The 72,089-nt window shown below is 33.4% G+C and overlaps 1 long non-coding RNA gene across 1 annotated transcript; it reads left to right on the plus strand.

Moving 5' to 3' along the window:
• The first annotated feature begins 9,080 nt into the window (after window positions 1-9,080).
• Window positions 9,081-43,980, plus strand: LOC112133363 (uncharacterized). The gene is made up of 4 exons (XR_002915009.2): window positions 9,081-9,127; window positions 10,858-10,892; window positions 12,610-12,641; window positions 43,689-43,980. It is a non-coding gene; the product is annotated as an uncharacterized LOC112133363 (long non-coding RNA).
• Window positions 43,981-72,089: the final 28,109 nt, after the last annotated feature.

A 72,089-nucleotide genomic window follows, 5' to 3' on the forward strand; every position in this document is an offset into this window, starting at 1 on the left:
GAGCAAAAAAAATTAGATTTTATGTTAAATTTAAGGGTTTTTCCTGTAAGTATTTTTCCTGATAAAAGGTTACACTGTATCAAAAGAGAACTACATACAATTGGTAAAATCTTAAAAACTGGAGACATATGGTGACAGACTCAATGTTTCTTTTTGTACTTTCAGTGACAGGTGAGCCTGAAGTAGGGGGAGCAAAAGTTCCACGTCCCAAGTCTTCCCTATTGTATGCTATTCTCCACTCAAAGGGTTCATTCCCAGGTTGCCTCCAGATACTCAGACTTTCTCAGCCAATAAAGCACATCCGTAGGCTCCCAGGGAAGAATCAGATGAACAGTTCTATCCTGCAGGAATAATTTTTGAGATTCAAAGTGTTTTGTTACACTTCTCTTCCATTTTGTACAGATTGTAGTCATCATTTCCAAATGGGGAAGAAATACCCTTTAGTGTAAAACAGCAGACATTTTTGTCTCATGAGACTGTCCCAAACTCATAATAGACATTAATGAGTAATCATAAAAGCCCTGTTAACCTAGTACTCAGTGTACCTGTTGCTCTCATTACCCCGTGATAAAATGAAGACTCTTTGCTTTCCTTGCTCTGGCATCTGGAATACCTACCATGAATCTCGAATGGAAGTGGCTATTTGAGCTCCACAGGAGTAAATCCATTGTACTGGCCTAGAAGTTAAGAAGAGGAACATAGGCAGATGTTGTGGTAACTTTGCTATTTAGTTAGACTGAATAAAACACATACCAAATAGTGCTCAAATCCAACAATCCCTTTTGCTTACACACCTTCCTTGGACTCAACTCCACCTTTTGTGAATCTCTATATTGTGGTATCTGTGACCTGAATACCTGTAGTTCCTATTGCTTTTTGAGTATCCCATTTGGCTGTTCCTTCCATTTATTAAAAAATAATTGGCCGGGCGCGGTGGCTCACTCCTGTAATCCCAGCACTTTGGGAGGCCGAGGCGGGCGGATCACGAGGTCAGGAGATTGAGACCATCCTGGCTAACACGGTGAAACCCCGTCTCTACAAAAAATACAAAAAATTAGCCGGGCGTAGTGGTGGGCGCCTGTAGTCCCAGCTGCTCGGGAGAATGGCGCGAACCCAGGAGGCGGAGCTTGCAGTGAGCCGAGATTGCGCCACTGCACTCCAGTCTGGGCGACAGAGCCAGACTCCGTCTCAAAAAAAAAAAAAAAAAAGATCAGCCTGGACTGTATGACTAATGTTCCCTTCGGTAGTTAATCTCACTATTCTTTGTTGTCACAGATGGGCAACACCCTCTTCACTTGTTCTAACATTCAGTTTTATGTTCTTTTTTGTTGGTCATTGGTCATTGTCATTTGCTTTTTTTTTTCTTTCATTCTTTTTCTCTTCTTTTCTTATTTTTAGAGACAAGGTCTCACTGTGTCACCCAAGCTGGAGTGCAGTAGCAAGGTCATGGCTCACTGCAGCCTTGACCTCCTGGGCTCAAGTGATCCTTCTACCTCAGCTTCCCAAGTAGCAGAGATTACAGGTGTGTGCCACCGTGCCCAGCTAATTTCTGTATTGACCTCCAGGACTCAAGTGATCAGCCCATCTTGGCCTCCCAAACTGCTGGGATTATAGGCATAAGCGACCGCAACCTGGCTACCTTTTTTCCTTTTTGTTGAGCAAGTAAATCTGTATTCCATTACTTTGCTTATACATAGCTCTACCTACTCACCTGACTAGATTTGTCTGTATAATGACAAATATATATGTTTTTTAAAGTTTTTCCACTAACTTTGTTTCCAGAACAAAGTTCACTGTCTGAGTCTTTCTTGCTGTGTCTATTTACTGTTGATCAGTAGTCACTCTAACAACTTATGAAGCATTTAACTTTTGGCATTAAAAAAAAGCTGTGCTTTCGGTAAATTTTACACATGAAGTTATGTTTGTAAAGGTTTAGGTGTAAAATAAGTTTGGGGATGGACATTTCAGGAGAAATTGCAACCTTGCCACTGCCCCTGATATTGTAGGATTTAAGTTGCAGCCTCTGCTTCTGGGATCAGCTCTGGGCACAAGCAGGAAAAAGACAGCAGTGATAAATTTTTAGACAATACAGCAAACAATTTAACCCGATCCAACTCTTAACTAACTATTAAATCTTTACACCAAAATACTTATGGAGATAAAAATAATTAATAAAAAGTGATAAATAAATCAGTTTGAATTCTTGAAACTTTTAGATTACATTATTTTGATTTTGTTTCTAGCATATATTCAACTAATTTATAGATAATACCTTTAATTCATTTTAATTATAAAGTAGCACATGAATACTTTTGAATATATTGTTAACAGATATATTGCTTCTAATCTAGGGAATATTTGAACGAGAATTGGGATAGGAGGAGAGATAGAAAAAATTCCTTCAGAGGTAGATGCCTGAGAGGAAGACACACATATTTGGTGCATAACTCATTTTATGTTTTGTGAAAGAATCTATGTAAGACAAGGAACTAAAACTCAAGTGTGTCAGGGGGCCAGGCCTGTGATATAAAGGAGTGAAATCAGCTGGTTGTTGGCAAGAAGTAGAGACTGGAAAACTGGAAAGCACGTGGCCTGCTATTCAGATCCACCTATTTGTGGTCATCTTATGGTATTTCAAAAGAAGCCAGAAAGCCAGATTAGCATGTGAAATCATTCATTATTCAAATTTCATTCAAATGTTTGAAAACCTTATAGGCCCCTCCTCCCCACCAAATATCTGTAGTCTCCATTGTAGCCTGTGGGCTGCCAGTTTATAATCTCAAATATAAGCTTTATCAAACTTATTTCATATCTATTTGAACTATAATTCTCTGCTTCCAGTGAGGACTAGTCCATGTTAGTTTAGGTCCCATTGAGGCTAGTATTTAATAAGGACTCAAAATACATTTGTTGAAAATACGCTGAGAATTGCCTATTACAGTATAATCACACCTTCCTCTTTATACTCTTATAGTACATTGGGCTAATGTAGCTGATTACTAAAATGGGGTTTTAGACATACCCATTCTATAAACCCTAGTGATACTAGTATATTTTTGATTGTTAAAAATAAGTAGAAATTAAATTTGCTATTGCAGCATATTGGTGATTAGAAATTCTTAATTTAATGCCATTGATAATTTTTATTTTTAGCAATGTAAATGCTGATTAAATGTTCTAAGATCAGCAATTTTTACTTTATGTTTTCCTTCTTATACAAATAAATCAGTTTATGCATTTATTTTCCACCAAAGTTTGTTATTTGGTTTTGCAGAGTTGAGTAACACAGAGGAATGCATGGTGTAGCACAAGAAATCAAGATCTCTTAGAGCAATATTATGAAATCTGTTTTAGGGCCTGCAGTGCCCCCCAAGGCCATAGATTCTTGTGTTCGATCATTTCCTTGAATTGTTTTCAATTTGTTTGAATGAAATGTTCAAATTTGTACTTATTATAAATAACTTATTTAGATATTTGAGTGTAATGTATCATAAAATTATTTTTTGGTTGCTGTTTATTTTTTGGTTTGAAGGGAGAGAGTTTGTGTAATCATTATCTGTGTTAAATTTGCTGTGAAAGAATAAATCAGAGGGAATTATTTAATTATCAGGTTTTTAATTTGTATTTTTAATGCATGATTTTAATGTCTGTATGAATCTCCTTTGTCCTCTTTTCATAGGTCTGTCCATGAAGTCGGCTGGCATCATTCTCCAGGGATTCATCAGGTACCACAAACACCTGTGTATCATCTGTAAAAACATTTATTGGTGCAAGCAAAACCTTCTAGCAATCTCAAACAGATCTTTAAGGGCTGTTTTTTTCTTTTAACTTTAAGGGTTTTAAGTACCTGTTCCTGATGTGGAATATCTTGTTGCATCTTCTCTGAAGCTAGATAGAGGCTGAATCTGGACTCCAGGAGCTCATTGACTGTTTAGGGAGTTCACTGTCATAGAGGCAACACTTGAGAAATAGTTACCTCTTCCCACGTGAGCTATGCTGCTTTGGCAGTGTATGGATTATGTATGGAGGGTGCTACTCCAACTGAACTATTGAATTCTGTTATTACCTTTGCTATAAAGCCATATTTTATGGTGGAGGCAGTCAATAGCCATAACCACCACTTGATACTACCTCTTCTGTAGGCTGTTCTATCACCCAATGGTATTACTTTATATTTATACATATCATGAGATTTTGTTCAGTGTGTGTAAGCTGTGGTAAGACAGCTTTAGTGATGCATTAACCAAAGGTAAGACATTTCAGTGAAACAAGGATTGATACCCATGGCCAAGGTTTGCGTGACAATGGGGAATGTGTTGCCTACAGGAGGTTTTCGTGCTTCAGGTTGGAATTGGGGTCAGTGAATGAGAGTAGAAGAAAATGAGAATAAGACATGGAGGAGAAGTTATCAATCTGCCAATGTTAAAGTCTAAAAGCCTGATAACTTAAAAGTCTTAGTCTGATATCAGAAAGGTTTATACCTATGTGTTTCTGTAAAACTTGAACAGAAGTTTGGGGGTAGATATTTATTAGGGAACCATTTTTACATTGGATCAAAACATGTAAGATAGGTAACAGTAATTTCTTCTGCTTCAATGACTGTGATAACAAGACATATTAGCCAGAAAAAAATAGAATGTATTAAAAAATAGAGTTGAGTGATTTTTATGAAAAAATGTATCTTGGTTAATGGAGTATGTCTACGAAGGTGATGGGGCTCAGAACATGATACCCCAAAGTATGTTGTCTTGGCATGCTGAGTACTTTGAACTAAAGGAGATTAGAAGGCCTCAGAAGCAAGTTCTCTTTACCTTCTCCTGCCTTCTTGTCTTCTGTCTCTCTTTTCCGTCAGAAGAGAGTCATGGAAACCAGAATTCCTCTTTCCTTAGGGGGATCATAGAAACTAGAAGTCTTTTTCCCGAAAGCAATCCATAAAACCTAGAAAGGTCACTTCCTCCCTTCTTTCTTCTCTCTTGAAGATCCTTGTTCCAGAGGGACCCTGCTCCATGCCATATGTTGGGGGAAGGAATGCTACACAGAGAGGCCAAGAAGAACATGAATAGCCAGGCTTTGCCTGGTTCCCCCCTCAGTCTATTACCATTCGATTATTTCCTTTTGTCCAATCACATTTCTACATGACTATCCATTTGTCATTGAACCTAAGCACAACAAAGGGCAGTTTTTCTTTGGGTCTTTGGGTCTTTCCTTTCTGAAGGCTCCCATGTCATGTAAAACTTTGAATAAATACATTTGTTACACTCTTCTCTTATTAATCTTTTGTCATAGGAGTATCAGTTGTGACCCTTATGATGGGTGATGAAAGGTATCACACCTTTCCACTTCTAAAAAGGTAACTGCTATTTCTGCCCTTAAGAGTTTGTTTAGGTTAATTTAAGGCCAGAAGAATTTCTTAGATATGGTTAACTAAATGAAACATGAATATGAGATACATATATTTTCATCATTTCTATGAAAATATATTTTATTTTCAAGAAAGTATAGAGTGCTAACTTTTTTCATTGAAATTGTTCAATACCCTAGTTACATTTACTTATGATTATCATTGTGTAAGAATCATAAGTAAAAAAGGAGATTACTTAACTAATATAAAATTTATGAAAAAGGACTTTATTCCTAGTTTAAGGAAAATAATTTTTTTTTCATTTTTGTGTCCAAGAGCTTTTGAGAGTGTTCATGAAGTAGGAATTGTAATGCATACTTGACTGGCTGGCTGTGAATAAGATATGTGATGATATGTGAAAACTACCACCAAAATGTCTAGAAAATTTAGGTGATCAATAAATACTTATTTCTTCACCTCATCTCCACTATATCCCCTTCCTTCCACCTTACTTGTCTAATCTGCCTCTTATTTGGACCATTTGAGGTCAGTATTTTACAAGACATATTACTTGGTGAGTTTCAAATATCCTTATTTTCTACCTTTAATTGCTTAAAGTGTTTCATCTTAAGCAAGCTATACATTTGACTATGTACATAAATAAATATTGTTTTTTAAGTCCTGTATTCCAAATGCCCCTGGGTCATTTGAACTATACCAGATCACACATAGTTCTCCAAATAGGACATAAACTTTGACAATGTGCTTCTGATCATTCTGCTTATATTTCCTGGTATGTCATTAATTGCTCTATTGCTTTGGTATTCAAAGTATTTGAAAATATCTTATTCTTGACATTTATAGTACATTCAAATAACTTTTATTCTCTGATAAATAATGACCTTTTTCAGAACGGGAATCATGTTACTTTCAACTTTGTATCTCGGGTGCATAACACAGAGCCTGGTCTTTATTAGGAATGCAATAATGGATTGCTGAGTAAATGAGTAAATTAGACCACCAACTATTAACCAAATATAGAAATCAATGAGAGCTGTGAAGCCATGCACCAACAAAGTAGGTTTAAACCTTCGATTAATGTCCTGATGAATGAAGGATGGGATTTAGATACTCAACATACAGCAAGAGTGTACCCAGGATGGCATGGTACTAACCCCAATTCCTCTCTTTTACCCTTTCTAATCAGGAAACATACCACAATGCAGGTGAGTAAGAGTTACGATCTTTAGAAATAACCGTGAAAATGTATTTTAAAAAATAAGAAAATCATTTCTAAATTTTTTGTAATTCCTTCAGAGGTATGCTTCTAAAAGGAAATGATTATGAAGGAAATTGTCTCTATAATGGTTAAATGCACTACTGTTTTTTACATGACGAAACATTTTTGTTTAAGCACAAGACAGATTGGCATTATGTTTCCTGGAATTTATTAGGCCTTTGGCTTTGCCAGTAATGTTATCTTTCATTCTTGGAAATTCACAATGAATGTTGAAGTATCTGAAAAGTCTTGCAGTTGAGATACAGCTTGGTAGGGATCTGAAAAGCATATGTATTAGCTACATACCAATTATAATCATTTTTTACCTAAGAAAGTCCTGAATTTTAACTTGTCTACACTTTCAGTTAAACCTTTGATTTTTCTAATATTGATCCAGAAAATGATTTACTAAAAGATTCTCAATTATAGAGGAGTCCAGCTTTCACCCAGAGGAGGAGAATGTAGAAGCTGGCTCCACATTAGGAAAGCATTTTATTAGTTTGAGATAATTTTAGTACCCAGGTATATACTTCCATAGTATATTTTGTCTATACATGCATTGCATTTATTTACTGTCCTAACAGAGGAGAGTTGAGCAGAATATATGACTTAATAGTACTTATCATCTATTTTATAGTACTAAGTTTAATTCCTTTTTATAGTGTTAGGATTGATTAAGTTATATTAAGCTATCAAACAAGTCCAAAATCTCAGTGGCCTAAAACAATAAAGATCTACATTTGGACCATGCTACATATCTGTTCTGGTAAACTAGGGATTTTCTTCCACTTTGACTTCACCAAATGATTGAGGCTGATGAAGAAGCCACAGTGTGGAAACTATCATTTTGAGAATTCCATGTTTCTGCTTGGAAGTGACATAGATCACTCCCACACTCGTTTCTTTGTTAAAGTAAGTCACACACACATATGACATCAAGGGAACAGGGAAACACACATTTCTCTTTTACTCAGAAGTTAAGAAGAACCTAATATTACCTAACAGTAGTAATGCTACTATATTAGTCCATATTTATGAGACTATATGCCAAATTAGAAAATAATTACTTAAAATAATAAATTTATTTAAAAACAAAACAAACAAAAAAACATGAGAAGACCAAAGATTGCACCTAGCCTATGCTGTGGTTGTTTGGAAGAATGGCATTAAAATCCCAGAATGACAGCAGTAACCATTATATTACACATCACTTAGAAGATTTTACAACAAAAATCTAGTATCACAGCATAGCAAATGTTCCTATAAACTTTCTCTCCACAGATAAGGCATTCTGATTGCTTTGCATTTCCCCATAAAATCTATTTCTCAAACTTTGCACTGAGAAACACTTGTTATTTTGCAAAAGCCTTTACAAAACCTTCAACTTACAATTCCTTAATTGATGAGATAGATATAGCGGAGAGTCACATGTAGTCCACAGAATCATTTAAATTTTCTCTCTTAAACATATTGCAAGGGTGATAACATTTTACAGGTTCTCATTAACTATCTTGATAGTGTTATAAATTGATGTTTGGCAAACAGCAGTTTCTAATATACACGAATAATTTGAGAAGGATGGTGGAGATGGTATACTTATATGGCTGTACATGTATAACTCATGAAAAGGAAGGGTAAGGCCCAAAGAATGCCTGATTTAGTTTGGTGATGCAAGGTAAATCCACTAAGATTTGGTCTACTAAGAGCGTGGAAAGTGTTCTAATACACAGAGAAGTTTGTTCTTTTGTTGAAGTTTTGAACTTTTAGAGACAGAATCCTTGGTGTTAATTTAGGCAAGCCGCACATCCCAAACCTGCACTAGGACCTTGGTTAGCTGCATATTCTGGGGGAAGATTGCCACCTACTGGAATACCAGCACCATTCCCTCAGGTTTTATGGTAGATGTAAATATGGCTCCTTTAAAATAACATACCTTCCCACATTTATTTCAACACAAACTCCTAGATATGAAATTACTGTATTTTTCCTCCGAAGTAAGCTCAATATGACCTGCTCCAATCGTCAGCTGCTACTCCTCCCTGTTCCAGGTATCAATCCTACAGTTCTTTGGGGGTGTGATAGACAAAGTTCTGGTTTTCTTAATTGCCAGGTAGGCATCAGTTGATATCCTGTCACAATCAAACCCAGCTATTACCTAATAGATAACCATTCTAAAAGAAAAAAAAGTAGCATGATATTTAAAAAATTTGAATGCTTGGAGCAGTTTTACTGTCTAAAAAGTGTTCACCTTTGAAATATATTTTTGACCACATATTACAAGTTTGTGAACAAGAAAAATAATACTACAATTTAAAATGTATTCATATAAGCAGCAAAACTGTTGGTGATTCATCTAGGCAAATGGCATACAGCCAAAATTATACTTTTCCATTCTGTTGTCACAGTGTAGACTTTTGTAACATAGCAAGGGATTTCAATGCCATCTTTTGAATATTGAACGAAGGGTGGATTTGAGACAACTTACAACTCCATCATCAAGTTTAAAGGTGAAATTGTTATAAATGTTATTGGGTTGATAAAACTTAATGGTTTGAGCAGATGAGCATAAGGAAAGATGAGAAGAGGATTTAAAGACACAGAACAGCAGCATGAGGAAGAGTGCCAACTGGAGGAGTAGATCCATAATAAGAGAGGTGACTGATAAGAGAAAATGGGATAGGAGTAAGGGATTAAGGATAGCTATTAGAAATGAAGGTAAAAAGCTGAGATAGTGTCTACGGAGGAGGCAATGTGATATAGAAAGAACAAAAGAGCAAAATCAAAACTTTGGAATTGCATAGACCTGGGTCATCAGCAGGTCTGCTTCAACTGCTACAAGCTGGGAATAACAATTTCCCCATACTTTTTACTTCTATTAAGTTAGAGAGTATCTATGAAACACTGAAGCTCTTGAAACATAGAGTAAACATTTATCATTTCAATAAAGAGTTTAAAAGAAAAATACAAAATTAATAAAGATGAAAAGGAAGGTCAATACAAAAGAACTTTGGAAAGAAGAGCTGAGATGAAAAGAATTAAAATAGCAATAGCGATAAGAAAAATCAGATCTTGATGAGAAAATTGGTGGGGTAATATAAACAGTAATTGTTCAACATGATGCCCATATTATCAAAAGAAAGTAAAATATGCAGGCAGACAACATTTGCATTGGCCAAACCACACCAAATAAACAATTTAGCTATTCGCATGACTTTCTATCCACATGAAAGAAACTTCCATTTATCAGCTGTAAATTTTTAACTCACCTCTCTTTGAGCTACATTTTCACTTTTCAACAACTTTCTGGACATTTCGGTTTAAATACCTCACCAAAATCTTCAACTCCAAATGTCAATAATGAAATTTTGTTGTCTTCATTATTAAATTTGACCCTCTCTCCCTGATTCTTTTACTTGATAATTAGCATCACTATTCTCCCAGGACAGTGGCCACTTAATTTTGTACTTCTACTTTTCCTCTTTCTCTCTCTTCACCTTTCCCATGTGGAAAACCACATACCATATTTATGGTAGTGATAATGATGAAAACTAGAATGTATATATTATTTTAGAATTTATCCAACATTATTTAAACTTTTTCTAAAGATTCTTCTGCTGAATCTATTTCTCTATATCTGTTTGAATTTTTTTCCTTAAATTATATGCTTCTTAACATGTCAAGACCTTCCACGATCTTATACAACTTGGTTTTTAGATTAATTTTCTTTATATCTGCCCAATATCCTGTTCCAACCTGTTTTTCTCCAAGATAACTGGTTATGTCTTTCTCCCCGTGTATTGAAAGTCCATTCATATTTCAACACCCCGATTTGATGCTATTTTCTCTATGATCATTTCCCAGGAGCAGGCCAGCCACCCAGAAGTTGCCAGATGCCAGTTTCTTCTACCACTCAGAACATTACCAGAATTAACTGGAGTTGTTTCTGCCCAAATGGATACATATACACACACATATATGTTCTCAATTACTCATAGTGATTTAAGTTTAATGTTAAGAAATTCATTACATTGCTACTTTGAGGCCAAAGAATACATAGTGTAACTCTGCTTATTTGAAATTAGTGATCTATTTTATAATCAAAATGTTAAGTGTTCCCAAGTTAGTTATCTGTTTAGAGCAGGAATTTAAAAAAAAAAAAAAAGAAAAGAAATAAAGAGGTAATAGGGACCATATAAAATTGGTTAACTGTTTTTTTTTTTTTTTAAATTTCTTTCAGAACAGTGACTCTTCATTGGCCAGTGGAAGAAATTAGTAAGTGAATTTACTTCTGTACATAATATTTATGAATAGAAAAAACACTTTCTGCCCATACCCACTAAGTAAATACTGAACAAATAATTAATATGTTTTGAAAGACCTTGACTGTATTAGGCTTTCTAACGTTTAGAGTTCTCTGAGTTTATGTTTCTTATATTTACTGTTTTTTTTTTTTTTGAGTTTAGCATAGGTTTGCCTTTTTCCCTAAGTCCTAGGAGGGCAGATTTTCTGTCTTAGACAACACTGTGGTAGAACAAAAACATGAACAATTGAGACGTGGAAGTCAAGAACAATGCTCTCCATGTTAGTTTCTGGGCACAGAGCCTAGTAAAAATTGGCATTTTGTCTTATGGTTATCATTGGTGATACAGATGAAATGAGTTATGAAGACTTAACAACTAACCTGAATTTTAGGTTATTACAATATCACTAATGACATAAAATACTCAGGACTTCATACACACACACAAACACACAAAAAATCAGATTTAAAGGTAGAAACAAACAGTCTGTTTACTCAGTAAAGACTATTGTGTTCATAAATGCAAGTGTTAAAAAACGAATATACCCTCAAAGCAGCTGTATGAGTTTTTTAGTATTTTTTTCTGAATTTTAGATTTATAAAAACCATGTCTCAGCTGCTACCTTTCAACAATTTTACTCTGAGGCAATAAATAATTCAATGTGCTAATTTGACAGATGACTCTCCAGGAGCCTCCTACCATTACTAGCATCATTAGGCCATAATATGCATGACGAGGACAGGCCATTCAGCAAATGTCCTTCACTTGTTTACCCCTAAAGAGCTGTACTCTGCACAATTAACTAATGAAGCATTATGGGCCTTTTTTTTTCTTCCCTGCTATTTCAATATATCAATGCAGAGAGTTGAGGGAAAATACAGTCTGTTTCCTTTGGCTAGATCAGTATTTATGGGATGGTTAAGACTGCACTGTAGCTCCCAGATGAATAAGGTGAAAATAATAAGATGGTCAAAATGGATCATTGCTGTCATTATTATTATTTCCTTTTCCTTCCATGATTTGTGAAAAAAATGTTAAAGGAATTTGGTGTTGAAATGCAAGAACAAGACAAAAAATACCCAAACAGTGCTCAAATTTTCTGCTTAATATTTGCTGATTATCAAGAATTTGTACACTGTCTTCATCAAGTTAGGTAATTTTATGTTCACCTAAAACCTTGACCACATGTTAATTTTCTCAGATTTCTATTCAAGTTTAAAATTAAATTCCAGTTAAAAAATATTGAAGTAAGAGTGTGAGTATGGGCTTTGGTGCATATGAATCTCCTCTTACCATCCAATTCAACAAAGCATGTGCCTACAAAGGTTCAAATGAAGTCACTAAGTCCACATCTAAACAGTTTCATCCTGCAAAATCGGGTTAAACAAAGAAACATCATCTGACTAGACTGCTGTTACTGTTTCAATGAATTATTTGATTGCCAAGACATTTTGTTGCTCAGAAAAAGTGGCTTAAGGTAGAATTGAGTTTAGGGACCTCTTTGTTGCATTTAGAGTGTATTATAGGTTCCTCGTTTAAAAATTATCACATACTTTACCATTCCTAGTATTGTTTTGTGCTTTCGAGTGAAAAAAATGAACTCTGCTCGAATCATGTCAATTGACATAATAGTTGATAGGTCCTAGGAAAAGGACAGTTACATTTTTCTCTTTCCAACCTTCATCCAGACCCACAATGATGTTGATGCTATTTCTAAGAGGTAAGAGTCACAACTATTCTTCTTAGATGTAAAACTATTTTATCCAGTTGAAAATGTAGTTTCAATTATAATTATTATAATGCTTCTTTTTCCCCAAAGAAACTAATAATACGTAATAACAATCATTGTGATATTAATAATAATAAAATAGCTATAATTTATTAAGTGCCAGTTTAGTCTGAGCCCTTTGTTACATGCATGAGAAACATGAAAAAATGGTGTGAAGGGCTTGTTGGTTCTTTTACGAACTTTGAGGTTAGAAAAATTTTCACATTAAAAGAGGAAGAGAACCATTATATTTTAAGAGTTCTGTGGACAAATTCTGGTAGATTATCAATATCCTGTCACCTTTATGGGAATGCTCAAAATCACTACTACTATATACTTCCTCATGCTATTCCACTTGAAAAATCAATCCATTCATTTCTTCTTTCAGTAAAATCAATTTTAAACATGCTAACCCAGTAATACTCAAATTTAGTGGAAAAATAATTTAAACCCTTTTTAAATATAAATGTTCCCAGTAGTCTTACTATAACCTGGTAAATTACAGAATCAGTGAAAATCTGGTATTTCTGATATTTTGTATTTAAAAAATTGAGTGCCATTAATGTTTTTTAAATATTTGTTTTTCAATCCACATATAAAAGTGGAATAAAATTACTAGAGCATGTAAAATGTATTTTTTCAAAATGTACTTACAAATGGAAAAGACTACTTGAATGCCAAGGAAAGCAGTAGTTTCTTTGCTTTTATATTGGAGAGAAGGCCATGCATCATCTCTGTGGAACATCCTATCCATAAAAATCTGAGGAACATTTGTTAGAAGCGGGAACACTTCCAAAAAACTATGCTGGAGGAATTTCACAAGACTGAATATATTTAATGCAAAATTTCTTTAGAAAACATAAAAATCACCTTTTTATACCTATTCTTTTCTTTTCCTTACTTTCCATGCCCATCCTTTCCATATGAAACCTTCCATATGGTTTGCTTAAATTCTTCAAATGTAATAAAAAATTATTATCATAAAGGTCCAATACATACTTCAAATTACTATTGCTATTTGAACTATGTATTGGACCTTTTAGTCTGGTATTTGTAACTCAGACATTTTATTAAGCAGAAAAGAGACCAAAATATGGAATACTTTGTAGAATAATTAAATGCTTTGTAAATACAGAATAGGCAAACTTCATTTTAAATATTTGATCATTTTATTCAAAAGAGCTATCTAGCAAAAATAATAGGGGTCAGGATATTATATAATTAATACAATTACATCAACAATTTTAGGATTTTGGCATTTAAAATGTGCCAAGTATCACTAACAAGCACTGAAAATTACTTACAAATACTGCATATTAAAGTTTATTTAAAAATACAGTTTCCAAAGAATGTTATATTTGTATTTTTTACATCAAAAATATATTAAGAAATAAAAAAAAAAAAAATACAGTTTCCATAACACAAAAGCTATAAATCAGTACTCAATGAGATTCAAAAATTACAAGTACTAAAACAAATGTATATAATTTTCATATACATTTATCTATAATCAACATTTAACCAAAATTATCTCAAATTTTATATTCTAATGAAATGTATTCCTGCTTTGTGTAAGAAAAAATTAATATCTACATGTTGTATTTTTCTAGAGCTTTCCTCATTCTTCTGTAGTAATTTCTTTTTTTAGTATGATTTTGCTAAAAATTCAATAATGTACCATTAAAAAAAATAATACTTATACTAAATACATCCAAAAGAGGCACTCTCCCATACATATGCCACTTAACTGCAGGCTCACAGTTCATCGGAGACATTTCTGTTTATTTTGATATCTTTTGTTAAAGAAATCCACAGTAACAATGATGACCAGACAAAGAGAGGGGAAAAAAAAAGCCATTCATCCATTCATGGGTAATTGAATTCCCTCATATTTCATAAACAGACTGCCTATCTGTAGGGTTGTGTTTTATTTCAATAACTTTCTTTAAAATGCTTTTCCTTATAAGATGGAGAATTACAATAATGTTTAAGAACTCAAGGTCAAAACAGTTTTTAAGTTAGTTTATTTGATGGATGCATTGCTGTGAGAGGAGGCACCCCCTCCCTTTCCTCTCCCCTCTCTCCTACAAATTGCCTTTAGACTGGATGTTTATTGCCCAATGTAAAGAACAAAACAGCGAAGTAATTAAACCTAGAATTGCCTGCTGGTGCTTATGACATTCAGGCCATGGGCCTGAGCCTAAGAGTTCACCCAAATCTGCAAAGAAGGAGCCTTGGTTCTGAAACAAAGCCAAGCAGCAAGACATCATTACTGTTAATTACCTGATAAACAAAAAGGACTTGGTGTCGTGGCAAAACACCAAACTCAGTGTGGCAGCTGATGCTGTAAAAGACAGTTGGCCTTACTTTGTCCTGTTGAGCATTGTACTGTGAGATGATCCACCTCCATAAAGGGCTCAAGTAATTATACTCCAACAACTGTGTTTATACGCTCTGTACTCACTATTGTGCTCTACTAACAACAAACAACCTGTCCTCTGGAAACAGGTGGCATCTGCTAAACATCAAATAGAAAAGAAAAAGACATGCTCTCAAATGGTAATTTATTAATTGATAAGCCAGAGGACAAAGTACATGAAAGCAGGTGAAAAATATGGAAGTACATTGTTTAGGTCCCTTATTAAATAAATATGAATTAAATAAAATATGAGATATATTTTTCAAAATAATCATTGGCTTTTGTGACCTACCTTGAAATATAATAGCATGAAAGAAATATTTTAATAAGAATGTTATTTATTTGTGACCTACCTTGAAATATAATAGCATGAAATAAATTTTAATAAGAATGTTATTTATATATTGATATTTATATTTCATATATGATACTTATATATGTATATATGTATTTTCATTTTGTTTTTATCTTTTTTATCCCGATTTTCATTGATTATGCATGAAAATCAACCAAAAAAAGTAGTTAAATGGAGTGGAGTGGCAGACACGATTATGTCAAGCTCAGATGAGATTGTGTCATAGAATCCAATGTCCATACAATTGCAGGACATGGAGTTAATCAAGTGGATTTGGGTGTCTTTGGGAGAGTAATGTAGCATTAATGGCATCGTCAAATAGATCTGGTTAGCTTCTTGTCACCTGGGGCATGGCCTTAGGTGAATTAGACTTCTAGAATCAATTTCTTCATATGTAAAATAAAGTTAATCATACGTTTCTCTCAGCATTGGTGTGAGGAGTCACAGATGTAATGTATACGTTCATTTAACATAGTGCCCAATGCATACTTGGCTTTCAGTAAATAGTGGTTTTGGTAGCCAATTGGAATAAATTACTCATGTTTGAGGCAACTGGCTATTTAAGACAACTAAGAAACACAGAGTGGGCTGAATCATAGCTGATTTGGTAAGTACGGGCAGGTAAGCAAGTCATACTCTCCACCAGTAGATACCCTATCAGCTAAGGCAAGGACACTCAAAATGTCTGAGGCCCAGAACCTTCAGTGCTTCAGGCATTCCTCACATGCTTTACAGGATAATGGGATGGTTAAAAGTAGTGAATTTAGATTTCAGAATGACCTACATTCAAGTCCATGCTTTGTGGGTTGCTATTTCTGTGTGCCTTGAAAGATGACTTAAACTTTTTAACTCATATTCTTCACCTGAAAAGTGAGATGTACAGGTCTAACCTCTTTAGAACATGAACTACCTAAATTTGAATCACAGTTTCATGATTTACTTAGTTACTTATCACATCTCTGATTTAGTATCCTCACCTTACACTGGGAACAAATATTATAACTACTTTATAGGATTGTTAGGAAAACTGAGTCACTCACTAGCCCTTAAAATGGTGCTTGGAACATAAGAAATCTGTACTATAATGTGCTTTTATTACCAGCTATTTAGGAATTTTTGAGCTCCTTTTGAGACCTTACCTACTTGTGATAGTAAATATTATTAGTTGTAATCCCCACCTGTGCAGGGATGCCACCACGTGGCATGCTCTCAATCCTCTATGTGCTTTTCTGAGAGACTTTGCAGTTTATCTTCACATTTACTTACAAGACAATGTCACCAGTATGCCCACGACAATTACCACATGACACTCTCCATGTACTTTCCCTCCTACTTTGGCTTACCCTGTTTTATGTAAAGTCTTGGCAAAGTAACTTGAACAGGCTTCTCTGTTGCCACTGCTGTTACAGGATCTCAAGTGTCTGTCATTCAAGGCCATTCAAGCATCCTGTTCTTGTAGTGGGTTTCTAGCAGACATGGAGAAAAGCATACCTCCTTATTTCTCTGTCACACTTGGTCATCTGGGCCTGGAACAGTCCTCATGCCTGTAACTCCTTATGTCCATAAGAGCTCTTGTGAAATCAGCTCCCAACTCCGACTTCCTTAGGCCTCCAGCCCAGCCTACTCTCAGAAGGGAATAAAGCCCAAGGTCATCCTGTTCACTGCCACGGGCTCCCCACCACATGCTTCAGGCTTGTAATGACGTCATGCTTAGTGGGTGAAAAATGAAAAATTTATTACTGTTACTTGTGTGTCCTGTCATGTAGACCAGCATAATTATTTTTTAATTTTGGAATTCATGGAAGTTAATCAAACTGAATTTGCATATTTGAAGCCTCAGAGACTGATTATTTCTGAAGAACCATATGCCAGTGGCTGTAAAATTCTGCTCCTTTGTTATACAGTCAAATTTCTTGCTTATCTTTCATGATAAAAGAATTAATCTGACACAGCACTCTATTCACTACTATACTGTCGAATAGTAAACTTTTCTGATCTTTTTATGACTGCCAATAATTTACATAAATAACAAGAGCATTGAAATGCATACACTGCAGTTCTAGGGAATGAAAGAACCATTACATTTAGCTTAGTAAGTAAGCATCCTGAATAAAATCCACCAAGAAATCATAAAAATAACAACACACAGATTGTTCTTTATATTTTTGTGTACCTTAGCTCATGTAATTCTAAATTCAGAAGTAATCATTCAAATTCAAATTCTAAAAGGTATGTATTCTGAAGTTGCCATCATCACTTGCTTAAGAACAATCTTAAGTAAGTTTGTTAAAAAAACTTAAGTAAAGTTTTGCTTTAAGTAAGTTGTTTAAAATGTCTACATTTCTCAGCAGTAACTTCTATCCACTATTCAAAAAGGGGCTTTTCTATGTACTTTCTATCATCCTTTTTTGTTGTCTTGCTGATTAAAACCTTTACCGTAGAAACTTTTCGCTATGGTGTGTATGCACACATGATATTACAGTAAATCATGTGCCAAACAATATTGATAATACATTGTAAATTTATATTAAAGTGGTCATTATATTAGCATTTATATACATTTATATGTTATACAGAGGACCTAAATAACTTGTCTTAAAATGGTAAAAGTAAAGGTGTTATTCAGGTAATATAAGTGATTTTTCAAGTGTTAATGAAAAGTTGAAAATGTTACTAAGATGTTAATAAGATGTTACTAAGAAAATGTTACTAAGCAAAGATGCTTAAGATGTATGTTTGGAATAGAACAAGGTAGGTCTTGCAAAGCCAGGCTGTAAAATTGATGTAGATGACGCTGAGTGATTACAGCCAGCACACCAACCTTGAGCAATACTTCACCAAGACATAGATTATGAAGGCATATTCCTTGCTTCCTAACGTCACCTCCACAGTATTTTCATCAGTGAATGCAAAGCTATTGCCATTTTCATCTTTGTTTCTCTCACTATACGGTTTACTCATGTTCTCCAAAATACGCTCTCTCCTTAAGGAAGTTTTATAGTATTTATAGTAATAAAGCACTTGGAAATTGTAGAATAGAAGCTAGTTTCTTTATAAGTATTGATGTTACTTAAATCCTAAGTAGGAACTCGGGATCAATGTATTCAAAAATCAAACCAAAATTGTAATTTAATATAAACTGTTTTTAAAGATTATCATCTAAAATATAGTTGTTCTAAATTTCAACAATTTTAAATATTTTTATTAACTTAATACATATATTGAAGAGGGCAGGCATTTTTTACACTAACCAAGTTATTTATGCTGACTTATCAAATATTTACTGCTGTTTTTGTTATGTGCTTCATTCTATTTGTGTTAAATGACCTTTAGTCTCTAGTCTAAAGCAATAAAGTGAATGCTTCCTGTCCTATCGATTAGGAAAGGCCTATTTTCACACTAATAAAATGGGAAGCCTCGTTTAATAAAATACTTTTTTCTACCAGTGGCCATAGGTGAACTGGAGACTTGACAATGCTGCAAAGGTCAACTGAGAGGACAGAGGTCAACTCTGTGGTAAATCAACTTCCAGGAACAAATCACTGGACACTATAAAAATCAAAAGTGGTTCTTTAAGAGACCAACTTGACCCTCCTTAACCAGAAAATAACATCTGACCTGGCAGTGAAATTTATCACAACATTTCAATTAAAACTTGGCAGGCACACTAGCAGCTTACTGTTCTTCTACAGTTGACCTTGTTATAGAAAAAAACAGAGACAGGAGGAGAAAAATGGATATTCTGGATTCATATTGCATAACAAATATAATCTGTACAGTAAGATTTTATCAGTTGCATGAAGTTTTCTAGAAACTAGATTAATATGTTATGAGTGAATAAAATACAATTTTGCATAAATTATTTGCTGTTCAATTGTTTCAGATATCTGATTTTTTTTACGATACTAAAAAACAGCCTGTCAATGTTATCAGCTAAGCAATAACCTGAAGGTGTTGTATTTTACAAACAAGTACATATCTGGATTTTGGCAGGGCAAACAAAGATTCTTAAGTATCCTCCTTTTAAATTTATTTTTGCAATCATCTATATATTTATATTCTAGATTTGAAGTAACTTAATCATATGATTTTCCTCTCACGTCTACCAGACAGAAGTATGATAAAAATAGAGAAAAAATGTATCTTATACATGCCAGTCCTTTTGGGTATGGTAACTATGATCTTAAAACCCAGTATAAAGTACAATATTTAAAAATGAGTTTTGAATCTAAATGGCATGTATGGTCTCAGCAGTTCTCATCACAATGGAAGCACTAAGAAAATGTGAATAGATTAACTCAAATGGCATCGCATTTTTGACCACAAAGGGTCTTTAAAAAAATTTTTAAATCTGAAGTTATCTGGGCGTAGCGGCTCATGCCTATAACCCCAGCACTTTGGGAAGCTGTGGCAGCAGGATTGCTTGAGCCCAGGGGACTGAGGCTGCATGAGCAGTGATGATACCACTGTGCTCCAAACTGGACAACACAGTGAGAAGCTGTTCAAAAAAAAATCTGAAATCGTATAAAAAGTTTGTTACTTCCCTTGAATTATTTCCCTGCACGTTGTGGCTCACGTGTATAATAAAAGGGTCATAGGAGACAGTGACATTGGCCTCTCCTTTTCCAAAGGTTAACTTTGTGACTCTTCAAAGGCATATCATCGTACCTTTCTCAGTGGTAGAACAAGGTGGCAGAAATAGATAATTTTAAAGATCGCTATTTTATCATTAAATGGCTATAATCTCTAAACTTTTCAAATAATAATGATGCAATCCAAACAAGTTACAGAATCAGGATAAAGCTTAGGATTTTATGACTTTTAGGAATTAGAAACTTTTAAATGTATAGGTTTTGGTAATACTTTGGATAAAAAGATACCATGCACGTGTTGCCTACTCTATGCAGGCAACAAATTCTAAAATCAAAGAGATGATGGGGCCACTGCTGTTGAGGCAACAGAGGCAAAACATGAGGGAAGTCGGTAAGGTAATGGTATTATTATGATTAGATAGCTATAGATTTTTATTTATATATTTATAATCATTGTATCTATTTAATATTAACGATAATACCAAAATATGTAAACATATTCTAGATCATTCAGCTAGTGACCTTATAACAGATGTCAGTGTTTGTATTAACAATTTCATTTTTAATCAAATTGGAATTTATCAGTACTGTTTAATAACCACAGACTCTAAAGTAAAGACCTGAGATGAGTGGTATACATGAGGGATTAAGGCCAAACAACAATCCAACGCTGCAAATGAAAGTTTCACAAAAAATCAAATAGAGCAAAGTCAGGGGTGGGAGGAATCAAAGCAGCATAGGACTCACTATAAAATAGTGATGAAAGGAAACTGCAGTGACAATATTCCCTTGCAAAGTGCTTATGTAATTGGTTTCAGCAAAACATTTTCCATTATTGCATTCATATTTATGTTTGAATTGTATTAGAATTTGACTTTGTTTTTCATTTGTAGTAACTTTTTGCAGAATGAAAGCTAACTCAAAGGAGGAGAGAGTGATACAACCCTGAGGGGTCATGTCAGTGTGGAAGGGTTGGGAAAGTGTGTTTTCAAGGTAAATGGAGTAGCTAGATGAAGACTCGAGGAAAGATAGAACTTAGAATAGTCTCTAAAGAAGAACTGGTAGCTGGGCAGAGAGAGAAAAGTGCCCTCTGCCTAAGATGAAATTGGAGATTGTTGGCAATGTTTAAATGTTCTTTGCAACTTTTGTGTCATGCCTTTATTATGATTTTAAATTACTCAAATACTTAAAATAGAATTTTAAAGGAACTATTTACAACTTACATGTTAATGTTAATAAATATGTTTATATTCTCAATCCAGAATGTTGCCAGTCAATATATTTCTGAAAAGGATTCTCCTAGGATGAAGCAACCACAAACGTTCCATGCTCAGAATTCCCCTCAAATAACCTTTTGCAGAAAGGCAATTTAGCTGACAGCTTTCAGCTGCCACCATTTTTGATGCATCAAGGTAGTCATCCAGGGCCACATTTACCTTGCACTGCTCTCATCCACTGATTGAATATACTTTGCATATATTATACTTGCAGTAATCTCAAAAAATTAAGGATAGTTATTTAAATGTTTAATATTATATACTATGCACATTTATGAAGAAAGAAATTTGGTGACAGAGAGTTTACCAAAAAATATATAATTTACCATAAAATGTTTACCACAAAACACAAGAAATCATAAATCTTTAAGCTAGATGATCTATAGCTTTTTAAAAAGTTCCAAATTGCTAGGAAAAAATTGTCTTTTGAATTTTCTTAAAGTATTTTTCTCTGAGAATGTCATCTAAAGAGATTGTTCATGAAGGCTGTAACAGAAACTATAATTAATAATATTTATCTCTAAAAAGTAAAGATGGAGAATGAGAAATATTTTCACATTTTATATTCAGTTAATATTTTTATAACAAACTGCATTACCTTTGCATTTAGAAAAAAATTATAAAAGTCAGGCCCTAAAATTTCTGAGTTCTCAATATATTTACTTTTATACTATTGGTTTTATGAAGTAAGTGCCATAGTTATATATTAAAATTATAATCATATAATTACATGATAAACATATATTTATACATAAAATACAAGTAAGAATTAATATGTTCAACATTTCAAATCCCTGTAATTTTCTTGACCAGAAAACTGGCTTAGAAAATCAATTGTATTTCCAAAGTTCATGTGTGTATGTTTTGATACAGCCAGCACTAGAAACCCTGTCTTTTGACTCAGTCAATCTATTAGACTAAAGTCTTTTAATGAATGTATTCTATATGCCATTCTACAGTAGATGCTGGGGATACAACTGTAAGCAAGGCAAATGCTATCGCTGCCTCCATGGGACTTACATTCTATCACAGAAGATAAATGTAATCAAATAATTAGAAGTTTTGAGAAATATGCTTAATAGGTAACAAATGATTTAGAAATATGTAACAGGGGTTCCTAATCTAGTTGGAGGGATTGGGAAAGGCTTTCCTATTGAAGTGTCATTTGGGTTAAAACATGGATGGTTTATTTTTATATTTACTTGTTTTTTTAAACTTGACTATCTTATCCTATGCCATGTAGCAAGTTGTACTAAAGTGGCAATTGCATGCATGTTTCAAGTCATTATTCTCGGTGCCTACTTACCAGGCACTGAAAATTCCCTTTACATCTAGTATTTACTATTGCATTATGCAGGGATTCATGTCTGTCAATATGATTAGCAATATTTCAGCCACAGCACTTATCAACCAAGGAAACACTTTCTCCTGAATACCCTGTGTTTTCATCTGAATTATTTCTGAACTGAACTGGGTCCTTTATATGTAGAATCTCTTTTATCCTTATATAGAAAATTAGTGTTGAAAGGAGATTAAAATATTAGTATTAAAATATCTTAATATGTGGTAATATTAGAGATATAAATTGAGCAATTATTAAATAAATGTGATAAACTTCCTATTGATAGTGATGTATTTAGCTTTCATTGCTGCTATAACAAATTACCCCAAACTTACTGGCTTAAGCACTACAAGTTTTTTTTTTATAGTTTTCCAGGTCAGAAGTTCAACATAGGTCTCACTAAGCTAAGTTCAAGTTGTGCACAGGACTGCCTTTCTTTCTGGAAATCCTGGAGGAGAATCCATTTCCTTTTCATTGCAAATTTATAGAAGCTCCCCACATTCTTTGGCTCATGTCCTACTTCCTCTTTCTGCAAAGCCAGCAACATTATTATATCTCTCCAACCACTCTTCCATAGCCACATCTTCCTCTGACCACAACTGGGAAAGGTTCTTTCCTTTTAAAGACTTAAAATCATTCTACTGAGCCCACCAGATAATCGAGGATAATCCTCTCTTTTTAAGTATTCAATTTAATTACATTAGCCATATCTTTTCTGACATGTAAGGTAACATATTGTCAGGTTCCATGGATTAGGATGTGGATAGCTTTTGTGGGGAGAGGGCAGGCATTATTTTGTCTACTTCAGGTTGAATATTACGCTTAATCTTTCATGTTCAGCTACTTGGTAAAAATAAATGAAAATGTAATTTGTAGAGAAGAGAAAAAACAGATTAAATATTAGTATACCACAAGTATTTTAAATCCTCCCTTTAGAAATATCTTCATTCAAAATTTGTAAAACTTGTCATGAACGTGAAACAGTAAACCTTCAGTAGGCTCCATAAAACATGGTTTGCAAATGGCCAGCCTATTATATTTGAAATTACAGAGTTATGATACAAAACTGATAGCAATAACTTCTCTTTGTGGTAGCAGAAATAAAACTAATACCAGCCGTGTCACATAGTTTTGTACATATCAGAAATCTATAAACATTGCAAATATAAAATAATAATATAATTCTAAATCACATTTTAAAATGCTCTAATGTAGGACTAACAATAATGGGCTGGTCCTACATTGAAAATTGTTAAAATTCACAAGGTTTCTCATTAAGATATTTTTCCTTTGGTTTGTTATCAAGTCATGTCAAAGTGGTGCATGTAAAATACACCAGGCATGGAGACTGGGGAGCAGGAGCAGTTTTCTGATTCTTCCTTTGTTCCTCATGAAGCCGAGCCTGAAGTTAAATGAGGAAAGCAACCTGAATGGAGAGAAAAACTCTCCAAGTCAGAAAGAAAAGATCAAAGCGATCTTTGTCCTCTGTACCTTTAGGTTGGAAAATGAACAATGTCATCACTCAAGGGGGTTCCTAATATCTTTACTTTCCACTTATATCATTGTTAGTTGGTTTCATGTTTGATTTTTCACTGGGCCCATTAAAGGCCTATTATTGTCTGCCATACACATTTTAAAAAATTGGTCCTTAATACAGCCTTTTGGTACCAAGAGGGCACAAATTATTTTTGGAGTGTTTTACTATATTCTAACAAGATCGTTCTTCCTGGGAATAGTAAATGTGACTTCCAAACATAATATACTCCTTTATTCAAAAGCAACAAGTCCTCAGTTGTGGAGACCCAACAAAATTAATTATTTAGCATATTATTTATCTATGCTGGTTGTATTAGAATTATCTAGAGAGATAGAACCAATAGGATATGTATAGAGAGAGAAATAGATCTAGGAGAAAGCATTTATTAGGGGAATTGGCTCATGTTATTATGGAGGCTGAGAAGTTCCATCATAGGCTGTCTGCAAGCTGGAGAACCAGGGAAGCCAGAAGCATGACTCAGTCCAAATTCAAAGGCCTCAGAGTCAGGGAAGCTGATGGTGTTACTTTCAGTCTGAGTGGAAAGTCTGAGAAACTGGGGCTGCTGGTGCAAATTCCGGAGTCCAAAGGCCAGAGAACCTGGAGTTCTAATGTCCAAGAGCAGGGAAGGAAGTATGAGTTGAAAGTCTGAGAAACTGGTACTGCTGGTGTGAGTTCCGGAGTCCAAAGGCCAGAGAAACTGGAGTTCTAATGTCCGAGAGCAGGGGAAGAAGAGTGTCAATTCCAGAAGACAGAGAGATTGTGAATTTGTCTTTCCTCTGTCCTTTTTTTCTATTTGAGTCCTCAGCCAGTTTCATGATGGCCACCCACATTGGGTGAGAGGACATCTTTTTTATTCAGTCCACTGATTCAAATGTCAATCTCTTCTGGAGACACTTACAGACATAACCAGAAGTACTGCTTTACTAATTAACTAGGTATCACTGAATCTAGTCAAGTTGACACAAAATTAATCAACACAGTGGTGCATGTCTAAGGCTAATATCCTTAATGAACACAGAAAAAAAACCCCTCAACAAAATACTAGTAAACCAAATCCAGCAGCACATGAAAAAGCTAACCTACCACAATCAAGTGGGCTTTATCCCTGGGATGCAAGACTGGTTTATGTATGCAAATTAATAAATGTGATTCAACACATAAACAGAACTTAAACCAAAATTCACATGGCCATCTCAATAGATGCAGAAAAGGCTTTCACTAAAATTCAACATCCCTTCATGTTAAAAACCCCCAACAAACCGGACATTTAAGAAACATCTCAAAATAACAAGAGCCATCTATGACAAACTCACAGCCAACAGCATACTGAGTGGGCAAACACTGAAAGCATTCCTGTTGAGAAATGGAACAAGAAAAGGATGCCCACTCTCTCCACTCCTATTCAGCAAAGTACTGAAAGTCCTAGCCAGAACAATTAGGCAAGAGAAAGAAATAAAAATTATCGAAATAGGAAGAGAGGAGGTCAAAATCTCTCTGTTTTCATACACTATGACTCTATACCTAGGAAACCTCATAGTTTCTGCCCAAAATCTCCTATATCTGATAACTTCGGCAAAGTGTTAGGATACAAAAATCACTGTACAAAAATCAGCAGCATTTCTAAACACCAAAAACATCTAAGCGGAGAGCCAAATCAAGAATACAACCCCATTCACAATAGCCACAAAAATAATAAAATCCCTAGGAATACAGTTAAATAGGGAAATGAAAGATCTGTACAATGAGAATCACAAAACATTGCTCAAAGAAACCAGAGATGACACAAACAAATGGAAAAAATATTTCATGCCCACAGATATGAAGAATAAATGTTGTTAAAATGGTCATACTGCCCAACGCAACTTACAGATTCAATGCTATTCCTATCAAATCATCAATGACATTCTTCACAGAATTAGAAAAATATCTTAAAATTCATATGGAACAAAAAAAGCTCAAATAGCCAAGGCGATCTTAAGCAAAAAAAGAAAAGCTGGAGGCATCACATTACCTAACCTCAAAATATACTACAAGACTATAGTAATCCAAACAACATGGTACTGGTACAGAAACAGACACACAGACTAGTGGGACAGAATAGAGAGCCCATACATAAAACCACACACCTGTGACTATTTGATCTTCAAAAAGTGGACAAAAACAAACAATGCGGAAAGAACTCCTTGTTCAATAATTGGTCCTGGGATACCCAGCTAGCCAAATACAGAAGATTAAAGCTGGAAATTTTTCTTACACCATATACAAAAATCAACTCAATGTGGGTTAATTAGACTAAAATCTAAAACCAAAAACTATAAAAACCCTGGAAGATAACTTAGGAAACACTGTTCTGGACATAGGCCCTGGCAAAGATTTCATGACAAAGATGCCAAAAGCAATTGCAACAATAATAAAAAATTGACAAATGGGACCTAAGTAAACTAAAGAGTTTCTGGACAGCCAAATAAACTGTCAACAGAGTCACAGACAACCTACAGAATAGGAAAAAAAATTTGCAAACTATGCAGCTGACAAAGGTCTAATATCTATAAGGAATTTGAACAAAATAACTAGCAAAAACCAAAGAACCTCATACAAATTGTACAAAGAACATGAAAAGATACTTTTTAAAAGAAGACATACACATGGCCAACAAGCATAAAAACATTCTCAACATCACCAATCATTAGAGAAATGCAAATCAAAACCACAATGAGATCCCATCTCACACCTGTCAGAATGGCTATCATTAAAAAGTCAAAAAATGACAGATGCTGGTGAGGTTGCAGAGAAAAGGGAATGCTTATGCATTGCTGATGAAAATGTAAACTAGTTCAGCCATTGTGGAAAGCAATTTGGCAACTTCTCAAAGAACTTAAAACAGAACTACCATTTACCCCAGCAATCCCATTACTGGGTATATAACCAAAGAAGTAGAATTTTTCTACCATAAAAACACATGCATGCTTATGTTAATCACAGCACTACTCATAATTGCAAAGTCCTGAAATCAATCAAGATGCCCACGGATGACAGACTGGTTAAAGAAAATGTGGTACATATACACTGTGGGATACTACACAGCAATAAAAAAAATAGCTCTTGTTCTTTGCAGCAACATGGATGGAACTGGAGGCCATAACCATAAGCAAACTAATACAGGAATAGAAAAACACATATGACATGTTCTCACTTAAAGTGGGAGCTAAACATTGAGTACACATGGACACAAGGAAGGGAACAACAGACACAGGGGCCTAGTTGAGGGTGGAGGTTGGTAGGAGGCTCAGGATCAAAAAACTACTAGGCTTGTTACTTGCATGATGAAATAATCTGTACGCCAAATCCCTGTGAACACAATTTACCTATATAACAAACGTGCACAGGTACCCCTGAACCTAAAATAAAAGTTAAATAACAAACAAACAAAAAAGAAAATAAAAAAGAAAACACTAAATTTCTTCTTCTTTGTACTCATTGATGTGTTGCACAGGTAACAGTGAGATCAACTTTGACTTAGAGGGACCGGCTACATTAGGAATTCCATGCAATTGTGATGAGCTCTGAGTGGAGCAACAAATACAGGGCTTTCCTGCAGGGTCACAGGTGAAGAGCAGTTTGAGGTCTATATGGTTGAGGAGGGAGGTGAAATTGGAAATATGGTTACAATACTCACAGAAATATTAAGATGTCTCCATAGTGTGAAAAACACGTTAAAGTACAAGAGTAATCTATCATCCTAATGTATAAATCAATTACTACTTAAAACAGCAAAGATCAGAAGACTACAAATTTTGGTCATGTGCAAACTGAAAATTTGTAATCTGATAAGCTTACTCTTAGACAAATAATCATTTCCACGTGAAGATAACATTTCGTACTATTCAAGTACAGAAAGCTATACTACCCACACAGTCTTCCTAAATAATCTCGCAGCAAAGTATAGAAAGCAAAAGAAAAAATTAATGAAGAAAATAATAGAAACACAGTAATACTTCAATACTTTATTAGAGCTGTCTTAGTTATTGACAGATCAAGTAGTAAAACAATAAATAAAATTATAATAGATTTAATTAACTTAAATAACATGCTGAAATTTCAGGTATGTGACTTGAATGAAGTGTCCTTCAAGTAGAAAGTATAATTTTGCTGCTAATGCTCATCGTACATTTATAGAAATTGAGCATGTAATAAGCCACAAAAATCAAACAGCAAAATTTACAAGATACTTATGTGGGCACTAGTGACACAAAATTAAGAATTAAGAAGATGAACAAAAATGGCAAGTTATATGAATTTTAAGAGAAAACTTCTCATAGTTAGGTCTACTTTCAAGCATTTTTCATCAAATAAAAAATATACATGAAAACTAATAAGGCCACATAAAGTCAATGAGCTAGATACAAAGTTATCATAAGACACAAATGTGATTTTTTATCAAGTAAAAATACGTGAAAATAAAATAATAATTAAACATCCATCTAAAGAACTTTGAAAGGGAGCAACAAAATAAACCTAAACGAAGCAGGAGTAAAAGATGTATAAATTAAAAAGCAGGTTAAGGACAATACTGCAAATTGATAAATGCACTTTGATATAATTTTTGGTAAAAGGTAAAACATTGTGAAAGACAAAACAACTAATATAATAAAAAACACATTAACAAAGAAAATATAAAAGACAAAAAGTAAAAGAATATACTTACAACATAGAGTGATATAATTTACTTAAAATATGAAAGGGACTTTTTCAATAGATAATTTAATTTTATAATATTTCATTATATTACACTCATTAGTTTAATAAAAATAAAATTATTTTATTTTTGTTTAAAAATTTTGGATATTTTAAGCTTTAATGTTTACATTGGGAATGCCCAACATATGTTTTAATAAAATTAGCCACACCATAAAATAGATGTCAATCTGTGAGACCACCCAAATAGATGCTAAAATGAATTTGAGTAAATTTCATGTATCATTATGATAGAAACTAGATATAGAAGAATATATATATATATATATATATATATATATATACACTTTTTTTATTATACTTCAAGTTCTGGGGTAATATGTGCAGAACGTGCTGTTTTGTTACATAGGTATACATGTGCCATGGTGGTTTGCTGCATCTATCAAACTGTCACCCACATTAGGTATTTCTCCTAATGCTATCCCTCCCCTCACTGCCACCCCCTGACAGGCCCTGCTGTGTGATGCTCTCCTCCCTGTGTCCATGTGTTCTTACTGTTCAGCTCCCAATTATGAGTGAGAACATGTGGTGTTTGGTTTTCTGTTCTTGTTTTAGTTTGCTGAGAATGATGGTTCCAGCTTCATCCTTGTCCCTGCAAAGGACATGAACTCATCCTTTCTTATGGCTGCATAGTATTCCATGGTGTATATGTGCCACATTTTCATTATCCAGTCTATCATTATGGACATTTGGGTTGGTTCCAAGTCTTTGCTATTGTGAATAGTGCTGCAATAGACATACATGTGCATGTGTCTTTATAGTAGAATGATTTATAATCCTTTGGGTATATACTTTTAACATGGTAAATACTATGTTTTAAACTACCAGCCAACATTATCTTTATAAATATGACTTTAGCAACATGCTTACTAAAATCAAATACAGTCATGCATCACTTCATGACAAGGATACAGTCTGAGAAATGTGTCATCATGTGATTTGGCTATTGTGTGAATATCATAGAGTGTATTACACAAGCCTAGATGGTAGAACCTACTACATGCCCAAACTATATGGTACAGCTTATTGATTCTAGGTTACAAACCTGTACAACATGTTACTGTACTGAATACTGTAGGCAGTTGTAATACAATGGTAAGTATTTTAAACATAGAAAAGGTACAGTAAAAATATGACTCAGAAGAGTTTTCAAGGCCAGGCATGGTGGCTCAGGCCTATAATGCCAGCACTTTGGGAGGCCCAGGCAGGCGGATCACCTGAGGTCAGAAGTTCAAGACCAGCTTGGCCAGCATGGTGAAACCCCATCTGTACTAAAAAAATACAAAAAATTAGCCAGGCGTGGTGGCATGGGCCTGTAGTCCCAGCTACTTGGGAGGCTGAGGCAGAAGAATCACCTGAACCTGGGAGGCAGAGGTTACAGTAAGCTGAGATTGTGCCACTGCACTTCAGCCTGGGCGACAGAGTGAGACTCCTTCTCAAAAAAAAAAAAAAAAAAAAAAAAGATTTTAAAAAATGGTATGTCTATGTAGGGCATTTACCATGAATGAAGCTTACAGGACTGTGAGTTTCTCTGGGTGAGTAAGTAAGTGGTGAGTGAATGTGAAGGCCTAGGGCATTACTGTATAGTACTGTAGACTTCATAAATGATATACTTAGGCTACACTAAATTTATAAAAATAGTTTTCTTTCTTCAATATTAAATTAATCAGCTTACTGTAACTTTTTATATTATAAAATTTTTAATTTTTTAACTTTTTAATAATAATACTTAGCTTAAAAAACAAACACATTGGTCAGCTGTACAAATATAATATTTTTCTTTATATCCTAATTATGAAAGTTTTTAACTGCTTCAAAAATTTTTTTTGTTTTACTTTTTAAACGTAAAACAAATGAAGACTTAAACACACAAATTAGCCTAGGCCTACACAGAGTTAATCATCAAGATATGACTAGACAATAGGAATTTTTGGCTTCATTATAATCTTAAGGGATCATCATTGTATATGGGGTCTGTCCTTGACTAAAATGTTTTTATGTGACACATGACTGTATTAGACAATCATGCCTTCTACCACAACTGTAATTAAACATGTTTCTAAGTTTTAGCCACTGCACATTTGTAAGAAAAGTAAAGTATCTGCTAAAAATACATTTATAAATATAATCTGTTTCATTTAGGAATATTATACATTTTATTACATTCAAGACAATCAACTTAAAATTTAAAAGAAAAATTGAGTCTTCAGTAAATTGACTAGCTATATCACTAAAATCCTAAATGAAATAACTTTTCATCACGCTATTAGTTATCTGTAAAAAGTGAAAATGAAGAAAATCACATTCATCTTAGCTATCAAAAATATAAACTAGGGAATATCCTTAATAAAAAATGGCAGATGTGTATAAATAAAATTTAAAACATATTGAATACTGTATATGAAGAAATGCATGTTTTCTCCTCTGAGAAATTAAAAGGCTAATTCTTTAACAAGAAATGTAAACATGAAACACAATATAAAGAAATGCCCAGACATATATACAGATACTTTGACAAACTTATCCTCAGAGTCAAATGAAATGTGGAAAAGACAAAAATAATCAAAGATTTGACAAAAATTACTGAAAAGGGACATTTACTTTCAGATATTATGATGTATTAATACAAAAATCAAAAAATGTACTACAATACACTAAAGACTTAACATAGCCAGATCAATCACACAAAATAGAAAGCTTAGAAACATACCTACAAATATTTAAATGGTTTATAAACGCAATTGTTATCACATTAAATCAACTAAAAATTTGGGGTGGGGGGGAGGGGAGAAAGTTTAAAAATTCAATCAATCAAACAAAAATACCCTAAAAATATTCTGGTGACTATGTAATTTCACAATATGATAATTTTTTTCCCCAAAAGAAGAGATAGCATACAAGCAAATAAGAAATGATTGGTAGGTGAATATTTTACACATAAAGAACTCATAGAAACAAATAAAATATGAACATCCCAGGGAACATTGATCAAATGAGATAAAAATCTAAGTCATAAAATTTGAAACACTTAGGACCAGTTAAACTATAAAATATTTTAAACATTAATAAATTATTAATTAAATGTGAGAGATTATTTTTATCTACCAAAATGATTGTGGAGCTTAATAGTTGAACATATAAGAGTTAAATTGCATATTGTAATTGAGCTTAAATGTTAGCTTCACTTTACTAGTTTGATGATTTTGAGTAAATTATTTTAATTCTCCATGCTTTTGTTTTCTCATCTGGAAAGTTAAGAATGCTATCATACTTCTACTTCACAGGTTTGTTGTGACGATTACATGCTTTTGTGTCTGTTAAACACTTGTTTCAATGCATGGCACTTAGAAAACACTCAAAATTACTAGATTTAACCTACATACCCAAACATAGAGGAAATATATAAATGAGTTCACCTTTGCAATAGAATAGTATGCAAACTTTAAAAAATCATGTTGCCATGGATAAAATAGTCATTATCTCTTGAGAAGTAGAAAATGTTCAAATAGTAAATATAGACTTTTGTTTTGACCTATGACAGTAACTATTATGGGACTAGCTCTCCTACTGAAAAGTATAACATTGATTAACTACATGAGATATCTGCTTCAATATGTTGGACAAAAAAGAACAAGACTATGATCCTCAAGACTCCTCCAGGGAACAATCTCTTGGCCATGTCACAGCAAAGTAGAGTCTAAACACACCTCAAGAGTTTGAAGTAGGTTAATAGGCTGGGCAAGGCTCTAGATGGTAGAGATCTGTGCAGAGAAAAGCATCAGAAAACTTCTGTGAGTCGTTGGCCAAAAGCAGAGCAAAACTACATAAAACTTAACAGAAAGTGTCTCCTATGGGCTTGGGAATAGAATAGCACAGAGATATTACAGATTAAATAATACTAGGAAACTTTGCAGTTCAGGTGCATGCAGTGTGCAGACATTGTTAGGTTAACACACTGTGAAAAATCTGGGCATTCAGCTTAGGAACCAGAAAGGCTATGAATTAAAGAGTAAAAATATGTTCAGGTAAGGCCTAGTCTATTTCTTCTCTAACTAAGTCCAAAATCAAATCCTGGAAAAATCTTTGGGGAAACAGATTCTGGACATCTAGTTCCTCAAGCGAGAGGGAGTTGAGAAAACTTAGATGTCTACAGAATTGCCCTAAAAAAACATAATTAGGCTGCAATCAGTTCAAGATGATCAGTCAGTTGTAGATATGCCGACAACTGCAAAAATATTCCTTCAGATGAAGAAAATAGAACTAGAATTTCTAAACACGTCATTAACAAAGTATAATGTGAAGTAAGCAACACATGGAAAGAAACAGGAAAATGTGACCTAGAATCAAAAATATATATATCATAGCAATATTAAGTAGCAATCAACATTGAGATAGCCCAGACGTTGGATTTAGCAACAAAAGTCTTTAAAGAGGCTATTACAAATATGTTTAAAGAAATAAGGGATAAAATGTTCAGAAAATTAAAGGAATATATGGTCTTAGTGAGGAACAGGGAATATCAGCAAAGATATTGTGTAAAACGACTCAAAAGGAAATTTCAGAACTGAAAATTATAAGACAGAAATGAAAAAACAAATCACTGAAAGTGCTTAACAGGAGATTGAAGAAAGCAGATGGAAGAGTCACTACACTTTACAAAAGATCAATAGAAATACTCCAATCTGAAAAACAGATAAAAGAGATTGAAGAAAAATGAACAGTTAAGATACAAAAAGAGTCAAAACATTAGTTTTTAAAAGTCTCAATAGTGAAAGGAATAAAAACAAACTGAGCTAAACATTTTGAATAAATGATGGCCCAAATTCTTCCCAAATTTGACGAAAATATTTACTGATTGACTCAAGATTTCAGCAAAACCCTAAAACATAAAGTACAAAGAAAACCATACTTAAGCAATTCTTAGTCTAACTGCTAAAAACCATGCTAAAAATGTCACCTAAAATCTTGTAAGTAGAGAAAATATCTTTCAAAATGAGAAAGAAGAAAAACATTTTTTTGATGAACAAATGTTGAGAAAAAAATTGTTATTAGACGGACACTAAATTTGTTACATTTGGACAATGGGCAATGTCAAGTCGGCATTGAGAACTGAGAAGCATGAAGCAGGCAGGTAGACGGGCCAGAAGTGAAGTGTGAAGGAAGATAAGATTTACTCTATATAAATTCTAGGAAGTTAGGGATGCATATGATTAGCTCTGGAGAAACAATTGAAAATTATTTTTAAAAAAGAGGGGAAGGAAGAACACAGTCACAAAAAGGAAAATTAAAATTAAACCCAATGTAAGTAGAAGGAAAGAAATAATTACAAGGTAGGAAGAAATGAAATAGAAAACAGATAATAAATAAAATTAACAAAGCAAAAGCTGATAAAGACCCTAGAAAGACCAATGAAGGGAAAAACAAGAGAAAATATAAATTACCTATATCAAAAATAAATGAGAAAATATCATTAGAGTTCTGACAGGCACAAAAAGAGTAATGAGAAAATGTTATGAACAATTTTTGCAAACAAAGATGAAAAGGCCAAAATCCTTGAGAAGTAGAATTTTCCAAAGCTGATTGGAGAAAAACTAGGAAATTTAACCAAACCTTTAATATTTATTAAAACAATACACTTAATAATACAAAATCTTCCCATAAAAACTCTAGACTAAGCTAACTTCACCAGAGAATTCTATTTAAGAAGAAAATCAAAATCAAAAGTAATTTTATGATTCTGCCATATCCTTGATACCAAAATCTGGCAAAGCAAAACACGAAAAAGAAATAGAGACAAATATTTCTAATAATCCTAGAAACAAAGTCCTTAAGAAAGCATAAGCAAATGGAATCCAGCATAGATAGAAAACTATCGTGGATCATAAGCAAGTAAGACTTATTCTACAAAAGTTTGTTTAGCATTTAAGATCAATCAATATACTCCATCACATATATTGAAGAATGTGTTCATTTCAAAAGACGCATGAAAATTATTTGACAGATTTGAACACTTATTTATAACTCAGCAAATCAAAAAAAGAAGAGTTTTTTTTTTCAAACCGATAAAAAGAATCTGTGAAAACTACATAATTAATAATGAAATTATAAATCTTGCCCCAGTAGTTGGGAACAAGGCAAGGATGTTTGTTCACATTTCCATTACATATTGTACTGAAGGTTTAAACTATTGCAATAAAGAAAAATAAAAAAGTAAATATAGAACTGCCCTATATTCCTGCAATCTCCTTCCTGAGTACATATCCAGAGGAAAGGAGATCAGTATATCGAAGCAGTGTCTACACTATTCACAATAGCCAAGATATGGAATCAACCCAAGTGTCTATACACAGGTGAATGGATAAAGAAAACATGTTATATTTACACAATGGAATACTATTATTCCATACAAGAATAAAATTATATCCTTCTTGGCAACATGGATGAGCTTGGCAGGCAGTATGCTAAGTGAAATAAACTAGGCACAGAAAGGTAAATACCACATGTTCACCACATGTTCTCATTCATACGTGGAAGCTAAAAAGTTGATCTCATGGAAGTAGAGAGTAGACTAGCGGTTACTAGAGGCAGGGAAAGCGATGGAGGAGGGAAAGATGAAGTATGGTTAACAGATAATAAAGTACAGTAAGATAGGAGGAATAAGTTCTAATCTTCTGTGGCACTAAAGAGTAATTATAATTAAAAATTTATTGTATATTTTCAAATAGAAGAGCAGATTTTGAATGTTCCCAACACAAATAAATGATAAAAGTTTGAGGTGATGTATATGCTAATCAGCCTGATTTGATCATTGCATATTATATGTATGTTTCTAACTATCACACTGTACCCTATAAATATGTATAAATATTGTGTGTCGTTGAAAAATAATGATAAAAGCAAACAATTAAAGTTTGAAAAACTAGCATTCTAATTTGTCCCTATTTGTAGATAACATGATTGTCTATGTTGAAAATCTTAAGGAATCTATTTAAAAAACTACTAAATTTAATAAGGGTATTTGGCAATGTCAATGGATATAAGCTCAATATACAAAAATCAATTGCATTTCTATATCTTGAAAACTTTGAAGATAAATTTTAAAATTTACTGTAGTTTTAAGAATATTAAGTAGGAATTAATATAAAAATTTATGTGCAAACATCTATACTAAAAAATAGAAAATATTGGTAGGAGAAATAAAGAAGATCTAAATAAATGGAGGAATACATTGTGTTCATGGATTAGAAAAACCCCATATTACTAAAGTACAAATTTTCTGGAAATTGATAAGCAAAATAAAATAAATCTCAACCAAGTTCCCATGTTGCTTTTTAAAATTTTCTAAATTGTGGGGTAGTGGGAGGGGGAGAGATAGCATTAGGAGAAATATATAATGTAAATGACAAGTTAATAGGGTGCAGCACACCAACATAGCACATGTATACATATGTAACAAACCTTCACGTTGTGCACATGTACTCTAGAACTTAAAGTATAATAAAAAAAAATAAAATTTTCTAAATTGACATGCGTATTCTGAAACATATATAGACATTCAAAAGACAGCAAATAACCAACTATTTAAAAAAATACAAACAGACAGATCAGTAGGACAGAGTAGAGAATCCAAGGGATATGACATGTTGTCAATTAATTTTTGTTGAAGGGACATATCAAAATCAATGAGGAAAGTCTTCTTCACAAATTGTACTGGAACAACTAGATATTAGTATGAAATAAAATGATGAACCTTAGCCCCTCCCTCACATCATATGCAAAAGTAAATAGTTTTGAAATAAATCATATAACTAAATATAAAGCAGAAAGTACAAAGTTTCTAGAGGAAAACATAGGAGAAAATCTGCACAACCATGAGGTAGAAGAACATTTCTTAGAAAACAAAAAGAACTAATAATCAAAAAAATGGAAACTTTTGTATATCATCAAAATTAAAACCTTTGCTCTTCAATAGACACTATTAAGATGAAATGATAAGCCACAAATTGAAAAAAAGTATATATTCTGAAAGAATAACTTCCTTCTAGAATATATGTATAGTACTTAAAATTAATCAGATAATGCAATAAAAATTGGCAAAAGACTTTACAAAGTGCTTTACAAAAGAATCAATGTCCAATAAACACAAAAAATACTCCGCTGGTTCCCAGCAAGATGCATATTAACAACATACATGTGCCAGAATAGCTAAAATTTAGAAGATAAAATATACCAAGTCTTGGCTCAATGCAAATGTTTTTCAACAGGTGAATGGATAAACAACTGTGTTCTATTCATATAATAGAATACTAATTAACAATAAAAAGAACAAACTATTGATAAACACATCAATATGAATAAGTCTCAAAATATTATGATAAGCTAAAATAGCCAGACGTAGAAGAGTCTATATTGTATAATTTCATTTATATAAACTCTAGAAAAGGCAAACATACTTTCTAGTGACGGAAATCAGTGGTTGTCTTGGGTAGAACCTGGGAGTGGGTGTTAACTTAAAAATGACAGAAGGGGGCTTCCTGAAACTACATAAATGTTCTAGATATTGATTGGAATGATGATTATATAAGGGTATAGAATTTTCAATATTCATCAATCTACTAACTTAAATGGGTGCATTTTAAACATTTCATATATATGTCATAATCCCCGTTTTTACAAAAAACTTACACTTTTTAAGTGTAAAATTTTACACTTACAAGTGTAAAATTAAGCTGAGAATTCATTCACTAAAAACGAACATTTATTATAATTCACAGTATTCTTATAGATAATTTTGATTCTGCTAGATTTCAGGGGATTTTTTTCCCAATTTCCTCTACTGAATCTGTATCTCCATTAGATAAAAATAACTGTTATCAATAAATTCAAAACAGAATATATTCATTTATTTAAAGAGGACATGTTCCAAAAAATTTAGGTAATTAGGCATATCTCAATTGCTTGGTAGATTTTGCTTAGTATGAAAGAAAACTTGCTTGAAAAATCATCTGAAATTTCTAAAGACACTAATTCGAGACTTTTGAAGAAGTTATTCACGATGTTTGAAAAGGATGTTTGCCATAAAAATGGAATAGAAAAATAATTTTACAGAAATAAACAGTTATTGATCATTGATGGACTTCTGGATATTGAAAATGGAGAGCAACTTCAAATAATTTGGGATTTGCAAGTATGATTACAGAAGAGTACTAATACCATAACAACAACCTGAAAAGTGGTCTGACTTATGGCAAAGTGGTCGATTAGGGGATTGACTACCAGATAGAGTTATATTAACATATCATAGATACTTAATACATACTTATTTAAATAATATGTGCTGAAGTAGAGTAGAAAAATAGTTCACATATGATAGAGTCTAAAACTGAGACTAAGAGACATACTGACTTGCTCATGGTCATTGAACAGTGAGTTTTTATGACAATATGCTTTTTCACAATAACCTTCTATAATGTAAGATTTATGAGGGTGGAGACTGTGATATTTACCTAGTATGTGGAAGAGTATCTGGGGTTTAGGCCTGCTATAAGTATATATTAAATGAATGAATACATAATGCTAGTGAACTCCCATCAAATATTTCACCAAATCATCACACATATTAAACATTATATTAAAACAATAATAAGATATAATAACACACTGGAAAATATCAGTTGTTGAGGTTTTTAAGGCAGAATGATTGCCCTTCAGAAGGAAGAGAACGTCGGAAATTTCACTTTACCCTAGTATCATACCGCCCTACTCTGACCCCCTGCACTATTCCTGCACTTTCCACTTCTTTTCACTTTGTCCTAATCTCTAGATATCCAAGGAATAATAGATCTGGTGGGGATTTAAGCCTACATAGCAGTCACTTTCCCTGTTGGAAGCAGAGTTGGCTTTTCTTTTTCATTTCTATAGAGCATTTATTTTTATTTCGTATTTAAAGAGAAATTCTGGTCTTTACATGTCACACCAACCTTCTAGTGTACATGGAAGCAAATCCCTAAAATAAGAAATGATTTTTCATGAAAGGTGAGATGGATTTTCATCTTCAGTTATTCTCATACATCTCTCAATGTCAGTTCTCTGGGAGGTGTTAGTTCCATTTTCAACATATACACGGCATCAACATAGTGTCAAAAAGTGTCTTTGTCACAGCTTGTATCCCAATGGAGCTATTAATTTCATTTGAAATCATGTTCCCTTTGTGATATAAGCAGATTATAAAGAAATTTATTGGAAAAATTATTTTTATTATTTTAATATCTTGCCTATGTTCATTTAAGGGCCATGATCCAACATGTTCTCTTTTAATACACCAGCTAGACAAATGATTTATAATTCTTTTGGATGCAAAAATCTAAGAAATATTTAAAAATCATGAACACCCACTTCAGGACTGATACTGCATAAGGTTACCCTAATTTTCATGTGAAGTCCAAGTGTTGTAAAAATTATGGCTCATTATGTTGTCAGAGAGAGACCTGTATTCAGTAACTATTTCCAACTCAAGACAGACTGTGTTATTGCCAACAGGCTTTTCAATAACCTGTGACAATCCAGCTTGCAGAGGTTAGAATTTAGCCACGACACTGTCATCATTTTGTCTCAGTTCCTAAATTATCCAGCTTTTTTTTTTTTTCACAGATCTCAAATAAATCCCTTATTCTTGTTATTCTTTAAGGGTTCTCCTCTTAGTTCTCGGCATAATAAACATGTTTTTCTAATGATTACATTCTTCAAATTACCTATGGCTTTCATCTAGCAAAGAATATGAAGGGAGGAAACAGAAGAAGAGGTAAGAATCCAAATGGAATACACTGTTTTTAACTTAGCTTCTATGAAGGAGCAATAAGATCTTTCATTTAAGGCATCTCATTCATCTCCTTGGCTGTGCACCTTGTCCATTTACAGCCACCTCCTATGACCTTGTTTACTCTGGAGCCTGCTCTTTCATATGGCTAAGCAGGCACTAGTGAATAACTGCGTGACAGTCACCAATTCATATGCTTCTGGTAAAAGCATCCTGTTTTGGAAATACAGATAAAATGGCTGAGTGATAAATAGTGTTTCTGATCTGACACACAAGACTTGAAATATAAGACTTCAATTTAAGCTTACAGGTAAAATTGCTTAGTTTAAAACTATTCCTCTTCTCCAATGTGAAAATGCAATTCCATAAAAGTTTAAGGGTGATGATCCATTTTTGTATGTAGAGAAGTTTTAAAAAAGCAACTAAAATTGTGTCAATTATTTGGATTACAATGCAGTTTACTTGTTTCCAATCCTAAAAAGGGCACTCAAAGAAGAAAAAAAGAACAAAGATGAGTGTTTCCCTTCATTTACCCCTGCTCTCTGATACAAATATTTTATGTTTTGGGATCTAAAGAGGTCTCTTGAGTTGGGTTAATTGAGATGTGAGAAAATGTATAAAAAGGTAACTACAGTCCTTCAAATGAAATAAGCCATGAAATCAACATCCTTATCATTAAAACTTTAATCACATTGAATTTATAACAATAATTATGAGAGTAATGGTGTCAATGGAGTAGGAGTAGGAGATAGAGAAGTAGTGGCTGTAGTGTGAACATTATTTTATAACTTGATAATATCATTTTTGTATTTGCTATTCACTTTTCAGTATAAATGTAGGGGGAATAAACTTTTCCTTAAAATTTGTCTTGTCTAAAGTGTCATAGTAACTACTATATGAATATATGCATGTACATGTGCATACAACGAGTTAGTGAAATATTTACCTATATACATATACCTAAATACACATATATGTATACATACATACAATACATCCACATGTATGTTTAATCCATTTCGATTTAGGCTTAAAAATAGTGTTTTTGTTTGAAAAGGGCTCCCATCAATCTGGGGATAAAAGAGGAATGAGTTTGATTTATTGAATGCTGCATGCATAAATGAAAGAAATAGAGAAGGTCCAGCCAAAATCTTCTAATGGCAAAGACTGATGATCAGATCTGGCAGAATTTGCTTTTTCTTTGCTTCAGGAATCCACATTGTTGTTTACTGATCAAAATGAGGAGGAATGTTGGGGTAATTAAAGTTAATTTACTGGCTCATAAACTTTAACACATTTGATGATGTGTAAGGCCCTAACTAGCACAAAAACCAAGTCAGAAATTATTTTAGGCAAAAAGCACTTCACACATTTGTAAGCAGCTTTGATCAATAAAACAACAACCTCATATATACATATATAACCCATTAAAATCTGACATATTTTAGTTTCCTGTATACTTATTTCTATTACGTCTGGTTGTAACCTTCTGAATACAGTTATACTGTGTTCTTACTTCAAAAATGCCATGAGAACTTAATAGTTTGTATATAAAATTAGCCTGAAAAATACCAAGCCCGCTATGAAAGCTCTAAACTTTCAGTATTAACGATTCAACTTTTGGCATTAGGTTTTGATCCTTATTAAATCTTACTGTGCTTAGGAGAGATGACATTTATCAGTCATTTATACTTACCATGAATTAGTTTATCATGCTCTGTCCCAAGAATCTACAAAGAAGGAGACAGGAGAGCAAAAGCACACCATAATGCATAATGTCAGGGGTATTAAAAACTGCCATAGGGCAGGGGAAAGGAAATTGGAAATTAACTGTTTTTTTTTTTTCACAATTTTTGCTGTTATTTAGTCCACACTGCAATGCAAGGAAGGACCCTGATTTACTCTTTAAACTAGAAAAACCAGCTTTATTTTCTGAGGCATTTAGAAGATATTGACAATGTCTGGTTGACACTTTGGTGCTTTTCTTTGACATTTGTCTCTGTTAAGCTTGAGAAAGGTATCATTATCGTCAATGCTCTCCCCCACTCTCAATACCTATCCCCCTTTCTATAAATCCTGATAAAATAAAAAGATTTTTACTTGGTGTTTTCTTGATTCTGGATTCTTTCAGAATAGGATGTAGAGTGAAAGTCTTATTCTTGTAAGAGTGTTTGTTTATGGTGCTATTTATTTAATTAATTATTCATATGCCAGATAATGGAGGATCAACTGGTAGAGCTGAGGTCAAATCGAAATATACCATAAATGTGTGATTTTAGAGCAGAAGACAGCTCCACAGATATGGGTTGGTTGTCACTGACTACGGAACTGTCATCCCCATCATAGTTAGGCCTATTAAATGGCATGACTCTTTAGCAGGGCATGTCAAGTCAGTGAAGAATAATAAAGACTAAGCTACATGCATGCTAATCTGGAAAGTATTATGAAACTGCTTTGCAGCCAAGGATTCTAGTTTGAGATATGACAGTGTCGTCCAGTTTGTTATTATGACAAAAGAAAAAGGAGAATTGTTTACAAAATTGCAGGCCTTATATAGAAATGTCTGCCTTTTTACTCTTTGGTTTATTATTAAATATGAATAAAAAACAGTAGGATTTAAGAATAGACATGAAAATTTTCTCCAGAGTGGGAATAAAAATGAATACTAAGAATATATCTGAAAGATATATCCAGCCTAGTTCAAGATGTGAAGAAAAATGAGATTCCAAAATCAGGGTTGTATAAAACTGAGCAAGAAACAATAGAAGTCGGCAATTGCAAAGCAAATGTGCAGGAACAAATATAACAAGTTAGCAATTCTCCTTGCCTGTTAGGAGTAGAGACCATTTATTTCTCTCCAGAGGGAAATTGAACATTTTTAAAGCCATAATTAATATTTATGTGTTTTAATTTGTGAAGTTTTTTTTTTAATAGAAATGGTTGTGTTCTTAGGAACTTTGCAGTCTGATTATAACAGACAGATTTATAACATTGTCTTACTTGTACAGGTAAGTGTTCAAAATAGATTCAGAGGCAAAAATCTAATAATATTCAGAGAAGGAATGCAAATTCCACCCAGATTCTGTAATGTCAGACCAGTTGGAAAACACCTGTGTTTCGCCCATATTGGGGCAGTGTTGCTCACTGAGATCATATGAATGTAAAGAATTTGGCAAGTCAACCAAATCTTTTTCCTTAAAGTTATACATTTTATTGCTAATTCTCAGGAATTAATATAGTTAACTGTATTGTGTACAATGACTTTTGATAGGTCACATTTTCCCTAGAAAATTTATCATTTACCCTTAATAATTTTGACTTACCTCATTTTGTAAGGAAATAGTCCATTAAAAACTTGTATGTTATTTTTTAAATTAGCGTCTTATGATTCTTAGATTTTGAGCCAGGTCTTGGACAACTAATCAAGTGACTTTGATCAAAATCTTTGGAAAATGTAATGTTTTAAGGACAAGTTTAATTGAATCACAGTTTGAAGTGGTAGCAAAGTGAGTTTGCCCTTTGTCATAACGTACCTAGGAATCCTGATCTATATTCCTGATTGCTATTGATTTTTCTAGATTTCATTATAAAATCAATAACTGTTGCACAGGGTAAAATAGTTTACAAGGGTTGCAACATACTGTGGACTTCTGAAAACATACTGAGCTCGGTGAAGCCACCCAGGCAGCCAATTAGGAGAAAACATCTATTAGGTAAAAACAGGGCAGTCCCATTGACTGCTATTGATTTTCTTAGCCCTGTGAAAAGACAATCAATTAGATAAAGAAGGCTAATGTTACAGCTGCAATTTAATAACCCCTAAAAAAAGAAGGAGGGCTATTGATTCCTGACATGGAATGTTGAGGCTTATTGAAATATACTGAACTTCACCTGTCTTTTAATCAGGCCTGTGGAGAAGAGAGGAAGCCTGCCATTGTAGCCTTGTGGTATAGAATCCCAGTTGTTAAAGAGCTTTGGTGATTCCAGTCCTAAGAGATGCAAATGAAACAGAACTTTAGAAGAAACACAGGCCCAGATTGAATACGAAATCATGGAAGCTATTGACAGAAACTGTCTTGGTGAAGGTTGTTTCTTTCTCTATACAGAGCTCACCAGAGTACCACCTGTCATTTTCAAAAGCAAAGTCAGTTTTGCCAACCAGCCGTGAATGACAAATAAAGCTTTATATGAAACACAAGGACATATTATGCGCTATTGTGAGTTCTGCTAAGTGCTAATTTATCTGGCTTGTTCTCTTCAGCAAACACAGGCACAGACACATGAAATAATCTACCTAATTATGTAGCTATTTAGGAGAAAAACAAAGCAAGGTGTTTTTGTGTGTTGCAGAAGGTACATGATACAAGAAAGGTTTTCACAAGCCCTAACATAGCTAATGAAAATAAATGAAATGCTGTAAGCTGCAACAATTTTAGAACAAATAAACTTTTGCTAGTTTTGGATTTAGGGAGTCCCAGCTGCTTTTCATAAATAGATGAGTACTTTCATTCATTTTTTTATAGTCCTTAATTGGAAATGGCTAATAGGCCTTGTCCCTTTCAAATATAAAATCTGGACTAAAATACCTCATATAGATATGTTCTTTATGCTTTTCTTTTCTATTGCATGTATTTGATCCTTTCTCCCTCATTATATATATGCCTTTTTACCAGCAGACAGCTGCTATTCACAATAATTGCTGGGGCAGTCAATTATACTTTAAATAGACCTACTTGAGGACAAATGGTGGTCTAAATTGTACTAAAGACACACCATACACAAAGACTATGCCATTTCTACTATCTGAAATATTCTAAATATTCCTGAGCAGCAGTATAGTTTATACACCTTACTGCAGCATGTCAAAGCTTTTCTCCAAAATATTTCCAGAATACAAGTGAACTATTCTGTGAGCCATTACATAATTACTGAAATTTCTATTTATAAACAGAAGACTATATTGTGCTAATTCCCCCACATGTATTTAGGTAGCATAAATCAGCATTGTACAAAATCTATTTTTGTTAAGTGCTTTCCTTTTTATTTAAAACCGTGAATATTCAATATGCATATGTTTCTACTTATTAACATGGATGTCTAAAATGTGTTCTTTAAAGAGTACACTTTTCTTTAAGAATTACACATTTGTAAAAATAACTTGTGATTTGGACAAATAATTAGATTTTAGAACTTAAGATCCAAGTCAAAAGTGGGTAAATATGTCCCTTATTACAATATATAGTGCCTTGTTTACATACCCAATGTGCATTTTACAAACAATATTAGATATAGTGATATAAGTGAGTGTAGCACATTTCTGTTTATAACAGTATTACATTGTCAGAATAGTCAACACATTATTGATTGGCAAGGGAAGTACACTCCATACAAATCTGAAATGCCATCTTTATAAGCAAATCACAATAATATTTTTAAAATCAAAATTTGGGGATGTAAGAATGTTTATTTAATTTAAATATTAGAAACTACAATTCATTCAGGCTCTTGGAACATTATACCAACATGTCAAGTATTCTCTTTATTTTTCAATGTATTACACGTAGGTCATTTTTTCTCAAACTTGTGCTTTGCCATTAAGTATATAAAAACATATCTGTATCTGGGGTAAAATACCATGTCTCTTAGGCAGCTTGGATATAGGTGTTTGGAATTGTATTTTGACCTTAAAGATTTAAGATAGCCCTCCCACTGTTAGATTAGCATAAGTGAATATATATATAGCAGAAATAAAATCTAGCTTTAAAGATAAGAATCTGGCAAAAGAAGAGTAATGGAAGTGCATATTTAAACATCAAGGAATGAGCTTTTCGACACTTACACCTCTATTAGAGATATTGAAGTAGCATTTAGCTGTACAACATGCAATGGAAGAGTCCTTCACTAAGACATCTTCCCTCAATTTTCCAAGACTGCAAAAATAAAAACTTCACTTTAAAGCATATGACGAGTGTAGAAACAAGGTCAAGTTCCATTTTCAAAACCTTACAAATAATTTGTGAATAAACAAGGACAAGTGAATCGACTAAAAAGATTTTTACTGAGGGTTTTGTGGAACTCTTCTTAATAATATCATCTCTAAAGCCAGATGGCTTGGTTCAAACTCTACCTTCCTCACTTTATAAGTGTGCAATTCCTGGTGTAAATATTGTCTTGGGGATGCTGTAATTCCTTTTGGGGATGAAATCTCTCCTTAGTTCTCAGTAGGCCTTGTGTGAGAATACAAAAGTTTTCAGGAAATCATTGTGTATCTTGATTTTTCTTTTTCTTTATCACATTAGTTAAAGAGCATGAGAGAAGATACCGGCAAGGAAAATTGTCAACAAGTGGCCGATAATTGTTCTTTAAGAGTTTTGTTGTGGAAATAGAAATTCTGTTAAAATATTTTTACTTTGGTATTCATAGAAGTTATATCATGTCCAAAATTTAAAATCAAGCCCAAAGCATCACCTTTTCCTTGACACAACAAGTGACACATTGTATAACAAAGAACCACAAAATTAGGTTTATGGATCTAAGTCTAAAAGCATTTTACGGTTACTAAAAAGAAAACACATTTTGTAAAAAAATTCTTATTTTCCTCATTCTCAGAATGTTAAACATCTTATTCTTTTGTTGTTAATTTGATAAGTACTGTGCTTCGAGACCAAAAGGCTGACAGGTTACATAGTAAGTTCTGTGAAATTTCTCAGCTAAGCTCCAAAGCATGTCACTTGAGACATGGAACTTTATCAGTCACTTCACTGGTAAAGTTTTAAGCAACTAACATGTTAGTGAGAATAGTTTTAAAAAAATTCGATCCTAAAAATTAGTATAACTTGTCCTCAAAAATTTTATTTTTTAATGCTTTGAATTGTGGAGTAATATCAGAATTATATAACTTAAGAAAAATGAAAATATAAGCATCTATTTGCCCGAGTCTATGTAACTGGAAGAATAAAATATCATTGCAAAAACTATTTCTATTAAAAAATAAATTAAAATGTTGAGGGTGGAGAACAAAATGAATGTAAAAATCACAAATATTGGGGGATCTTTTCAAATGTTTTTAGAGGGGTTTGGTTTTTATTTTGTTTATTTTTGTTATTTTCTCATATATTAAAAAAAAAACACTGACAAATGAGAATTATTTTGATCCAAACAGTAGAAACAGTGAAGATTTGGTGCATTTTTTTCTGAAATTACTTTTCTTCAATTTATTATTGGTTTTTGAGCACTCATTTTTATAGTTCTCTGAAAAGGCCTTTCAGAAAGAACAATAAACTTTAAGATGTGTAAAAAGGTGGTGTATCACTTGAGCCCAGGTGTTTGAAACCAGCCTGGGAAGGATGCTGAAATCTCATCTCTACAAAAAATACAAAAATTAGCTGGAGCTGGTGGTGCATGCCTGTAGTCCCATCTACTTGGGAGGCTAAGGTGGAAGAATGGCTTCAGCCCAGGAAGCAGAGGTTCCTGTGAGCTATGATCTCGCCACTGCAATCCAGCCTGGGTGACAGAGCAGACCCTCTCTCAATACGTACTTACATATATATAAAATGTATCTATATCTATATCTATCTATCTATCTATCTATCTATCAAAATTCTACCTACAAATAATATGGAATCTATTTGGGACTCATCTAATAAATGTAACACAAGACAAATCAATCTAAAATTATGCTATTAATTTATTTCTTAGACTTTTTTTCACTGACTTTCTCCTCTTTTGGCTCATTTACCAATACATTCAGTTTGTTTTATGTAAACTCATGACCTTTTACAATTCAATAACATTTAAAGTTGTTCAATGAATGCATTACTATTAGATTTGTTGATAATACAGTAAATTAATACAATAAATCAATAAATCAGTTAACAGTATTTTGGAAAGCTTGTCATTGGGGAAATATAAAATTGTGAGACAGTGCTATGGTTTGACTGGTTAAGTGGGAGGATTTTACTTAGTGGATACCAAACATTTATTCAAAAGAATTAATGTTATTTAAAATATTTTTCCTTTATATGAGCTCAGAATTCCTTGACTATGTAATAGTGTCACTATTCTGCCACATTTACTTTTCTCTCTAGTATTAGAGTTAATTGCATTCTTGTTTTAATAGGAATGGTTAGACTCTAAGCTTCTTGAAAAGAAGAGTGCATTTCTGATTTATCTTTGCACCTTTCTCTAGGTGCTTAATATATAATTGGCATTCAATTAATACTTGTTGAATTAAAAAAACTCTCAATGATTGAACGTATGGCCTACTCATAGTTCCTTGATGTTTATACATCATTCAGACTATTGTTCACATCCTTCCTCAAACTCTCTCTTTTTTACTTTACGGAAAGTACACCATCTCATTCACTTACCTTACCAGTTCCCTTTTCTTGTCTTAAATGTGGATTATCCCTAAAGTTTTCTCTTTGTCCTTCTTCCTCTCTGTTCTTTCGCTTCCCTTGCCTTCCCTGAGTTATCACGTCAACAATCATGTGGTCTATCATGTGTATCTTGCCTTTATTTTGGGAGCTTTAGCGTATATATTTAACGGTCTTTTGGCCACATCTACTTAGCTCACAATAACTGCAATATTGTTAAAACAAAATTAATTGTAATTTATTAATTTGAATAATGTACATAAAATTTGACTGTACACTTGTCTTTCTGTGAAATTGCCCTGTGACCACAAGTAAAGATGTCATAAAAGGTAGATACAACTAGGCTTTTCACATATATTTTGAATATCTGGAAAACAATGGCCAAAATGCTTTAAAACAGATATGGAACACATTTACTCCGTTACTTCTAGGCAATTGGATATAGTATAGCCATAAAATAATGATATTCTGAAAGTCCATTAATTAAATTAAAATTACATTCGAAATATATTATTAAATGAGAAAGAAAAAGATGAGAATGCCAGTTATGGTTTTATTTTTAATAAACTATGTAAATCCAGTCATGCACCTTACAAAGACCAGTCAATGACAGACTGCCTTTATGATGGTAGTCCCATAAGATTATAATGAAGCCGAATAATTCTTATTGCTTAGTGATATAGTAACTATGATAACATTATAACATAATGCATTGCTCACATGTCTGTGGTTATGCTGGTGTAAACAAACCTATGATGCTGCCAGCCGTATAAAAGTACAGCACACAAAATTATGTACAGTACATAATACTTGATAATAAATTACTATGTCACTGGTTTGTGTATTTATTATACTATGCTTTTTATTGTTATTTTAGAATGTACTCCTTCTATTTATTAAAAAAGAACAGTTAACTATAAAACAGCCCCAGGCAGGTTCTTCAAGAGATATTCCAGAAGAAGACATTGTTATCAGAGAAGACAACAGCTTCGTGGGTGTTATTGCCCCCGAAGACCTTCCAGTGGGACAAGATGTGGATGTGGAAGACAGTCCTATGGATGATCCTGATGTCGTAAAGACCTAGGTTAATGATTGTGTTTATGTCAGTTCTTAACAAAAAAGTTTAAAAACTATAAAAAAGTTTACAATAGATAAAAGCTTATGGGATAAGAATGTAAAGAAGGAAAATATTTTTGTACATCTATAGAATGTGTTTGTGTTTTAAGCTGTGTTCAATCATTTAAGGTTAATTTACTATTGAAGAGAGAAATGGTTTTTTAGAAAGATAGTGCAGCATAAGTATTCGGTGTTTATAGTCTATAGCAGTGTACAGTTATGTCCTTGGCCTTCACATTCACTTGTCTCTCACTGACTCACCCAGAGCAACTTGCACTTCTCCAAGGTTCGTTCATAGTAAATTCTCTACACAGGTGTGCCATTTTAAATCTTTTACACTGTATCTCTACTGCACCTTTTCTGCCTTTAGACATGTTTAAATACACGAATACATACCATTATGTTATAATTGCCCATAGTATTCAATATAGTGACATGCCATGGCCGGGCGCGGTGGCTCACGCCTGTAATCCCAGCACTTTGGGAGGCCGAGGCGGGTGGATCACGAGGTCAGGAGATCGAGACCATCCTGGCTAACACGGTGAAACCCCGTCTCTACTAAAAATACCAAAACAAAATTAGCCGGGCCTGGTGGCGGGTGCCTGTAGTCCCAGCTACTCGGGAGGCTGAGGCAGGAGAATGGCGTGAACCCGGGAGGTGGAGCTTGCAGTGAGCCGAGATCGCGCCACTGCACTCCAGCCTGGGGGCCAGAGAGAGACTCCGTCTCAAATAAATAAATAAATAAATAATAAAATAAAATAAACAAACACCTAACTAGAGAGTGAGAGAGAGTTGAGAGTAACAGCGCTTGTGAAGAATACCACATTTCTGAGGCTTTCCCTACCTCTAAGCCAGGATAGGTCAGGGAGACTGACAAAAAAAAAAATCATGCAAAGAAGCTATCATGACTACAAGAATGGGAAACTGGATTCCTGTTTCCCAGCTGGGTTCTTTCTGAACTGCTCAATCTACAGTCCTGTCAGGTGGTTTTATCCTAGTCAAATATGTTGACAAACCGTTGAGAAACTTTTGCATAATCTGTGTAATTTGGGGTAACAAGTGAATATATATTATATAATATACAAATTATATGTAATATATATGTAGTATATAATATACATTTTATATATGTATGTATGTGTGTATATATATACATACACACGCAAATCCTATTGGATAAACAGTTATGCATCACTTAACTATGGGGATATATTCTGAGAAATATGGTGTTAGGTGATTTAGTCATTGTGTGACCATCATAGCCTGTACTTACCCAAACCTGGATGGTATAGCCCACTATACACCTAGGATATATGTTTGGGATATTGCCCTTAGACCACAAATCTGTACAGCAGGTTGGTTTACTAAATACCATAGGCAATTGTAACATAATGGTAAGAATTTGTGAATTTAAACATATCTAAACATAGAAAAGATACTGTAAATATACTGTATTATAATCTTATGGGACCACAGTCGTATATGTGGTCCACCACTGGCTGAAACGTTGTTATGAGGCACATGACTGTATATATGATTTTGGCAGATGCAATCATGGAGGCTGACAAGTCAAATCCACAGAGCAAATTAGCAGGCTAGAAATTCCACTAGGAGTTGACGTTGTAGTCTTGAGTTTGAAGACAATCTGGAGGCAAATTCTTTTTATTTTGGGATACCTCAGGCTTTCTGCTGATTGAATGAGGTTCATCACATTATAGAGGGTAAACTGCTTTACTCAAAGTCTGCTATTTAAAAGTTAATCTCATTTGAAAAATACCTTCACATCAACACCAGACTTATGCTTGACTAAACAACTAGGCACCATAATCGAGCAAAGTGAGGATGCAAAATCTTCGAGTGATGTTCACTCTTTTCTTTGACATCCAGTAACTTAATTACTATGATGTAAAATTAATGGATCTTATGTTACATGGTAAGACAATAAAAGAGAGAAAACAAAAATTTTTCTTATACATACATACACAAACATACTCATAACAAAATTGGAAGAAAAACTGGTGACAATTATAGTCTTCATTTCTGGAACTGGTTATGTGGTCATAGCTGATATTTATTAATCATCATCTTCTACTTCCCATGTTGTATTCCCTTTGTACTTGGTATGCACCTCCATTGGTCGTGGTTTTTTTTCTTGGCAAGATGACCCAAACCCTCATTTGTGAAGTGGCATCAATCTGTATATATGTGTGTGTGTGTGTGTGTGTGTGTATATGTATATATGTTGTGTATATATGCATATATATATGTTGTGTATATATATTGATATATATCAGTCTGGATATATACATACATGTTGCATATAGATATATATCACTGTCTATATATACAGATCATCTATATATATACAGATTGATATATATATGATTTTCCTTATTTATATACGTATGTTTCTCTTTTTCCTTAGTAATATTCCATGCATATATGGAAATATATATATATGTATATCACATGCCTTTGCTCACAGCTGCATGGGAGGCTAAGGCAGAAGGATCACTTGAGTTCAGGAGGTTAAGAATGCAGTGAGCCATGTTCACACCACTGCACTCCAGCCTGAGCAACAGAGTGAGATTCTGTCTCAAAAAAAAATATTAAAAAAAAAGTAAAGTCATCAATATGATATGGTGTTCCTTAATACGTATGAACTTAGTAACAGATGTCCAAAATACCTGAAGCAAAAATGGACTAAATTAATGAGAAATATATCAGTCAGCAAATATGTTTGAAATTGAAATATGAGTTGAAATTTATGTTTCAACTGTTATCTCAGTAATTGATAGAATCAATAGACATAAAATCGGTAGGTGTTTAGAGGACTTGAACAACATAACCATCTTAATCAGGTTGGCGTTTATAAAACGCTATACCCTAAATTGCAGAGTAGGCATTCATTCAAAGTGCACAGGAATACTCACCAAAATGGACAAGATTTTGGTACATAAAACAAGTCGTGATACATTTACTAAGTTAAAAATCATAAAAGGATATTGTCTTAGCAAAATGGCTAAAATGAAATTATGTTAGACATCGAAAATCAAATAATTTCCAGAAAAATCACCAAATATTTGGAGTCTAAACAATATTCTCCTAAATACTTAACAGTAAAAGATGAAATTATAATCAAAATTTGAAAATATTTCTACTAAAATAAAATTTACCACAGAAAATATTAAATTTTGTGAGATATAACTAACCTAGCACTTGGAATGAAATAGACTAAAATCAAAATCTGAGTCTATGTTATGACACTAGAAATATAAGAGAAAAATCCTAAATTCAATAGAAAAAATACTGAAAATAAGATTAGAAATTGTTTTAGTCTGTTTTGTGCTCCTATAACAGAATACCTGGAACTGGATAATTTACACAAAACATAAACTTATTTTCCCACAGTTCTGAAGCCTGTGAAATCCGAGATCTGATGAGGGATTTTGTCTGTTCATTTGTTTTTGCTGTGTTCTCACATGGAAGGAAGTCAAGAGAGAACCAACCCGCTCCCACAGCCCCCTTTTTATAATGGTGTAAATCCATTCGTGAGGATGGATTGCTCATGACCTAAACATCTTCTAACATTTTTGCATTGGGAATTAAGTTTCCAACACATGAATCTGGGGGGACATATTCAGATCATAGCATTAATAAATTAGGAAATGAGCAAACATTATAGAATGTACAGTAAACCAAAAGCTATTTATTTGAAATGATCAATACAATAATCAAACATTAGCCAGACTGATTAAGAAAAAAAAATCACATTATCAATGTTCAGAGGTAAAGAATATCACTATAGTTCCTGTAACTAAAATCTTCCAACAAAATAAACTTTTGTTCCAGATGTTGGACTATATTCAGTGGTGGATTTTATCACACTGTTTAGCAAGAAATGAAATTAGTCCAATCTGAACTCTTCCAGAAAATAGAAGGTATTGAAGACTTCTTAAATAATGTCATAAGACCTCATTACCCTCATACCATACCAGATAAAAGCACTATAAAAATCAGGAAACAGCAGATATAAGTCTTATGAAAATATATACCAACATCCACAAGTCCAACAAAATAAGACAATGATTTACATCATGACCACCTAGGGTTTGTTGCAGGAATGAGTATTCATTTAACATAGAAAAATAATCAACAAAATTTACCATATTGATTAAAAAAGAGAAAAATACAACACAATCATGTTAAAAAAGGAGACAAAAAATGTTAACTGTCATTGCCCATATACAATAACATCTCTTAAAAACTAAGAATAGAAGATAATTTCCTCAGTTTGATGAAAGGCACCTACAAAAGCCTACAGCTTACCTGATATCTAGTGGTGAAAGACCAAATGCTTTCCTTCTAAGATCACGAACAAAGAAATGATGTCCAATCTTGCCATTCTTATTTAACATAGTACTGGATGTTTTAGCTAGTTCAAAAAGGCAAGGAAAAGAAAAAGCATAAAGATAATAAAAAGGAATAAAACATTCATATTTACAGATGTCATGATTATCTACATAGGAAATTCAAAGAAATCTGCTAAATATACATCTAGAGCTAAAAAGTGACTTTATCAAGGTCACAGGATGCAGGATCAACACAAAAAAATCAATCACACCTCTATATATTAACAAACGTGGAAATCAAATAAAAACTTGAATGCCATTTACAGTGTCTCCACAGAATATGAAATGATAGGTGAATATCTAACAAAACATGTAAATGTGCATCCTGAAAATCACAAAATGATGTTGAAGAAAATTTTTTAAAAATCAAAAAAATGGAGAAACATATAACGTTTATGGGTTGGAAGACTCAACATAGAATAATAATTACTACTCATTTCTTTTTCTAGTTTTAATGCAATGTCTGTCAAAATGTCAGGGTTTTTTGTAGACTATACAAACCTATAATAATTTGGAAAGCCATACAACACAAAATAAAATAAATTTTAAAAGCAGAACAAAATGGGAGAAGTTGCTTTCCCTGATGTTAACATTTGCTACATAGTTACAGTAGTTAAGACAGGGTAGTATTGGAGAAGGGATAGACACATAGGTCCATAGAACATAACAGAGATCTTAAAAATGGAACCACAAAAATATGTTCAATATTTTTTTACAATGGTACAAAAGCTATTCAATGGAGGAAAAAATAGCCTTTCCAGAAAACGGTGTTGGGACAGATTGGCATACCTAGGCCAAAAATATGAGCATTGATCTAAACCTCACACCTTATACAAAATTAATTCCCATGGATCAATGACTGAATGTATAATTATAAAATGTTTAAGAAATACTGAAGGCAATATTCATAATCTGGGGCTAGGTGTAGTGTTTAGGCTTAACACTGAAAGCACAATTTATAAAAGTAAAACTTGATAAGCTGGACCTCAGACAAATTAAAAACTTTTGCTTTGTGAAATAGTCTGTTTATAGATTGGAAAGACAAACTTTAGTCTGGGAGCAAATATTTATAAAAACCTATATGCAACAAAAGACTTGTATCTAGAGTATAAAAAATAAAAACAAATGTTTATTTGACAAAATTTGTCAAAAGATAGAAGAAATTTCATTGAGGAGAATATGCAGATGAGAAACAAATACATTAAAAGACTTCAACATCATTAGTCATTAGACAAATGCAAATTAAAACCACAATGAAAGATCAATGTGCTTCTATATAGGTAACTTTAAAAATAATGGCAAAACCAAATGCAGCAATAATGAAGAAGAAACAGATCACTTGAACAATTCTGGTGGGAATGTAAAATAATTCAGCCACTCTGGAAAGTAATATGTGACTTCTCACAATCCAAACACTTCCTTATCATACTATCCAGCAATTGCACTCTTGAACATTTATCCCAGAGATAAGAAAACACGATAATCTGTACATGCATTTTCATGGTGGTGTCCTGGAGATAAGAAAACACAATAATCTTTACATGTGTTTTCATTCATAATAGCCAAAACTGTGCACAACTAATGCTCTTCAACTTGTTAATGATTAAACAAAATGTAATACTTGGCGATGTAAAAAAATGAACACAACAATTTGAATGCATTGTAAGGGAATTATGCCGAATGAAACATAAAGCCAATACAAAAGTATGGACTGTATGGTTTTACTTATATAAATCTCGAAGTGAGAAAATAATACAGATAAAGAACAGCTTAATGGCTGCCTATGGTTGGTTAAAAAGCGGTAATAGAGGAGTCTGTACTTGTGATGAAACTGCTCTGTATCCACTTTGCAAGTCTTATTAAGATGATGAAAAGGAATAATAAAGGCATTTAAATGATACCTATTTCAATGTATGAAAGAATATTATGTACATCATTACACCAGTGAATCTCCATTATTAGGTTTATGTTTCTCATAGGTGCAATTTTGAGGATTATTTTGTTTGTTTGTGTAAAGGCTGTCCAATATATTTGATCATGTTTACTGGGCCTTCTATACGTTACTGGTATCTAGTGAGTCTACCTAGTTATCGTAAAAGTCAAAAATACTCTCGTACACTCTCAGACATCCTCTGTGGGTTGCCAAAGTTGACAGCCATCAACCTGGATTAGTCATCTATTTTTCAAAAAATTAAATGATCAAAGTTCCCTCAAAAAAAAAAGTGAATGGCTTAAATTTTTTGAAGATATTGAAAGAAAAGTTGAGTATATGCCTCTTAAAAAGGTGTCAGGACAAAGATAATTTACAGGTGAGTTTTAGCAAACTTTGAAGAAAGAGATAATTCCTTTGTTATTGAAGTAGTACCTATCTGTCGTTGTCTACACAGTCTGCTAAGACAAAATGCCTTAACCAGTGTAATGTATAAACAACAGAAATTTATTGCTCACGGTTCTAGAATCTGGGAAGTTTAAGGTCAAGGTGCCAGCTGATACAGTGTCTGATGAGGACTCATTCTTCCTAGATGGCATCTTCTTTGTATCCTGAGATATCAGAAGGAGAAAGGAGGATCTTCAAATCTCTTTGTGAGAATATTAATTCCATTCATGAGGGTTCCCTGCTCAAGACTTAATCACTCTTAAAGGCCACATCTCTTAATACTATCATATTGAGAATTAAGTTCCAACATGTGAATTTTAGGGAGACACAAACATTCAGACCATATTACTATCCTAGGAAAAAGATGGAAATATTTTTTGACTGGTTACCAATCAAAATATGTAAGTATGAAATTTTAAAAAGTAATGCAAATTATGAATATTAATGTAAGTAAAATATTAATAACTAATAATAAATATAATAACCAAATGCAGCTTATCTCAGAAATACAGGCATACTTAAACGTTCAAAAACATATGAATGAATTTTGTTATTAAAATTTGAATAAAATAAAATTTATTATCATTGTTATAATTATTATTATTTGAGACAGGGTCTTGCTTTGTCGCCCAGGCTGGAGTGCAGCGGTGGGATCATACCTCACTGTAGCCTCCAAATTTTGGGCTCAAGCAACCTTCCCAACTCAGCCTCCAGAGTAGCTGGGAACACAGGTATGCGTCACCACACCATGCTTTTTTTTTTTTTTTTTTTGTAGAGACACGTTCCCTGTTGCCCTGGATGGTCTGGAATTTCTGGGGTCAAGTTATTCTCCCTCATTGACCTTCCAAAGTGCTGGGATTATAGGCATGAGCCACTGTGCCCAGCTTAATATTATTTTAATTGATGTTGAAATGTAATTGAAAGAAAATGAAATATTCCTTATTTAAAATTATAAATGAAGAAAAAATAATAACAAGCAGAATAAAACAAACTTGGTTAATTTTTATTTTAATTTTATTTTAGGTTCAGGGGTACATGTGCAGGTTTCCTATACAGGTAAATTGCATGTCACAGGGTTTTGGTGTACAAATTGTTTTGTCACCTAGGTAATAAGCATAGTACCTGATCGGTAGTTTTTCAATCCTGTCCCTCCTCCCAACCTCCACCCTCAACTAGGCCCTAGTATTTGTTGTTCCCTTCTTTGAGTCCATATGTACTCAATATTTAGCTTCCACTTCTAAGTAAGAACATGTGGTATTTGTTTTTCTGTTTCTGCATTAGTCTGGTTAGGATAATGGCCTTCAGTTCCATCCATTTTGCTTCAAAAGGCATGATCTCATTCTGTTTTATGACTGCATAGTATTGTATGGTGTATATGTATCATATTTTCTTTATCCAGTCTACCATTGATGGATAATTTAGGTTGATTCCTTGTCTTTGCTATTGTGAATAGTGCTGTGATAAATATAAGCATGCCTATGTCTTTATGGTAGAATAATTTATAGTCCTTTGAGTATATATCCAATAATGGGATTGCTGGGGTGAATGGTAGTTCTGTTTTAAGTTCTTTGAGAAATTGCCAAACTACTTTCCAAAATGGCTAAACTAGTTTACATTCCCACCAGCAGTGCATTAGCATTCCCTTCTCTCCATAATTTCTCCAGCATCTGCTATTTTTTGCCTTTTTAATAACAGCCATTCTGACTGGTGTGAGATGGTACATCATTGTCATTTTAAATTGCATTTCTCTAATGATTAGTGATGTTGAGCATTTTTGCATATGCTTGTTGGTCTCCTGTATGTCTTCTTTTGAAAAGGATCTGTTCGTGTCCTTTGCCCACTTTTCAATGGGGTTGTTTGTTCTTTGCTTGTAAACTTGTTAAAGTTATTTATAGATTCTGGATAAAATACCTTTGTGAGATGCATAGTTTGAAAATATTTTCTCTCATTCTGTAGGTTGTCTCTTTACTCTGTTGATAATTTCTTTCACTGTGCAGAACCTCTTTAGTTTTAAGTAGGTCTCATTTGTCAATTTTTGTTTTTGTTGAAATTGCTTTTGGCATCTTTGTCATGAAGTCTTTGCTGGGTCCTATGTCCAGAATGGTATCTCCTAGGTTATCTTCCAGGGTTTGTATAGTATTTGGTTTTAGATTTAAGTCAAATCAACTCATGTTGAATTGATTTTTATATACGGTATAAGGAATGGGTCCAGCTTCCCACTTCTGCATATGGCTAGCCAGTTATCCCAGGACCACCTATGGAATACGGAGTCCATTCCTCATTGCTTGTTTTTGTTAACGTTGTCAAAGATCAAGTGATTGTAGGTATATGGCATTATTTCTGGGCTTTCTATTCTGTTCCATTGGTTTATGTGTATGTTTTTGTACCAGTAACATGCTGTTTTAGTTGCTGTATCCTTGTAGTATAGTTTGAACTTGGGTGACGTGATGTCTCTAGCTTTCTTCTTTCTGCTTATGGTTGCCTTGGCTATTTGAGCTCTTTTTTGGTTCCCTATGAATTATAAAATAGTTTTTTCTAATTCTGTGAAAAATGTCGTTAGCAGTTCGACAGGAGCAGCACTGAATCTGTAAATTGCTTTGGGCAATATGGCCATTTTGATAATATAAAAAATTATTTATTAACATTGAGTATAATATAAGATAGTTTTATGATTCTGTATTATACAAAATATTCTAATTACAATCATTTCAAAAATTTAAACAATGAGTAGAACAATTAAAATAACCTAAAATTTCACTATCTAAAAATAAATTTTAAAGAACATATTGGTAAAATCCACATATCTCTCTCTATATATATCCAAAAATACACTTAACAAGTAGACTCTTAATAAATACATATGTTTTTTATTTAAAGATTAATACATTGTCTAGCCTTTATTTATTTTCTGGATTTTTTTATTTTCTTTTTTTTATTATACTTTAAGTTCTAGGGTACATGTGCACAACGTGCAGGTTTCTTACATATGTATACATGTGCCATGTTGGTGTGCTGCACTGGTCAACTTGTCATTTACGTTAGATATATCTCCTAATGCTATCCCTCTCCCCTCCCACCACCCCATGACAGGCCCCGGTGTGTGATGTTCCCCACCCTGTGTCCAAGTGTTCTCATTGTCCAATTCCCACCTATGAGTGAGAACATGCGATGTTTGGTTTTCTGCCCTTGCTATAGTTTGCTCAGAATGATGGTTTCTAGCTTCATCCATGTCCCTACAAAGGACGTGAACTCATCATTTTTTATGGCTGCATAGTATTCCATGATGTATATGTGCCACATTTTCTTAATCCAGTCTATCATTGGTGGACATTTGGGTTGATTCCAAGCCTTTGCTATTGGAATAGTGCCGCAATAAACATACATGTGCATGTGTCTTTATAGCAGCATAATTTATAATCCTTCGGGTATACCCAGTAATGGGATTGCTGGGTCAAATGGTATTTCTAGTTCTAGATCCCTAAGGAATCGCCACACTGACTTCCACAATGGTTGAACTAGTTTACAGTCCCACCAACAGTGTAAAAGTGTTCCTATTTCTCCACATCCTCTCCAGCACCTGTTGTTTCCTGACATTTTAATGATTGCCATTCTAACTGGTGTGAGATGGTATCTAATTGTGGTTTTGATTTGCATTTCTCTGGCGGCCAGTGATGATGAGCATTTTTTTCATGTGTCTATTGGCTGCATAAATGTCTTCTTTTGAGAAGTGTCTGTTCATATCATTCCCCCACTTTTTGATGGGGTTGTTTGATTTTTTCTTTTAAATTCTTTTAAATTTGTTTAAGTTCTTTGTAGATTCTGGATATTAGCCCTTTGTCAGATGGATAGATTGTAAAAATGTTCTCCCATTGTGTTGGTTGCCTGTTCACTCTGGTGGTAGTTTCTTTTGCTGTGCGGAAGCTCTTTAGTTTAATTAGATCCCATTTGTCAGTTTTGGCTTTTGTTGCTGATTTTTTTATTTTCTACATCTTTCACTCAATACTGAAACTGATGGTATTGATAACTTTCTTTCTCTCAAGACTCACTCTAAATACATAAGTAGAATTGCATAAAGATAATATGAATTTGTTACTAGATGGGAAGTTTCAACGTTAAAGAACTATTTTTCCTAAATTTATCTTTAATGCAATACAATCTGAATCCAAATCATGACAAGATTTTCTTAAATTTTAATAAGCTTTTCACAGAAGAGTAAAAGAAAAAAAATTGAAGAAACAATTTTTTAAATAAGTAGAACAGTTATCAGTTCTCAAGCTATTTTATAAAGTATAGATATTATAAAAAGTGGCATTAGCCTGAGAATAGATAAACCCAGTAGGGAAATTGGTCAATAAATTATACTAGTAATATTATGGAATGCTGAGTAGCAGTAAAATTTTAAAACATAAAACCTCATACCATCAATAAAATTTTTCTAAGCCTCTTAAAACTACAAAGTTGCAAGATAAAGTAGTGTAAAAATCATATAATGGCATATTTATAATTAATGCCAAATTCTCCTCAAAGACCACTGGAAAATCTGTAGGGATCAAACATCAAATTGAATTCATTAGAAACTTGCCACTGATCAGATGAATTTATTCACATGAAATTCTGGAGTAACTTGAGTACTTGGGTTTTAGATAGTTTTATCACGCAGGATTAGGCCACGGGGTACTTAATTTCAGGCAAGGATTATTAGGAACAATTCTGCCCAGACAGGGCTTATATAGAGTTGGCAACTAGGAGAATTTCATTGGTCCAGTAGAGAGGTGAGACTGGGCAAAATTGTCCATGTTTGCACATTTTATACAGTTTGTCAATGATCTTGTTTTTCTGTGGTACATGGAACAAACACAGAAGATTCACCTGGTTATATGGACATATATATACTGTTCTCCAGAAAATTAATAATCCTGTTTGATACACAGAAAGAAAAGTAATCCTAAATTGAACCTCAAACTGAGACAATTTTTGATATATTTCAAACATGATTACTGGTATCAAGGAAAACAACTCATATCTAACCTGTTTTCCTTGTCAATGTAATAATATCTTGGAAATGTTTACCAATAAATGACATCATTCACAAGCAGCGCTGACAAGAAATAGAATTCTAATCCAACCCACGAAAACATTATGAACATTGCCTTTTTAAAAAATTATTTATCACTTATTTGAAATAGAAAGTTTATGCCTGTGTAAAATTATTCTCAACCTTCATAAACTCTTTTATTTTATTTTATTAGGGATATTGTTGATGGTGTCTAGTGGTTTTTTTTTTGTTGTTGTTGTTGTTATTCTTGTTGTTTATTTGTTTTTTGGGTTAAGTCTGTGAATCTCAATGAGGATACTCATAAAATGTTTCTCCATTAGTTAATTTTATGGCACATTGCAGAATAGTGAATATTACTAAGCTTGCAGAAGTGTACTTAGAATGTAAATAACAACCCACACACAGGTGCCAGAGACCTTTCACTCTCAAGCTTACGTTTTCACACTTCCTCCCTTCCTCCTTTTCTCATTCACTGTAGCAAAGACTGCTAACGTGAGGAACAAGTGAATCCATCAGACTGTCAAGAAAACTATGAATGTGAAGAATTTTAACACAATCAATGACCTGATGAATCTCAAAATGCAGTCAAGTGAAGGGTTCAGAGGAAGTATGATCTTGGGACTAGAGATTATAGTAGAAAGGGTTAGTGCAATCAGCTCTCTCCCTGTTATATCACTGATACATGTAAGAATTAAACAGAAATAAAAATTCAGTCTATATACTAGTCATGGAACCAGAAGCCTGGGCTAAATTTAGAATGTCCAGGGTGACAGAGTCCTGCACTTAGCATGAATAACACCTAGCTCACAAAGTAAGGAGCGGCAAAAGTGTTTTTAAAAACCTACTTTAAAATCAAAGAAGATTTATTATAAGTAAATAGACAATATTTTATGTTTAAAATTGGAGAATGCTAAATATTGTTAAAATGTCAGTTCTTCTAAACTTCATCTGTAGGTTCAACACAATCCCAATTAAAAGTCCAGTAATTTATTTTGTGAATATCAACAAACTGATTTGAGAGTCTATATGGAAAGACAGAAGACCCAAAATAGCCAACATGGTATTGAAGGGGAAAATTAAAGTTAGAGAACTGGCACTCCCTAACTTCAAGACTCCTAGAAGACAACATGGGAGAAAATCTAGGTGGCCTTGGGTTTGGCAATGAGTATTTAGAGAAAACACTAAAATCACTGTAGTGTGATAGGCCCCTGACTAACTTATTTACAGATGTGTGTCCTTTGCCTGAACCCTGAAGGCTATACAGTGAACCAAGACAATGGTGCCCAGGTGTGGACAGGTGTCCCTGAGAACCTAAACATCCTGGAGAGTATCTGAGAACCTACCAAGGAAAACAGTTTCGCTGCTCAAACACAATGAACAAAGAGCCAGAAAATTAGCCCAAAAACAATTTAGAGAAGGGAGGTGGCATAGATGTCTAGAGCTGTCCTACCATTTTCCAGGAGTGCCCTACATATAAGTCCTAATAAACTCATCTACTCATCCAACCAGACTTACCCAAGTCATTCTTTGTTCTCTCAGCACCTTTCCAGTTTGGGGAAGGAGGGGACATTACAATTCTAAGTTATTCTCATAACAAACATGATCACGAAAGAAACAAAATGATGAGTTAGAATTTATTAAAATTAAAACCTGTTCCATAAAAGGAGACTGAGAGAAAGTTTTTGCAAAATATACATTTGCTAAAGGACTTATACACAAAGAACTATTAAAATTCAACAATAAGAAAATGAACAACCAAATTAAAATATTAAATATAAGAACAGACACCTTATATATAAGACACCTTATACATATATATTTTCTATATTATATATATATACAAAATAAACTTATGAAAAGATATTCATCTTATGTCACCAGGAAAGAGCAAGTTAAAAGAACAAAGAGATACCACTACCTTTCTATTTGAATGACTAAAATCCAAAACACTGACAATATAAAATTTTGGTGAGGATGTTATGCAACAGGTACTCTCATTCATTGCTAGCAGGAATGCAAAATTGTACAATCACATTGTAAGACGGTTTAAAAGTTTCTTACAAAACTAAACATACCTTTACCATACAGTCTAGCAATCATGTTCCTTGGTATTTACCCAAATGAACTGAAAACTTATATTCACACAAAAACCTTCATGTCAATGTTTACAGCAGTTTTATTCATAGCTGCCAAACGTGGAAGCAACCAAGACGCCAATCAATAAGTGAATGGATAAACTGCGTTACATCTATACAATGGAATGTTATTCAGTAATAAAAAGAAATGAATCATCAGGCCACACAAAAGACATAAAGGAACCTTAAATTCATATTACTAAGCTTGAAAAACAATGTACTGTATAATTCCAATTATATGACATTCTGGGAAAGGCAAGACCAGAAACATCAGTGGTTGCAAGGGGCTCAGGAAAAGAGAGCGAAGGCGCGACAAACAGGTGGAACACAGGAGATTTTTCAGTCGCTGAAATTATTCTGGGTGATCCTGTAATGGTGGGTATATGCCACACATTTGTCAAAACACATAGAATGTACAAAACAATGAATGAGCCTTAGCGTAAACTATGCAGGAGAGGAGAAAAGAAGAGTATATGGGAATTCTCTATACTCTCCGCTCAATTTTTTCTGTAAACCTAAAAGTAGTCTAAGAAATAAAGTCTCTTAATTAAAAATTTTAAACAATCCCACTCAAAGAAATAGTAAAAGGGGTATACTTATGTCCAGGGCTCAAGAGCAGGATATTTTCCTAGAAGCTTCCTGGCTGATGTGCTCTTACCTTCTACTGGTAAAATTTGTGTCAAATACCAAATTATATACCTGGCAACTTGATATGGTTTGGTCCTGTTTCCCCACCCAAATCTCATCTCAAATTGTAATCCCCAAGTGTCGGAGGAGGGGCCTGGTAGAAGTTGATTGGATCATGGGGACAGATTTCCCTCTTGCAGTTCTCGTGATACTGAGTGAGTTCTCACGAGATCTGATGGTTTAAAAGTATGTGGCACCTCCCATTCTCTCTCCCTCCCCTGCTTCACCATGGTAAGACGTGCTTACTTCCCCTTTGCCTTCTGCCATAATCATAAGTCTCCTGGGGCCTGCCAGTCATGATTCCTTTTGAGCTTGTAGAGTTGTGAGTCAATTAAACCTGTTTTCTTCATAAATTACCCAGTCTCAGGTAGTTCTTTATGGCAGTGTGAGAACAGACTAATAGACAAAGGTAATGAAAATGCCATTGTTGATTTAGGCTAAGCAGAATTTTCCCTCTGGATCTCAGAAGGGGCCCTGGGGTATGTCTGTTTTGTGGGTAACCAACAGTGTCTGCTACAAATTGGGATGTTTGAAATACAGTTAAACCCTATAGGCTTCCAACATACTGGCCAATTAGGATGATAAAAATAGAGAAGTTACAATACAACATATAAATAGTATTTTTTTTTACTCTTTAGATAATCATGTAAAGACATATCAACAAAGAACCTAAAAGACTGCTTTTAAAAAATAGCATATAAACTTTTGAACTCAGTTTGATTGATCAGGGAACAATGAACAACATGCATTTGTCTATACTAGCATACACACTGATGCAAAAAATTATTCAAATAAAGCTATGTGTTCAGGAATATTTAGTATACTAAAATAGAAAAATGAAATGGTATCAGGAAGTCTGTACTGTAATTTATGATGTTCAAATCATGTGGGTACAAAAAATCTGAGCTGACAGATATTTAGCAGCTTCTAATACTAAATACTCAAATACTATGATTGAAATATATAAAATAATGGCAGTTCCAAAATGTCAATGAATATAATAAAATGAGATTATTCTGTATTCCCAAAAGAAAGAAACCAGTGCCTAAAGGAGGCATGGAAAGGAGTCATTGCTCATTTCCCACTGCCTTAGCTGAAATTAGACTCTGAAAGTAGGGGGTTCCTAAAGGTTGTTGATTTTGGTCAATGGTTCCAGAGATCTGGACTAGGTAACTGATAATGAATCAATAAAAGGATACATTGTTGAGTGGTCAAAAATCTGTGCAACTGAGACCATCCTGTAGGGACCTTTTAATAAGCCACAGAGCATATCATAGATTAATCACTAGATAATAAAAGTTAAGAACATTTTACTTCTGCCTCCTGCCCCAATAATCAAGGGTGCCTTATAAGTCCCTTTTACCCCCAGGTTGCACATGAATGACTACTAAGCCTGTTTCCATAAGCATGCAACACCAGTTTCAGAGGTAGCCTGATTCTGAAAGTGAGAGGCAAGTAGTTGAGAAAAGGAGCTGTGAGGTTATATCTATGCAAATCTGATTGCCACAACAATGATAGGACTAAACATTGACTAAGAATAGGGCATAAGAGATAGCTAACATACGTACCAAGAGGATGCATTGTGCATTTGTTATTTCTTATTGTGTATAACACGACTATAAATGCAGTGAATTAAAACATCACCTATTTATTAGTTCACAGTTCTGTAGGTAAGAAGTACACGTGGACTTAACCAGGTTCTTTGCTTAGGGTCTTACAGTTCCAAAATCAAGTTGGGCTTTTATCTGCAGCTTCTGGGGAAGAATTTCCTTCTAAGATTATTCAAGTTTTTGGTAGAATTAAGCTCATTATCCTTGTAGGACTGAAGTCCACTCTTGGTTGGGGATTGATTTAGCTCATGGTATCCACTCTCAGGTACTTGCCACATGGTCACCTCTAGTGCAGCAATAAAGAGCTTCCATTGTCAAATATCTTTCATGCTTTAAATCTCTAACTTCCAGTTCTGCTAACATATAAGACTTTCCATCCTCCCAGATTATTTCCCTATTTGAAAATCGCTTGATTCATAACTTTAATTACATCTGCAAAATCTCTCTTTCCATGAAAGGATCACAATGGAAACCATCTGAAAATATAGCCTACCACAGTGGTGCAGAAGTGTTCAATACTCACACACTGAAACATTTTATAGTGAGGTTTCAGGGCATCACAATAAAAATAGAAAACTAAAAGTTTCTCCAGAAAATAAACTAGATTATTTACAAAGGAATGAGGATCCGTTTAACATCAAACTTCTCAAAGCAGGATTGAATACTAAAGGATAGAGGAGAGATGCTTGCACATTTGTGAAGAAAAATAATTTTGAATATAGGTGTCTATGCCCAATTATATATGAAAACCAAGTAAATATTTTAGACATAACAAAAACTCAGAATGCTTTAAAGTTACTGAACTTTTTCTGAAAAATTTACCAGAGAATATATTATACAGACAAAATGTAATTAGAGTAAGAAGTCAGACTCAAGGAGAAATGGAAAGGGGAAAAATAGTAAAACATTGTTATTTCCCAATTATCTAATTATATAAAGGTAACATGGAACCAAAATACCAAATAATTATCTGGTGATTATTACCAGATTAGAAAACTTTATTTCTAGTCTGGTAGAAAGATAATTTCAAGTATTGATGATAACAACAGTTAACCACAGAAATAACAGAACTAGAAAATAAATGTAACTTCAAAATTATTCTGAACTGTGCTATCTATAGAGACTTGCCTGAAGCCAAAATGGAATATTGAATACAAAGAAAATGAAAAAAATGTGCTATGCAATTGCTAACAAAATGAAAACAGGTGATACTTATACCAAAAATAGAATTGTGGGCACAAAGCTGTAAAAGTGTCAAAGAATAATAATCTATAATAATATTATTAACATTTATTGAGAGCTTAGTAAGCCCGTGTAATGCTCTAAGTATTAAGTCTTTCAATATCTATAACAAAGCTCTGAGATAAACACTGTTATTACATTCATCCCATTTTACAGAGATGGGAACTGAGGCCCCCAAGGGTGTAATGGGCATGCCCAATCATGCAGCTAATAAATGGTAAAGTCTGGATTCCAAGTCAAGTGTTCTGATTTTAGAAGTAGTACAGTTAAATGTAATAGTATCCTTTCTTATCTTTTTTTAAGTTCATAATAGGGATAGTTCATTTTCTCTATCATCTATCTGTCTATTCATCTATTAATCAATCTGTCTGAATCTAGACACAGAATTAACAATATATAAAAGCAAAATTAATAAAACTGAGATAAGTAGACAAAGATACAAAGTATATATTTTAAACAATTTTCTCCAAAATTGATTGAAATGTGTCAACAAAAAATTAATGGATCTATTGAAAATGTCAGCAAATCAGTTATGAGAAAGTTGACATTTTGTAGTGAGTAAAGTAATAGATGACAATGAATTATCAAAAGAACTTCTAGTCAGAAAATTATAATTTGTTAAGTTAAAGTTAGGTAGTCAGAAGGAATCACAGCATGACATTCAGAAACTAGTAAGTATGGAACAGTTTCAAAATTATGTGACTCAAGAAGAGTTAATTTACATGGAGAATGCATACAAGAAACAATAATTGGGGAAACAAATGTGTTAAGCAAAGAAATTGTAAGTAGGCAGCAGAAGAAAGTTGTAAGTATGCATACAGACAGCTTCTATCTGTAATTACAAAAAGATTTTAGCTTCTGAAATATGAAACAAGTTATTGTCTGTTCAATCCTCATGTGTTTTAACTCACAAAAACCATCAGACATGAAAAAGATAAACACCATTTTTATAAAAACAAGAAAGTATTAGTGATGGTAAGTATAACTTACAGACTACAGAAACAATTATTAGTAACGAGGGATTTCTAAACAATGGGATATGTTTTATAATTTTAAAAATAAATGTTGATAAACATAGATACAATAATCCCCAACAAAATACCAGCAAATTAAATTCATCAACACATTAAAGAGATCATTCACCACGATCATGTGTGTTCCTTTCAGGAATGCAAGGATGGTTCAACATACACAAATTAATACATGTGATACATCACATTAACAGAATCAAGGTCAAGAACCATATGATCATTTTAATATGTGCTAAGAAGTCATTTAATAAAATTCATTAATATTTATGATAAAAATCCTTAACAAATTGAGTATATTAGGAACATATCTCAGCACAATAAAGGCCATATATGACAAATATACAGCTAACACCATACTAAATCGGGAAATATTGAGACCTTTTCCTCTAAGATATGGAATATGAAAAGGATGCCCACTTTCACCCCTTTTATTCAACATAATACTGAAAGTTCTAACCAGAGAAGTTAGCCAAGAGGAGGAAATTAAAGGCATCCAAATTGAGAAGGAGCAAGTCAAATTGTCCATGTTTTCAGATGTTATGATCATATATATATAGAGAGAGAAACACTTAAAACTTCATCAAAAAATAATAAATGAATTCAGTAAAGTTGCAGGATACAAAATCAACATACAAAAATCTATAGTGTTTTTAATATGCCAATAGCGAACTCTTGGATAAAGAAATCAAGAAAGCAATTCCATTTACAATAGCTACAAAAAATAATAAAATACCTGGAAATAAAGTCAACCATGGAGGTAAATGATCTCTACCCTAAAAACAATGAAACATTGATGAAAAAAATTGAAGAGGGCACAATTAAATGGAAAAAATCCCATGTTTATGGATTAGAAGAATTAATATTATTAAAATGTCCCTATTACTCAAAGTGATCTGCAGAGTCAATGCAATTCCTATAAAAATACCAGTGACATTTTTCACAGAAATATAAATAATTAAAATTCATATGAAATGCAAAAGACCACAGATAGCCAAAGCAATCTTGAGCAAAAAAGAACAAAGCTGGAGGTATCACACTACCCGACTTCAAAAATATACTGCCAAGCTATAGTTACCAAAAACAGCATGGTACTGGCATAAAAACAGACAAATAGATTAATAGAACAGAAGAGAAAACTCAAAAATAAATGCATATATTACAGTCAAATGATTTTTAATGAAATGCCAAGATCACACATTGGGGAAAGGATAGTGTCTTCAATAAATGATACTAGCAAAACTTAGTATCCACATTCAGAATTATGAAACTAGGCCCCGTTCTTTCACTATAAACAAAAATCAACTCAAAATGAATTAAAAATTTAAATGTAAGACCCAAAGCTATAAAATCACTAGAAAATTCACAGAAAAATGATTTATAAAATTGGCCTGGACAATAATTTTTTTGAATAAGAACACAAAAGCACAGGAAACAAAAGCAAAATAGACAAAATGGGATTACATAAAACTAAAAAGCTCCTTCACAGCAAAGGAAACAATTAATAGAGTGGAGTGATAACTTACAGAATGGAAAAAGGTATTTGTTTTTATCCTGTCCATTTGACAAAAGGACAATATCCAGAATACATAAGGAATTCAAACCACTCAATAGCACGAAACCAAAAAATCCAATTAAAAAATGGACAAAAGACTTGAATAGACATTTCTCCAAAGAAGACATACAAATGGCCAACATATAATGTTCAACATCACTAATCATCAAGAAAATGCAAATTAAAAGCACAACAAGATGTCACCTCACAACAACTAGAATGGCTACCGTAAAGAAAATAACAAATGCTGGTGAGGATGTGGGGAAAGGAAAACTCTTATGCATTGTTTGTGGGAATGTAAATTAGTACAGCCACTATGAAAAAACAATATGGTGTTTCCTCAAAAATTCAAAATGTCACATAGTCCAGCAATTTCATGTATGAATATATATCCAAAGATTTGAAATCAGTATGTCAAAGAGATATTGTTTTGAGGTGAGCAGGTCTATGCAAACCTATACCAAAGTCCCATGTTTACTGCAGCACCACTCAACGATAGCCATATATAGAATCAACCTAAGTGCTCAACTACATATGAATGGATATAGCAAATGTGGTATACATATACAATGAAATACCATTCAGTCATAAAACAATTAAATACTGTCATTTGCAGAAATATGGATGAACCTGGAGGATATTATGTTATATGGAATAAGCTAGGCACAAAAAGATAAGCACTACATGATCACACCCACATGTAGCATCTGAAAAAGTTGATTTCATAGAGGAAGAGAGTAGAATGGTTACCAGAAGTTGAGGAGAGTAGAAGGGAGGGCAGTACCTGGAGAAGTTGGTCAATGGGCACAAAGTTACAGTTAAACAGGAAGTACAAGTTCTGGTATCTTATGACTCGGTAGGATGACTGCAGCTAATAACAATGTAGTGCATATTTCCAGATAGCTAGAGGAGAAAATTTTCAATGTTATTACCAAAAAGAAATGATAAATGTTTAATGGGATGGATATGGTAATTACCCTGGTTTGACATTAAAAAATGTATACATGCATTGAAACACTGAAACATTATACGGAACCACATAAATATGTATAATTATTGTGTACCAATTATAAATAAAAATAATAAAAATGGTGGTTTGCAGGTAACATGAATAGACTTTATTAATATAGTAATAATAGTGTAATAATATTCTCAAAATTATGTTAATATAAAAGTATATTCTGATTCAAATCTGTATATTTGTCTTTTTTTCATTTTTGTCTAGTATTATATATTTCTGTTTACACCAGGCATTATTATTATCAATATTTATTTTCATTTAATCCTTTGAACTAAAGGAGCATTTATTTTCTTTCTTGATATGCAGGATTTATGTAAGAGTTTGTTTGTTTGTTTGTTTTTTGTCATGCTTGTGGATATTGGATGTGGAAGAAAACTTGAAGAAGTGTACAATGTATGAAGGTGGACAGAGAGTCTTGAAGGATTCATGTGCATACACTGTTTCACAAAATTTGAAGCATCCATCAGAAGATCTTACTGAAAATAAATTTCAAGGAGAAACATCTCCAGTTCAAAAGCTTTCAATCTTACTTATCTAGTATCTCTCATAATGCCCCCTTTATGGGATACTAGTTTCTAAGACACGGGTAAGAGGCAAAATTTACGTTTTTTCAAGAGAAAACCCCATAAAACTAAAAGTTTACTCTTTCCATTTGGCCACATGCCACCTTAAGCTACCTATTCTATAATGTCAGATATCATTAGGAAGACATATTTTCTTGATTATTTGAGAACCAGACTGGTTTCTGTAGTATATAGCAGCAGGAGGGAAAAGGCTGTCAAGCCTGGGTCCCAGAACCGATAACACCTCCATAAATAATAAGCTTGAAGAGAACAAGAACACAGTTTGATATATTTTGACTGAATCAGGGAGGACTAGCTGGAAAGCTTCAAGGTGGCTGTTGATACAGGTTGATCACCAGCAGAAAGGACAGTCTGGGGTCTGCTATTAAATTAGTTCAGTTTCTGCATCATTTTACTGAAAAGCAGCGCAGTTTCTGATGGATGGGAAATAATCGAGGGGTGAAAAAGAGTTTGGAAAACATACACATTTGAACATAGTCATTCGTTCACAGAGCCCATTAGAGAGCTACCTTTGAACACTGGAGAGATGATTTCCCAGCACTTTCGTGGCTGTGCTTTAATAAAAGATAGATCAAACATTATCCAGGAGAAAGTCTGAGGATACGAGGAAGTTATTGGAAGGTTGTTCGTCCGATAAAAATATAGAATTTGATTACTTCAGGGAAATTCTGGATTATGGAGATGTGCCTTTCAATATAATCTAATTACAGCTGGGAGCAGCAGAGTGACAGGGCTTGTTCATGGCCAGCTCAGAAACAGTAGCGCAGAAAAGTCAAATTATATTCTAATTTAGGTCTTTTATGAACACAGGAGGTAACTTGTGGAATTAGAATTTCTACAAATATAAATTAAGAATAATATCCTTAAAGAAGAAAGCAAGTGATGAAAAGCTTGAAAAGAAAAATTGATGTCCAACTGAGATTTGGAATATCCACCAAAATGCGAAAAATGTTCTGTTATAGTGAATATGGTTTTGGCTGTAACATAGAAACTTCAAGTTCTCATTGTTACTGATTTTCAAGAGTCTGTAATCAGTTTATTTTTGGCTGTGATACAAGTTGTTTGATATTTTTAAATTACTAAGCAATTGATGTTTAGAAAAATTAATT

Source organism: Pongo abelii, chromosome 4 (assembly GCF_028885655.2).
Source record: "Pongo abelii isolate AG06213 chromosome 4, NHGRI_mPonAbe1-v2.0_pri, whole genome shotgun sequence".
Classification (NCBI taxonomy): Eukaryota; Metazoa; Chordata; class Mammalia; order Primates; family Hominidae; genus Pongo; species Pongo abelii.